This window comes from Phacochoerus africanus, chromosome 15, assembly GCF_016906955.1.
Source record: "Phacochoerus africanus isolate WHEZ1 chromosome 15, ROS_Pafr_v1, whole genome shotgun sequence".
Classification (NCBI taxonomy): domain Eukaryota; kingdom Metazoa; phylum Chordata; class Mammalia; order Artiodactyla; family Suidae; genus Phacochoerus; species Phacochoerus africanus.
In genome coordinates, this window is record NC_062558.1 from 30,769,907 (window position 1) to 30,824,612 (window position 54,706).

Consider the following 54,706-nt stretch of genomic DNA (forward strand, 5'->3'; position numbering starts at 1 on the left):
GGATTCGTTAACCACTGCGCCACGACGGAAACTCCAAAAACATACAGTTTTTTGAAAATTTGACTTATTTGCTAACATTTTAAAAATCATGACATTTTATATAAACATGAGAGTGTCAGGATTTTCTTGAACTATCAGAAAACACTGGGCTCATATTATTTCCACACACTAGAAACCAGAGCTAATGTACGACAATACCCTTTAGACACAGTATGTGCTCTCCAGTTTTCTAAAATCCCCACCACTCCCTATTGCCTTGATATGTTTTGTTTATTTATATTACCTGCCTGGTGCCTGTAGGCATTCGAGTTAGAGAGTTTTCCTAAACCTTATTACTAGCTGTGGGCCCCTCAGTGGAATAGGTTAGGTGGAAACTTTTCCTGCCGTGGCTGTGGGAGAAGACATCCATGGGAGATGAGCTTAAAGAAGGAAGAGGACACTAGGGATCAGACCAAAGGGGAAGGAAATTAAGAGTGTGAGAGAGCTCTGGGGACAAAACTTTCACAATTTGGAGATAATTAATACCTATCTCAGGAGTTTCCACTGTGGTGCAGTGGGTTAAGAATCCGACTGCAGCAACTTGGTTTGCTACAGAGGAAAGGGTTTAATCCCTGACTTGGCAGAGTGGATTTAAGGATCTGGCATTGTCTCTGCTGTGGCTGTGGTCACTAGTGTGGTACAGGTTTGATCCCTGACTTGGGAAATTTTCCTGTGCTACAGCCACAGCCGAAAAGAGAAAACAAAAACAAAAAAACCAAAGACCCACTTTCTTGTGTTGTGAGGACTGAGTGAATATATGTAAAGTGCTCCCAGAATGCCTGGCACATAGTAGGTGGTGCTATGTTGCCTATTACTATTTTCTTTGTTGGGGTCTAATTCATATAATGTTCTCTCTCTTTAGTGTCCAATTCCACGAATTTTGACCGACAGTCATGCAATCACCACCACAGTCTAGATGTGGACTAGTTCCAACACTCTCACACACAAATTTCTTCTCATCCCTTTGCAATCAACCCCTGTCTCCCGTCCAGCCCCTGGCAACCACTGGCCTGCTTCTTGACCCTCTTGTTTGGCCCTCTCCAGAATGTCATCTCAATGGAGTCACTGAGTAGGCAGCCTTGAGTCTGGCTTCTTTCCCTTAGCCTGAGTTGCTTCCCTATTCCCAAGGGTATCTGTAGTTCATCCCCCCTGATTGCTGAGCTCATTTTATGACTATTCTACAGTTTGTTCGAGTCACTCACCAGTGGAAGGCCATTCTAGGTGTTTCCAGTTTTGGGTGATGACGAACGCGGCCACTGTAAACATTCACTGCAAGCTAGGAGAGGGGTGGCCAAGTTGCCAGGTAAGTTTAGGCTTAACTTTGTAAGGATCTGCCAAACGATTTTCCAAATGGCTGTACCACTTTAGCTTCCCACCGGCAGTGGAGAGTTCTAGCTGCTCGGCACCTTCACCACCACCTGGGATTCTGGCCTTCTTAGCTCTTCTAGAGGGAGGCTAATGGTATCTTTTTGTGGTTTTAATTTGTGCTTCCTTAATAATTAATGATGTTCAGCATCTTTTATGTGCTCGTATGCCTTCCGTATATCTTCTTTGATGCGTTGTCTATGCAAATTTTTCGCTAGTTTTTTTTTTCCCCTGGGGTTGGCGGGGGTGGTTTGCTTTCTTATCGTTGAGTTTTGAGAATTCTTCACACAGTCTAAATACAAGTCTTTTATCTGGTCAGTGTTTTGCAAAGATTATCTGCCAGGCTATGGTTTATTCATTCTCTTAACTGTGTCTTTAGCAGAGCATTAAGTTTTAAATTTTGATGAAATCCAATTTATCAATTCTTTCTTTTGGAGTAGGTGCTTTGATGCCATGTCTAAAAAAGGTGTGCCTAATTGAAGGTCACAAAGATCTTCTTCTGTGTTTTCCTCTAGAGTTTTAATTTTTTTTTTATTTTTTCTTTTTTAGGGCCAAACCCTAAAAAGGGGTATATGGAGGTTCCCAGACTAGGGGTCAAATTGAAGCTGCAGCTGCCGGCCTACACCACAGCCACAGCCACAGCCACGCCAGAGCTGAGCCACATCTGCAACCTACACCACAGCTCACAGCAATGCCGGATCCTTAACCCACTGAGCAAGGCCAAGGATCGAAACTGGGTCTTCATGGATGCTAGTCAGATTCACTTGTGCTGAGCCGCGACAGGAACTCCTCCTCTAGAGTTTTTAGAGTGACATTTTGGTCTATGATCCATTTGGAGTGAATTTTGTGATAAGGGGTAAGGTATGGGCTGAGGTCCGTTCCTTTTGCATGTGGATGTCCAGCTATTCCAGTGTCCAGTGTCCGTGGTTGAATACTGGCATGATTATTAGCACTATCAGGATTCCCAGTGTTCTGGGGGTTGGGGGCAAGGGGACATCCTGGTCCCACACATCCCTCCAAACTAACAGCTGGGGCCTATTGCTGTTCCTTGCTGGCAGAATAACTGGTTTCAGGTCACCCTACCTCCTCTCTTTCTTCCTGAAGTCTCTTGCATAAAACAAACCATGAAAAGGGCAGGGGTGGCCTAGCGGTCTGGCAACGTCCCTTTGAAAATAAACAAGCACAGAAACTGAAAGGCAGCTGCCATCTCTGGGGACTACTCAGAGAAATAGTTTGGGGCCGGTGCATCCGATGCGCGTGGCTCTCTGGCCCCCCGCCGGGCAGCAGGTCAGATTAGGGCAAAGCCAGACAGGATCCTGATGGCTTCGGCTGTCACCTCTAGCCAGGGAGACCCCCAGGCCTTTGCAGGGAGTGCCTTGGCTGGTGGAGAGCCAGAATTGTTCCATGGCTGAACAACTCCAAACAGTCTGCACAGCCAGTCTCACACCTCTGAGAGTGATTCAGGTATAGGGTTGGGGGTGAAGCATAGATGCCCTGGGTTTGGGAATTTTTTAGGGGGGGGGCGCTTTTTAGGGCCCCACCTGCAGCATATGGAAGTTCCCAGGCTAGGGGTTGAATCGGAGCTGCAGCTGCCCATCTACACCACAGCCACAACAACGCAGGATCCAACTTCTTCTGCTACCTACATCACAGCTCATGGCAATGCCACACCCTTAACCCACTGGGTGAGGCCAAGGATCAAACCTGCGTCCTCATGGATACTAGCCAGGTTTGTAACCTACTGAGCTATAATGAGAACTCCTTTTTTGTCTGAGTTTTACTGAAGTGTAATTTACATCCCATAAAATTCACAAATTTTAAGTGTACCATTCAATAAGCTTTAATGAGCTCACACAACTGCATAATTATTTCCACAATCCAGTTGCCCCAAGTCATTCCCTCCAGCCTCTCTGAGGTCAATCCTTTCTCCCAGCCCCAGACAACCCAGCCTCTACTTCCCTGTCTTCATAGTTTTACTTTTTCTAGAAATTTCATATAAATAGGGTAATATAGTCTGTAGGCACAGCGGGAATTCAAGCCAGAATCTAAGGAGGGAGCCAGAGAGCCAGCAAGGACACCTGCGCCAAGGTCTTTTCCTACCTGCCGTGTCATCTCGAGGGCACAATGGTCTCTAAACTCAGTCTTCACATCTGTCCAATGAGACTAATTGGTCTCCCTCTAGGGGTTGAAGGCTGGGTGAAAAGAGGACCAGTATCTTGCATATTCACAATACTCCATGGAAACTGGAAACAGACCAAATGCCCAACAGTGGGAGAATGTTGTGTCTCCCCCAGCCCCCCCAAATATTCTCCAGCCATGAGAATGAGGGACTCCAATGACACACAACAATAGATGAATCTCACAAATATCACGTTGAGTGAAAGAAGCCAGGCACAAAAGAGCACATTCTGTGTAATTCTATGGGTATAAAATTCAGGAAACTTTAAGGTTTAGAAAGCATTAGCGCAGAGAGGTGTCAGGGGAGTGATTACCCGTGGAGGGGTAGTGACTGGAAGGGAGGAGGGGGACTTCAGGGGGTGGGTAGTAATATTCTGTTTCTTGATCCAGGTGCTGGTGTAGTCAATAAAAAATTCAGAAAAGTCTTGAAGTTCCCTGGTGGTTCAGTGGGTTAAGGATTTGATCCCTGGCCCAGGAACTTCCGCATGCTGTGGGTGTGGCCAAAAAAAAAGATTCAGAAAAGTCTTCCATGGTGCCTGGCATATAGTAGGTAATTATTATTATTATTCCCATCAATATCATTATTATCATATTCTTTCAACTACATGGTGTTTCAGCAAGAAATGTGGGCAAGTGCAAAGATTGGTGAACTTCTGTAAAGGGCCAGATGATAAATATTTTTGATTTTTCAAGCCCATCTCTGTAGCACCTACTCAATTCTGCTCTTGTATGGTGAAATCAGTCAGGGACAATGTGTCAGGGAATGAGCATGGCTGTGTGCCAATAAAACTTTATACACAAAAATAGCTGGCAGGCCAGAGCTGCTGAGCCCTGGTCCAGTGGAAGACAGGCTGGGTTCCAAAGCCTCCTTCACTGAGTCCCTGCAGGACCCTGTTCAGTCAGGTCCCTGGCCTCAGTTTTCCCATCTGTATAATGGGGAGGCTGATCCCTGCTCTAAACTACCATTCAGGGTGGCCAGGAGGTCAAATGAGCTCATAACTGAGAGAGTCCTAAGGGAGAACAGAGAGGGATCTAAGAGTCTCTTGAGACTCTTTGATGCAAAAGCAGATTACTTCTGCCCAAGAGAGAAAGCCCCTGACTCCGAGTCACCCATTGCATTCGTGGGCACCAGTATCCCAGGGGTATCCCAGAGGGAGACACGACCCATAGGCCTGGCACTGCATCCTGGCCCTTGCCTCCCAGAGGCCTTTCCCCCGAAAGTGGAGAGAGGACAATGGTGAATGAGAGACTGGAAAAATCAGTCCTCAGTGAGCTGTTCCTCTGAGACCCAGGCCCTGAAGCTCCCTGCATGGGCCTGTTTTAGAGCAGCCAGGCCCGTGGCACACGGGAATGTTGTCAAATCTCCAGCCCTGGGCTCAAGCCCTTCCCTCAGCCAGGAATGGGCACAACTCAGGCTAAGGATCACCTGGGGTGTGCTGTGTGGATAACTTCTATCAATCACGAGTTATGGGGGAAGAGGTGAGTGTTCAGAGAGCAAAGAGAAACTCCAAGGGCAAGGCCAAAGCGGCTGCGGGTGGGCAATTCTGCCTTTGCCAGGGCTTCATTTTCAAGCAGCTGGATTTCTAGAGTCTACATGTGCTTGAAGATAGCTACAATAGTACTATTAACAGCAGCTAACATTTATTGAGATTTACTATGTGCCAGGGCTTGTCGGGAGCACTTTACATGTATTCATTAATTTGCATGTATTAATCCTTACAACAATCTCAGTGGGCACTATTATTCTTTCCATTTTACAGATGCGGAACCGGGGCTCAGAGAGGTTAAGATACTTACCTGAGGTCACACAGCTCTGGAGTGCTGGAGCTCTGAAGATTATAGGAGAGGTTGCTTTCGAAGTCCAACATGGACGTTAGCCTCTGTCTATCTCCTTGTCCTCAGCTGTGAAACTTCCAATCCTTTCACATGGGAGCACTAAAAGGGAAAAATTTGGAGAGAGACATTCCCTCCAAAAGAATGATACCCATTTAGGAGTCAGAGCTACCATCTTGGCAACCATCCTTCCTTCTGGATTTATCCAGGAGATACTCTAAGCTCTTGGATGGAGGGATGGGGACTCAGAGGGGGAAAGACCCAGTGAAAACTGACCTAAACTATCATGGGCATTTATTGGCTCATGAACTGAAAAGTTCAGGAGGAGGGCTGGCCGGGCTGGTGAGGGCCAAGTGCTCAGATGCTGCTCTTGGGAAGCTCGCATACACCATCTTTCAACTCTCTTCTGCACTGGCTTCATTCTCAGGCAGGCTTTTCCCCACTTTGGAGGAAAGGTGGCCCCAGCAGCTCCACTGAACATGTCCAGCCAACTCCAGCAGAACCCTTTCCCAACAGTTCCCACAAAAATCCCAGGGCTGACTATCATTGGGCCACTTTGGACTTTGGGTCATGTGATCATCCCTTGAACCAACTGCTGTTGCCAGGGGGAAGGTCTGCATCACATGACCACCCACAGGACTGAGAGCGGGTAAGGAGGGCCCCATTGGAAGAAAAGGGGAATGCAGTTGGCAAAAGCAGCCAGCGTCTACAATGAGTCTCTAAAGGAAAATGTGCATTCTTCATTGGAGGGGGTAGGGAGGTACAGACTTGGCCTTTAGAGAGTACAATCCCTCCTTGGCCCAGCCATGGATTTACTTTCTTTTTTTCTTTTCAGGGCCGCACCTGTGGCATATGGAAGTTCCCAGGCTGAGGGTCGAATTTTAGCTGCAGCTGCAGGCCTACACCACAGACACAGCAATGTGAGACCTGAGCTGATCTGAGACCTACGCCATAGCTCATGGCAATGCCAGATCCTAATCTACTGAGCAAGGCCAGGGATCAAACCCACATCCCCATGGATACTAGTCAGGTTCTTAACCAGCTGAGCCACAACAGACCTCCCCAGCCATGGACTCATATGACACTGTCTTGGTCCAGACTTGGCCCTGGACCAGAGCTTTCTCTGCCTGCCTCCCTCCCAACCTGTCCCCACCCCACCTGGCTACAGTACTAGTTGCCTTCACATCACCTGGGGGCACAGAGGCTCTCTTGCCAACTCCTGGCCTCGTGATTGACCTAGTGTCCAGTTCCATAGTTGCCCAGCCCCCCACCTCCAGTCTGGCTTTTTCTAGTCCAGGCCATTCACTGGCAACACCACCCCCAGTCCAGCACAGCCCTGGCTCAGAAACCTCCAGCCACTCCTGAGGGTCTACAAGGAAGTCAGCTTCTTAGCCCCATGCCTGGACTTCCGCCACCATCCCAGGAGCCTCCCTGGCTTCTGCCATTAAAGTGTAGCTCTCCCCTAATTCCAAAGTGTGCTGGGCACCCCAGTGTGCCCGCTTATCTGCCTAGAGAGAAAGGGTCAAGTCTGCATCACTGCTGTCTAGGGCCCAGTACACAGATGGTGCTCAATGAATGCCTGTGGAGCCTAAATTTCCAGCTCTTGGGCAGGATTGCTCCTTGAAGGGAGATGAGAGGAAGTCAGACAGCTCCACAGACAGACAGGGAGCTGAAAGAGACGGAGTTCCAGGGAGCCCAGGAAAGAGTGAAAGTGTGCCCGCTAAGGCACTTTTTTATTGTTATGTAAACAAGGCCCCTATGATTTGTGTCTTGTCAAGCTGAACTTTCCATATCAGGACTTTATTTCGTTGAGCAACCAATCCCGGTAAAAACACTGGAACATGTTAAAAAGGAAAGGGAGGAGGGGAGGAGAGTCAGACAAAACAAAAAGGAGAGAACATTTGCCTCCAGGTTGGTCAACTCCAAGAGACTTGGCACAGGCCTTGCTAGAACAATCATCTCACCCCCACTGCCCTCCTTGGCGGCGGCTCACGCAGCGCCAGGTTTCATGGACAAGAGGAGGGAGAAACTGGACAGTGACACAAGAAAAACGTCCTGCTGGGGGAGGGAGTCCGAGCTGAGAGGATGAGAAGTGCCTGTGTTGCTGGGGGTGGGGTGGAGGGGCCCTGGGATGGTTCTGGCTCCAGCCTGACCACGAGTCACTAGCCCTCAAGTTAAGACAAGTCAAAATAAAGTTGCAAGTCACCTGTGAGCTAACCCTCAGGGTCCTGGCCACGGACCTCCCAAAGTAAGGGACATGGCAAACTGGTGTCCTGGGCCAGGACCCAGGCTGAGGGGCTGTGTGTGGCTATTATTTACCCTGGGGCTCTGACTGGTTACCGACTTGGGCAGGGGGCTGTCCATACAAGGTGGGATGACACCCATCCACAGCATCCAGCTGGTGCTTAATGATAGCAGCTATCATGACTGCGGGAGGCAAAAGTTCCTGAGAGCAGGTCCTGTACAAAGTCAGAGCAGCACAACCACGCAGCAGAGTCCAGAGCAGCCGGTGGGGGACCGTCTCAACATCCAGTGGATGTCACACTTGAGGCTAATACTACAAAACCACAGGGTGTTCACGATTTGAATTTTTTTTTTATTTTCTGAAATGGAACCATTGTACATTGTACAAACCATATCTACTGATGGAATAAATAAGTGAAAAATTATACTGCTGTACAACACACCAAAACAAAACAAAACAAAACCGAAAGGAGAAACAAAAATTAGGTAACGGTGAAAAAAGGTCTGAATACCTCTAACCAGGTCCTTGGCTGATAACGAACATTCCAAACCATGACTTCGTTTGCAATGGGAGGTCACCACCCTGTGAGGCAGTCTACTGCCTTCGGGTTATGGGTGTAAGTGCCAGCACTTTGTGGAATGTGTAGCTGCAGCGTCCCCAAGTTCAAGTTTGTCGGGGAATGAGTTTGCCCTGGGAGCCCTTTGGGCGGCGGGGCCCGGTGTCCGCAGAAGGCATTTGCTTAGGCTCCCCCGCCCCTGGCTCGGCTGCGGCTGAAAGGTCTTAGATTCTGCGGTGGAAGGAGGGCGAGGGGTGCAGGACGGGGTGGGAAGGAGGGGCTCCGAGGAGCGGGCCGCTTCGGGGAAGGAAGCACATCTGGATTTTTGCAGTCTCATCACCCCGCGTGGAAGGCCTTCCTGGCTGGCGGGGACCGGGTGCGGGGCCGCTGGCGCGCTGACTGACGAGGCCGTGGCGGAGGCGGGGGGCGATCAGTCCCCAACCCTGGCCCATTCCTACCTTCAGGCACTTCAGAGAAAAAACGAACGACAGATTCGGTGTCCTCTGCATTCGTTCTCAACCGCGTCGACTCCCCTTGGCGGCCCAGAGAGGACCCTGCGTTTCCGTGGATGCGCGTGTGTCTGTGCGCGCATGTGTGCGTGCGAGATTCACTGTCCTGGTTGTAACCTCTCATTTCCCAAAGAAAAGGGGAAATAAATATCCAAATTCATCTTTCATCCAAATGGAGTTTTGCTGCAAAGAAAAGAGTTAACTCTAAGTATGGGATCTGGAGGTAAACTGCCTTGAGATCCGCTGAGAGGTAATGCAGAACACAGTTCTCCACAGAACCGACTGCCTGAGGGGCAAAACTGCTAAGATTTTTTTTTTTTTTAAGACAGAAACCTTTCGGCATCGCTAACTTCAACATTAAGATTTTTCAAAGTTTGTGTGTGTTTTTCTTCCCTTATTTCAGGAGACATTTTTGCATGAGGTATTTGAGAATTCAGGAACATTTTTGATTCTTCTTGAAGTGCAGGAAATAGATTGGCTCCCTTCAAAAAATAAAAATAAAAATAAAAGAGCCTCACCCTCAGAAACTCTTAGAAAATGGAATCTGGCAGACACTTCCCATGGTGGTCAGGAGAGAGATCCACACGTGAAAGGTGATACCTGAATATGCACCAATTAGCCAAAAAAAAAAAAACCCCAAAACAAACGAACAGACAAACAAACAAAACGACCAACAAAACCCAGAACCCTCCCTCCACCCACCCCATACACCTCAAAGGGAGTTGGAACTCCAGTGCAGTAAAGAAAGCTCAGGAGGAGGGTTAAGGTCTGAGGAGTCCAGATAGGAATTAAGAGCAAACCAGGCCTCAGAACCAAAAAATTAGGCAGTTCGTCCAAGCCACGTCCATTTTAGTGAGAGGAAGCTGACTCCGGGGCGGGGGCAGGGGGACCTGATGGCCCCTTCCTGGAGGAGCGCAAAGCTCTCCAGTTCCTTGGTGCCTCGTTTCTGGCCTTCAAGGCCCCGTCACGGTGGGGGCTTTCAGCGCATCCCGGGAATGAGAAGTGATCCGTAAAGTCAGGAACGTTACGGAGAAGCCAGCAGGCTGGCTGACTGCAATCCTGCCTCCCCTGCGGGTGGGGCCGGGGTGGAGCTGGGGAGGCAGAGGGCAGCAGGTCACTGAGGATCTGAAATCCAAGCGACGTCCTATGAAAGTTCAGCACCAACTACTCCTGCCGTCAGCTCCCAGGCTCCTCCGCCCCTTTTATCGTCTTAAGGAGACAATCCTGCAGTCAGCAGCAGAAGCCATCCAGTCTTCGGAAGTGTGGGAGAAGGCGGTATGGTGGGGACAGGGGGGGAAGTGCCAGAACAATCAAAGGGCTCTGTGCCTCTGTCTGGGCTGTTGAGGGCTTGGAAACACCAGCCTCAGATGCTCTGAGGAAGCGCTTGGGCATAGTGCCCAGACATCGGAGACTCCTTGGACCCTGGAGACTGGTGTTGCCCCTACCTGGAGCTCGGGGCATGCCCCTTAGCCCCCTTGCACCTGGAAATCAGGTGGCAGGGGAGGTCCTGCTCTTCTGCGGCCTCAAGCTCTCCTTCTCCCTGCCTAGTCCGCTCCTGCTGAAGTCCTGGGGCAGGGAGGAGAGAGATGCAAGGACCAGGGCAATGGCCGCCTTCATGGAACCAAGAGGGCACTTTGCAAGGGGAGAAGCAAAACAACCAGGAGAACATGCCAGAGGTCACCTCAGGGGCACAAGGCACAAAAAAAGAAAGCGGAAGGAATCGGTTGAACAGTGAAAAGCCCCGATGAAAAAGCGAATTCCTGATCAGTACCACCCTCAAATAGCTTATATCGTTAAATAGAGAGGTGGGGGGAGGGGAGGACAATACAGCAGCAACGCAAATGTAATCTTGGCTTCAGAGACAGTGTGCAGACGCTCCTGAGCTGTCGACCCCGCCTTCCCCAGGACAGTCACTTCAAGATTCGAGTGTTTTGCTTCACAGCAGAGAGTTCTTTCAGTGTCTGAGAAGTTACGCTGTTCTTGGTTTTCTTGGATTTGCACTTGGTAAACTTGAAAAGTTAGTAGTTCCCTTCACACCCGACAGGGATCTGTTCGGGTGAGGTTGTTCGAGAATGAAGCCTGCTGATGCATCTCTCGTGAGATGTGGATCAGAGGACTGAATTCGGCTTCTACATCTCCTCGGAGTTTTGTTGCGAAGCGTCCAGTTTCATCTTTTTAGAGGGTGGCACTCCTTCCAAATCCTTAGGGGAAGAGGAAAAGAGAAACACAGACTGACGACCCAGGAAAGAGATTCAGGTCAGCCGGAAGGTGGCGGGTCAGCAAGGAAGGACCTCACAGCAGGCATCTGTGATTCTGACCCTGTGGCCCTCAGGTCGACTCAAAAAAGTTCATGGACCCATGGGGCGCCTCACACCCATGGGAGCTAGCTCGTTCTGTGTCCACCAAGCTCGTGTCACTCGGGCCCCACCTGTCCCTGCCACACTGGTTCCCTCAGGGTCTTCCCAGCCCCACCCCCTGCCCTCGCCCACCCACGATCAGTCTTGGAATCTCTCATTAACTATGAGGGTCACAGGCACACCTCCAGGTTTACCTCTCCAAGCTCCATGTTTGAAGGCTGGAGGCCAACCTGGTCAGGTTGACAACTGCTCATCTGGGGCCCAGCACAGTACCTGACCCTGGGGCAGACGTTCAACATGTTGTAGTAGGCACATAAGTATAGTTATTCTGAGGAAAGGGTCTGTAGTTGTCACCAAATTCCCAAAGAGTCCCATGACTCAAAAAAAAGGTTCAACACTCACTCATCCGCCTCCCTCTTGGCTTTTGCACTCCATCATCCCAGGAATCACCCACCTAACCCAGCACCCGAGCCCAGCTCCTGCCTTCACCCGGCCTAATCAGTGCTCCCAAGGCTGGTGATGGCACCACCATCTGCCTGGAATACAGCCTGACGGCTTCCTGGAGTCTCCCCTCCTCTCCGAGCTCCATGCTCAACATCATGGTAAGCTCCATCAGCTCCATCTCCAGGGACCTCGGCCCCCCAACCTCTCCCATCTGCCCGCCACCACGACGGCACCTGAGCCGCCAGTTCACGTCTGAATGAGTGGTGCCGCTCCACAGCTGCCCCCCCCCCCACATAGCCTTCAGCCTGGCTAGAGCAATCTTCTCAAAACAGAAGCACATGGGGAGTATAATGTGCCCCCCCTCCATGCCATCCCGCTGAGCTCAGAACAGAATCCCAGGTCCTCACCAGGCCGAGGAGGCCTCTCTCCCCTCTCCTCCTGCCATCTTCCTCCCTGTCCTCTGGCTCCCCTCTACCTAGAAAGCCCCAGCTTGCAGCCTCTCAAATTCCTGCTCTGACCCAGTTCTTCCCTGCCCACGCCACCTCCAGAGGGCGCTCCACTCCCGTTAGGCCTCTCTGCAATCATCCTACGAGGCTTGGATTCTGACTTCTGACTTCGTATCTGCCTCCCCGACTCCACCACGAGCCCCACCAAGGCGGGGAGGAGCTGTGTCTGCTGGCTCACCCTGGCTCCCTAGTACCTGGCTGCCTGCCCTGTACACAGTGGGTGCTCAATAAATAGAGACCCCCCCCCTCCCTGCCGGAAACGCCAAGAGCAGGTATGGCAGGGGGCAGACAGCTGCTTCTGTCTTCCCTCTGCTTTTTCCTTAAAAAGCCCAGTCCAAAAGCACAGGAAAAAGTAGGAGAGGAAGGTGGATCCTGTTCAGGTGCAGTGTCCTGAGTGAGGGAGGGAAGTGGTGGGAGAGGGTGAGAAAGCAGATGGGAACATTTTTAATTTTTTAGACAGGAATGGCTAAACTTCAATGCCAAGCTATCTGCTTTAATACAATGTACACTTCCTCTTGCTCACAAACCGATCAGCTCTGGAGACAAGTGGCGTCACTAAAGCATGCATGAAAATAGTAAAAGAGGCCTCACTTCAGGTCTGGGTCCCCAGAAATGGGAGTGGAGGTGGGAGGCACGTTAGAATGGAAGACCCCTGGACTTTGCCCAACGTCAAAGTTTCAAGCTGATCCTCCCTCCACTGAGTTTAAGGGGCCAGGACACCACAGTAACATCTGGATTTTTACCAACCCTACATGAGGCCTTGATTTGTGCTGTGTTTTTCTTTTTTACGTGTTTTTTGCTTTTTAGGGCTGCACCTGCGGCATATGGAGGTTCCCAGGCTAGGGGTTGAATTGGAGCTGTAGCTCCTGGCCTACACCACAGCCACAGCAACTTGGGATCCAAGCCATATCTGCAAGCTACATCTCACCTCATGGTAACGCCAGATCCTTAACCCACCGAGCAAGGCCAGGGATCAAACCTGCATCTTCATAGATGCTAGTCAGATTCATCAACCACTGAGCCACAATGGGAGCTCCCACTCTCATTTTTAGTTTAAAAAATTTTATTGTTACTAAAAAAAATTTTTAAGTATAGTTGATTTACAGTGTTGTGCCAATTTCTGCCGTTTAGCAGTGACCCAGTCATACATACATTCTTTTTCTTATACTATCTTTCAGCATGTTCTATCCCAAGAGATTGGATGTGGTTCCCTGTGTTGTACAGGACCTCACTGCTTATCCATTCTAAACGTAATACCTTGCATAAAAAAACTGCACACCAGGAGTTCCCATTGTGGCGCAGTGGACACGAATCTGACTAGTAACTATGAGGTTTCGCGTTCAATCCCTGACCTCGCTCAGTGGGTTAAGGATCGGGTGTGAGCTGTGGCGTAGGTCGCAGATGCGGCTCGGATCCTGCATTGCTGTGGCTGTGGTATAGGCCGGCAGCAACAGCTCCGATTAGACCCCTAGCCTGGGAACCTCCATATGCTGCGGGTGTGGCCCTAAAAAGCAAAACAACAAAAATAATAATAATAACAATAAAAAATTAAAGGTGCACACCAGACTGTTTTATCCATGACCCCAGATTTACTTAACCCTTCCCCTTCCCTCCCTTCCTTCCTTCTTTCTTTCTTTGGCCATGCCTGTGGCATGCAGAAGTTCCTGCGCATGGGAGCAAACCCACCCCACAGCAATGACAATGGCGAATCCTTAACCACTAGGCCACCAGGGGACTCCTATTTAACACTTTCCACCAACTCAGGTTGCTGATTTCCTACCACTGAAAACACATCTTTCGCCATGTCTCTGAGCTTCTGAAGGAGGACTTTCTGTAGGACAAGAAGGGGCAGCAGATCCAAGGGTCTAGAGATGTTAAAGTCTAAGAGGCACTCCCCCTTGGGGAAGGCCTGCTTGAAGCCTCCACAGAGTTTAGACCTAGCCTTTTCCTTTCTTTCTGCTGCTACTGGTTATCAGTTTCTCCCCAGGTATGAAAATACTCAGCCAAGTGAAGAGTGTTTTATGAGTTGATGTTTTGAAACCTCTCAGACCCCAGTCCTCTTAGACGAGCACAGGGGACACATGGCAAAAAATCACAGTGGAGGGAGTTCCTGTCATGGCTCAGTGGTTAACAAATCCGACTAGGAACCATGAGGTTGCGGGTTCGATCCCTGGCCTCGCTCAGTGGGTTAAGGATCTGGCGTTGCCATGAGGTGAGGTGTAGCTTGCAGATATGGCTTGGATCCCAAGTTGCTGTGGCTGTGGTGTAGGCCAGCAGCAACAGCTCCGATTAGACCCCTAGCCTGGGAACCTCCATATGCTGCTGGAGTGGCCCAAGAAAAGGCAAAAAGACCAAAAAAAAAAAAATCGCAGTGGAGGCTGAGGCAGCCCTGGGGGACCTCCATGACCAGCACTCTGTCAGGTATGTTACCCACACTTTCTCCTCTTGTGGGCACCCTGGTCCCAAGACAAGATCCGGGATCCCAATTTGGCAGTTGGAAATACTAAGGCTATTATATATGCCAAGGGAAGGATCTGGGATTTGAACTGAGGACATTCGCTCCTGGCCACCTGGCCACCTGCATCTGTACTGTCTGATTCAGACTAGATCCTCAAAATCAGTGATGACCCAGAAAGGGGTCCAAGTAGGGAGAGTGTGGTCAGTTGCAAAATTCCAAAGGATGGAGCATCCAGCATGCAGGATTCTGAAGACCCAGACTCCCAGCTCTCAGGGAAATTGACTTGGGGTCTCTGAGACCAGGCGATGCTTTTGTGTACCCGAATCAACAAACTGATGAAGCTGAGGCTGAGGCAGAGGACCCTGTCTTGTCCTTCCCCTGGCCCCAAGGACCAGCGCTGGAAACATAAGGATGATCACGAATCCTGCTCAACGAATACGGGGCAGGTCTGGTCATCCAAAGGAAAAACAAGAGAACAACAAAACACCTTTCACTGTACCCCCGACACCCCAACAGGCTCCTGGCAGATCTGGCTGCCCCTCTGAGACCTTGATCAAGGTACCTGAGAGATTGTGGATGTCTCTGCAGCCAGACCTGCATCTCCAGATGGCTGCCGTTCTACTTGCTCTGAACTGTTCATCGAGTTTTCCATCGAGGACTGTGAGTTCTGCTCGTCAGAAGCATCTGAGGGAAAAGCAAGATGACAGAAGCTGTTTTCAGACACGTGAGATGCGGAGCCAGATGGACCAATTACTAAAAATACCTGGAACTGGGTATTTGTGGGCTTTGTGACCAGGCAGACTGTCAGGACTGCGAGGAGCTAGGAGACTTGGGAAGCCTCTTGCTTATTTTCTAGGGATGTCATTTTAAGCAGCCAGGCCACATACTAGCCCTGGGCCTCCACCCCTTCTCCCAGCACACCTATTACCTGCCAAGTGCCCTGAGAGGCCATCTAAGGGATGCTAAGGGGCTCTGTGCTCCGTGCACCTGGCGCCCTCTGGTGGACACAGCACATTCCAACCATCATGGCTGCTGACTCCTCCCTCTTCCATTAGGGAACCTGCCTTCTCCAGCTGGGAAACCCATACAAGTAATTACCCCTTGATAAACATCTCTCTTAATAATATGGACAGTTTTCTTATTGTCATTGAAAGAAACAGAAAGTACAGAAAAAATGAAATCACCAACTACCTCACGCCACTCACAGCTACCACACTGCTAACATCTGAGAGCATTCAGTCCCACCCTTCCAGATGTTTTCTCCCCACATGCATCTAAGTTCTCCACTCTCCCCAAACAGGGATCCCATGGTATTTTGGAAGAACTTCTCCTGTCCTTAAAATGTCTGTAAATAAAGAGCTCAGAAGATGGCCACACAGCATTCTATCAGGTAAGCACTTATTTAATGAATCCTCTCTCGCCAGTTCGAGCTCTTTTTTTCTGCATCAGTTCCCCTGCTCCTCCCACCATGTACCTTTAGCAGAAGGAAGGTGCAGGCCTTAGCAAGCTGTAGGAGCTGTTGTACCTGAAGCTGATTTGGAGTGCAGAGCACACGGAGGGAGCAGCCACTTCCTGCCCAGGGCCCTGTTCTGCTTGTACTCGAGATACCAACAATATGTGTCACCCTGATTTTTAAAAAGCACACTAAAATACTCAAGAAGGCCTTACTTTCTGGGCTGAGGCAGAGGCGTCATCACGGGAGGGCGGGGGGGAATCCCAGGCTTCAGTTTTATTTTTATTTATTTACTTATTTTTGGCTTTTTAAGGTCACACCCAAGGCATATGGAAGTTCCCAGGCTAGGGGTCAAATCAGAGCTACAGCTGCCAGTCTACACCACAGCCACAGCAACACAGGATCTGAGCGGCATCTGCGACCTACACAACTCACGGCAACGCCAGATCCTTAAGCCACTGATCGAGGCCAGGGATTGAACCCACAACCTCATGGTTCTTACTCGGATTTGTTTCCACTGCACCACAACGGGAACTCCCAGGCTTCAGTTTTCAAGCGAGCAAGCAATATGGGGAAAAGGGGGCAGCACTCCAGGCTTGAGGCCAGCAGGGCACAGAGAGCTGGGGAGTGGGGCAGGAAGGAGCTGCAGCCCCCCTCCAAGCCCGACCCCTAAGTCCATCCATCCCAGGGTCCAGAGGAACTGCAGTTCACACATACTCTTACTCCCCCAAATCAACAGCCCTGATTGCTCAAGGACAGGGCCAGGTGACCCAACATCCCGCCAGGGTCTGAGCTGGGTTTTCCCGCTGCTGCCACCATGGGGCTGGGCTCTGCCTACAAGCTGGTGTCTGTGGGGGGACACAGGGTTTAGAGACAGACCTGGGCTCTAGGACCACCTCTGCCACTTATTCCTGTGGTCTCAGATCCCCCACCCTTTGTAAAGTCCAGGTTCACAATAACCACCCTGGTAGGTCACTGTGAGGATTAGCTGGAATAACAGAAGGACCCAGGCAGTACGAGGACCCTAGGTGGGAGTAAACAAGGGATTATCCAGGGCAGAGAACCCAACCGTTCCATAAGCCTGACACTTCTTTGATATTTTTAGTTTTGCCTTTAAAATCCATGTTAGCGGCAGATCCTCAAAAAGTTAAACACAGAATTCCCTTCAACCCAGCAATCCCACTTCTAGGGACAGACCCACAAGAACAAAAAACAGGTCCCCCAGCTGATACTTGAACACAAATGTCCCCAGCAGCACTGCTCACAATGGCTGAAAGATGGCAACAGCCCAGATGTCAAATAACAGATGGATGGCTACACAAAACGTGGTCCCTCCACACATGGAATATGACTCAACCGTAACAAGGAAAGAGGCACTATTACAGGCTACAGTGCGGGTGAACCTTGAACACAGGATGCTGAGTGAGAGAAGCCAGACAAAAAAGGCCACCTAGTGTATGACTCCAGCTATGTGAAATGTGCAAAAAGACAAAGCCATAGAGACAGAAGCACAGATTAGTGGTCCAGGGGCTGGGGGAATGGGGAGTGACAGCTAAAGGGTGTGGGGTTTCTTTTTAGGGTGATGAGAATGTTTGGGAACTAGACAGAGGTGATGGCTGTGCAACATTATGAATGTGCTAAATGCCACTGGGTTGTTCATTTTAAAATGGTTACTATTGAGGAGTTCCCATCGTGGCGCAGCGGAAACGAATCCAACTAGGAACCATGAGGTTGCAGGTTCGATCCCTGGCCTTGCTCAGTGGGTTATAGATCTGGCATTGCCGTGAGCCGTGGTATTTCCATGAGCTGTGTTGTACGATCGCAGACACAGCCCAGATCTGGTGTTGCTGTGGCTCTGGCGTAGGCTGGCAGCTATAGCTTCAATTAGATCCCTCGCCTGGGAACCTCCATATGTCACGGATGCAGCCCCAAAAAGACGAAAAAAGAAAAAAAAAGTCTCCATTTCAGGAGTTCCCATCGTGGCTCAGTGGTTAACGAATCTGACTAAGAACCCTGAGGTTGCAGGTTTGATCCCTGACCTTGCTCAGTGGGCTAAGGATGTGGCATTGCCACAAACTGTGGCGTAGGTCCCAGATGCAGCTCAGATCTGACATTGCCAAGGCTGTGGTGTAGGCCAGTGGCTGCAGCTCCCATTCAAACTCTAGCCTGGGAACTTCCATATGCTGCAGTTTCAGCCCCTTTTAAAAAAAAAAAAGGAAAGGAAAAATAGACTCTTAGGCTAATGTCAGACCTTTATGAGCTAAAAACTAACTAAATAAATAAATAAAATGGTTATTTCTGATGGAATGTTCAAGGCCTCGGCATGGCGGCCTGATTCTCTTAGCGCAACAGCACTGGAACTCACCCAGGGGAAATTATTTTCCTAGGGCCTAAATTTAGTCCAGGGAGTTTGGACATTATGTCATTCCCTGAACTCACTCAGCAGTAAACAAGTTCAGAGCAAGGTCACCAGCTGGTGACGAACCTGCCCTGTGCTGCATGTAGGCCGGGTGCCCACCTGGAAGGTGGGGGGTCTGCCTCTGCCCTTCCTGTGGGATGCTCCTGCCTGGGCAAGGCTGGGCAACTGTGCCAGCCCAGAGGCCTGGGGTAGCTGGAAGGGGACCGTGATGAGGGGCCCACCTTGGCCTGGGGTGAGTGGGGGGTTAGGTATCAAATGTGGCAAGTGAGGAAGCACTGACCCAAGGCGTCATTCCTGCAGCCCAGCTGAACTAACTGGCCTTTCAGAGAGAAGGAGCCTCAGACCTGGAACATGGCAGAAACGAGGCCGTGGCCAGAAACAAGGAGGCCAGGTAGAAGCCAGGACGTGGCCCTCACCTGGCCCCACATGGCCCTGCCCTTGACTCCCAGCCACCCCCCATGGAAGGGTGGAGAAGATGCCCCTCCCCCACCAGCCCTGCCAGCACCCCGCCCTTTCCTGCCCTGTCCTCTCCTGCAGTGTGACCTGACAACTTCTGTCTCATTTTATGAATGAAGAGGAAATAGGAAGGCGCTCAGGAGGTGACACTGCCGGACTGAGGCCATACAGCAGGCAAGGGTTAGCCCGGACGTGACCAGCTCATCCTGTGTCCCAGCCAGGTCCCAGCCCCCAGCTCCACTGCTTCCGCCCACAGAGCCACCTCACCAGGCTGGTCAGGGTTCTCGACAGGGAGAGGGGTGTGACTTTGTCCCCTGCTCTCCCAGAGGACATTTGGCCCCATCTGGAAACATTTCTTTTTTTAGAGTCTCAGGTGTGGCATATGGAGGTTCCCAGGCTAGGGCCACAGTCACAGCAGAGCCTGATCCCAGCAGCGTCTTAGACCTACACCACAGTTCCGGCCACAAGGCCCTGCTCTGGGGGAGGACACTGCAGGGCCTACAGCCACTCCAGACCCGCAGCCCCTGTCTCCGCAGCCCGCTTTCAGGGCCGTGTCCTGCAGACCCACTCTCACCAGAGCAAAGAGACACGTGTGTGGGACATCCTGTGGCACCATTTGTGTAGGAAAAAGAGCAACCTGAACAACCACCAACATGGGGACTATTTCAGTAAACCAGGGCACATTCATGTCACTGAATGATAAGCTGGTAAAGAAAATGAGACAGACCTGTATGTCCTAACATGGAACTATCTCCATGGTGACTGTTAAGTGAAACTGTTCTCAAAAGGGAGGTTATCATCTCATATAGATGCTTCTAGATACATCTGGAAGGCCACAAAACAGACTTCACAGTGGTCCTCCTCCGGGGGGGTGGGGGTGGGGGGAAACGACGCTGGAGAGCTGGGGGTGGGGCGCTTCAGTCCATACCCTAATTCATGATTGTTCCCCCACCCAGAGGTCCTCCTGGCACCTAGGGTACCTTCCCCTGCACATTCCCAGGCACTGTCCTGTGGTCCCTTCTGCCTGGGTTGCTTGGTCCCCTCCTACCTCTGCTCATCCTTTAAGCCCAAGTCAGATAGCACCTCCTCCAGGGAGTCTTCCAGGCTCCCTTCCCTTACCACATCTGACCATGAACTCAAAAGTCCCCTTAGATGCCAGGCAATGCCAGGCAAATGAGTCAAGTGGGCTGTTTGATTCAGACACAAATAACATTTGTAAAGAAAATCTAAAGCAATCTTTCACCTCTTCCTCAAAGAAATGGGCATTCCCCCAGCCCTCTCAGCCTTTTACTTTTCCCCTTAGTACAGAAAAAGGTTCAAGAAACATATTAACTTTCCTTTTGAATGTATAGTAAGAAAAACAAGAGTGATCATGGGGTAATACACGGCAAGTGCCTCTGGCCTCAGCGTCAGGGAGACAAGAGGGAGTGGTAGGGGGTGTGCTAACTGGTGAACCCAGGCCCTCTTGACCCTCCCTGGAGGGGTAGCCCTGTGTCTGCGCTAGCTGGTTGCTGCTCAGTGGAAATGCCGGTCCAGTATTGCCAGATCTTCCCATTTCTCAAGAGAAGCTAGAAATTGATCCTTTTTATTTTTAAGTGAAATTGCTCAATTTTTAAATTCTGGCATCAAGTTCCAATTAAAAATGAAAACACCATGGGGATCTGTGGTCACACCCGCACACCACATGCTAGATCTAGTCTGGCTGCGGCCTATCTGTAGACTCTAACTCTCAGCTTCAGTGCTTGTCCTGCCTGTGAGTTCTTAAGGGTCAGAACAGGACTCAGCTGTGACGGGGGCCTGGGACTGGCATGGAGCCCTGCGTGGGGCTGATACAGGTAACGTGGTGTGGAAGGGAGTGGAACGGGATGTGAACGGACTCTGCAACACGGGACGGCCTTCCTCCCCAAGAGATGCATGCCCCCACTAAGCACCAGGAAGCCTGGGCTCTGGGCCAGCGCCGACCTCACTGTAATGACCTCTCCCTGGACCCCCAACTCTGCACCGGGGTGTCTGCCCTGCCCCTCCACCTCTCTCTCCTCAGATGATGGGCACTATCATCACACTCATCACACACTCACCTCTCCCTCAATACACACTGTCACATGAGACAATCAGGAACTATCATTCATTTTCTTAGATGCAATAATGGTATTTGTGTTATGTAACAGAACATCCTTTCGTTTTTTTTGTCTTTTTAGGGCCATGTCCGTGGCATGTGGAGGCTCTCAGGCTAGGGGTCGAATCGGAGCTGCAGTTGCCAGCCTACACTACAGCCACAGCAATGCCAGATTCGAGCCACGTCTTTGATGTACACTGAAGCTCACGGCAACACTGGATCCTGAACCCACTGAGCAAGGCCAGGGATTGAACCTGCGTCCTCATGGATACCAGTTGGGTTCGTTACCACTGAGCCACAATAGGAACTCCTTTTTTTTTTTTTAATGGCTATACCCTGGAGTTCCCGTCATGGCACAGCGGAAACGAATCCAACTAGGAACTATGAGGTTTCGGGTTCAGTCCCTGGCCCCACTCAGTGGGTTAAGGATCTGGCATTGCCATGAGCTGTGGTGTAGGTCGCAGATGTGGCTCGGATCTGGCGTTGCTATGGCTGTGGTGTAGGCTGGCAGCTACAGCTCCGATTAGACCCCTAGCCTGGAGACCTCCATATGCTGAGGGTGCGGCCCTAAAAAGACAAAAAAAGACAAGAAAAAAAAAAAAAAGGCTGTACCCTCAGTATATAGAAGTTCCTGGGCCAGGAACTGAATCCAAGCTGCAGCTGTGACCTACACCACAGGTGCAGCAGTGTCAGATCCTTTAACCCACTGCACAGGGCCCAGGATCAAACCTGAGCCTCCAGAGCGACCTAGCTGCTGCAGTTGTATTCTCAATCCACTGTACCACAGTGAGAACTCCAGAGAATGTCCATATTTTTAAAAGAAGCATGTTGTTTACAGACAAAATGTCATAAAATCTACAACTCAATGTCAAAAGGCACCCCAAAAAATGTTTCTAGGCAAAGCAAAACAAAAAACAAAAAAACCCAAATAACTGCCCCAGCAAAAAATAAACCCCCCAAAACATTAAACATTAACAACTGAGGGATTTCCCATTATGGCACAATGGAAACAAATCCGACTAGTAACCATGACCAGGCAGGTACGATCTCTGGCCTCGGTCAGCAGATCAGGGATCCAGCATGCCGTGAGTTATGGTGTATGTCACAGACATGGCTCAGATTCAGTGTGGCAGCTGCAACTCCAATCCGACCTCTAGCCTGGGAACTTCCTTATGCCTCAGGTGTGGCCTTATAAAGCAAAACAAACAAACAAACAAACAAACAAAAACTGATGGTCCCACTGTGGTATAGTGGGTTAAGTATGCAGCATTGTCTCTTCAATGGCTCGGGTCCCTGTGGAGGCACAGGTTCAATTCCCAGCCCTGCATGGCTGTGGCATTGCCATGGCTGGCAGATGTCATGGCTGTGCCTTGGATTGGATCCCTGGCCTGGGAAATTCTGTATGACATGGGTGTGGCCAAAAAAAACAAGAAAAAAAATTGCCAAATTAGTATATATACAGGATAGTATTATACCATTCTTTCAATTTTTCTATATATTGAAATTTTTTTCATTTTTTTAAATTTTATTTTTATTTTTATTTTGCTTTTTAGGGCTGCACCCATAGCACATGGAGGTTCCCAGGCTAGGGGTCCAATTGGAGCTGTAGCTGCTGGCCTACGCCACAGCCATATAATGCCAGATCCCAGCCGCGTCTGTGACCTACACCCCAGCTCAGGGCAACGCAGATCGTTAACCCACTGAGTGAGGCCAGAGATTGAACCCGCAACCTCATGGTTCCTAGTTGGATTCGTTTCTGCTTCACCATGACAGGAACTCCTAAAATTCTATTTTATTTTTTTTTAAGTATTTTGGTCATACCCAGAGCATATGCAAATTCCCAGACCAGGGATCCAACCTATGCCAAAGCAGTGACCTGAGCCACTGCAGTTACAATGTTGACTCCTTAACCCACTTCACCACCAGGAAACTTCTGGAATCTGGGAGCGTCCACATGCCACTGGCACGCACCCCTACCCCCACAAAAAAAGAGAGCGAACACAGAACCCTGAAAATAAACAGGCCTACATATACATAGATACATGTACACAGACACATCCTCCATCATCAGACCACTTCCTGCCTCCTCTCCCACCTGGACACCTGCAGCAACCCCCTTACTGTCTCCCTGCCTCCACCTGACCTGCCACTGTCTGTTCTCAATCAGGGAAAGTGGTCCTTCAGATCACAGCCATCAAACTCCCAAAGGCTCCTGCCTCACTTAGCATAAAACCTGGGTCTGTGAGGTGGCCTGTGAGCCCCCACCTCAGGGCCCAGCCCACACTCTGGCCTTGTCTCACTTGTTTAGCCCCTCATACCCTCTTCTCCAGCCACACCAAACATGTTCCTGCCGCAGAGCCTTTGCACTGCCCAAAACACTCTCCTCCCAGGTGTCTACCTGGTTGGCTCCTGCACCTAATCTGAGCCTCATTTACTATAACGTCACCTTCTCAGTGAGGCCTTCCCTGACCAACCTATTTAAAATTGCAGCAAGTTCCCATCATGGCTCAGCAGTAACAAATCTAACTAGTTATCAGTGAGGATGCGGGTTTGATCCCCAGCCTCACTCAGTGTGTTAAGGATCTGATGTTGCCATGAGCTGTGGTATAGGCTGGCAGCTGCAGCTCCAATTCGACTCTTAGCCTGGGAACTTCCATACGCCACAGGTGTAGCCCTAAAAAGCAAAAAAAAGCCCAACCAACCAACCACCCCCCCACAATGCATCAAGACCCCCAACCCAATTTCCCTCTCTTACTTTATAATTCTCCAAAGCACTTATTTTCCAAATACTAGATTGTAAGTTTTTTTTAATTGCCCCTCAAGAATGACGAGCTCCAGGCCATTACCCTTCTTCTCCCATCACCTTCTGGGGGCTGGCACTTGACAGGGCCTCCTGGAAGACCCTTCCAACCACCTGGCTAGAAAGAGGCCCCTCTGAGCCTGACCCCCGAGGGCACATACCTTCGGCCCCAGGCAGCTCCTTCCCATCGGTCTGGGCCTCGTCCGCCTTGGCATCGGTGCCATCACCAGGCACGGCTGAGTTGGGCTCTGGGGCAGGGCTGGAGTTGCTGCTGTTCTCTTGTTTGATGGGGGAAGCATCTGCGATGGAGCTCTGGTTGCTGTTATCATCTGCATGGGGCGAAATGCCGCAGCTGCTGAGGAAAGGCGGGCAAGGGGCTCGGCTTCCTCCCTGCCCGCAGCCCACAGCATGCCCTCCCTGGACAGCAGACACCGCTTCCTCCCGGGACCTCCCCACACGCCCTGTGTGGCCAAAGCCCTGAGGGCTGGAGGCTCCAGGAAGAGAATCTAATATTGGAGGCAGACGCCCACAACCAGGGCACATTTAAAATCTTTGGGTGAGGAGACCAGACATCTTGTGGGTCAGGCTCTAAAGCCATGCAAAGGCCCAGGGGTGGTCCTGGAAAGCAGCATCACCAAAGTGTTTCATCAGATTTGGGCCAGCTCTGGACCAATTACACCAGGTACAAAAATCAAAGGGAGGGAGAGGACCGTGTTCAGGACAGGAAGTGGATATTCTACAAGACAGCTGGCCCAGGCTCTCCAAGTCAATGCCATTGAAAAAAAAATTTTTTAGGAGTTCCCTGATGGCCTAGAAGTTAAGGATCTGGCATTGTCACTGCTAGAGCTAGGGTCACCACTATGGTGCAGGTTTGATCACTGGCCCAGGAACTTCTGCATGCCATAGGCACAGACAAAAAAAAAAAAATTTTTTTTTTTTTTTGGTCTTTTGTCCTTTTAGGGCCATACCTGCAGCATATGGAGGATCCCAGGCTAGGGGCCTAATGAGAGCTGTTGCTGCCAGCCTACACCACAGCCACAGCAATGCCAGATCCGAGCCACGTCTGTGACCTACACCACAGTTCACGGCAACCCTGGATCCTTAACCCACTGAGTGAGGCCGGAGATCGAACCCACAACCTCATGGTTCCTAGCTGGATTCATTTCCACTGTACCACGATGGGAACTCCAAAAAAAATAATAATTAAATTAAAAAAAAAAAAAAAGAAGCGGAGTCCTGCTGTGGCTCAGTAGGTTAAGAACCTGACATAATGTCCATGAGAATGCAGGTTCGATCCCTGGTCTGGCTCAGTGGGTTAAGGATCCGGCATTGTTGAGGTGTAAGTTGCAGATGTGGCTTGGATCCAGTGTTGCTATGGCTGTGGTGTAGACCACAGCTGCAGCTCCAATTCGAACCCTGGCCTAGGAATTTCCATATGCTGCAGGTGCAGCCATTAAAAAAAGAAAAAGGAGAAGCAGAGATTACTGTCGTATTAGAGATTACGGAAATTCAAGAGACCTAATAACTAAACATGATGTGTGAAATTTATCTGGATCCTGTTTTGAATACATCAGCTCTGAGAGACATTTTGGGACAATTGGGGAATTTGAATACAGTCTGGAGTTTAAAAGTAAGGAATTAATTTGTCAGGAGTGATAATAGTACGGCGGGTAGATAGAAATGTCATTTATCAGTGACGCATGCTGAAGTGTTTAGGTACAGACTTAACTATCATGAAGCAGGGAAGTGTACGTCTTCTAGCACGGGTTGCATACAATTATCAGAATTCCCTGAATTTTATACTCAAGAGCTGTGCATCTTATTACTTGTAAATTGTATTTCAATTAAAACACCTAGTACATTAAAAAAAAAACAAACAAACAGAGGAGGTAAGTGTCACATCATGTTCTGAAAACCTAGGTGGGAAGTATATGGGGTTCATCATATCATTTGCTCTGCTGTTCTCGATTATGAAATCTTTCGTAATAAAAAGGAAAAAGGGAATAAAATTAATTGGGCAAGGGCATTGGGGACAGAGCTGGGGGCAAAGCTGGGGATCCTGCGGCATGTCCCCCTTTGCCCTGGACCCCCTTTCTCAGGCAAAAAGAGTCATTTTAAATTATAGATACCAACGTGGTTGATTTCAAAAATACTACTACTGTCTTGGAGTTTCCATTGTGGTGCAGCAAAATTGAATCCAACTAGTATCCATAAGGATGCAAGTTCGATCCCTGGCTTTGCTCAGTAGGTTAAGGATCCAGCGTTGCCATGAGCTGTGGTGTAGGTCACAGAGGTGGCTAGGATCCTTCTTTGCTGTGGCTGTGGCACAGTGTGGCAGCTGTAGCTCTGATTCGACCCCTCGCCTGGGAACTTCCATATACTGCAGGTTCGGCCCTAAAAAGGCAAAAAAAAACCCAAAAAACTACTACAGTCTTACCCTGCTTTTTTGGGCCATGCTGTGCACCTGGGACCAAGGCTGTTTTTGTAAAAATGAAAGAGAAAAGGGGAGACACATGGAAAGGCAAAAAAGGAGAGGCACGTATTCCATGACACGTCCAGGCAAGGGCGTCTACAATTACCTCATTTAATCCCAACAACCTCCAGGTAGGGAAACTGAGGCTCAGCAGCAGAGCCCCTGGGCTCAGGCTGGTCTACTCAAGCTCCAAACCCCGAACCTTTCCACTACTTCAAACTGGCGAGCAAGTATCAGGCAGCCCCACAGCCTCGACTGGGTAAATTGCATCTTATTTTAAGTGTACTCTGGGGCACTCATTACACAAAAGCATCCTCTTGTGAATTCTGGGACTTAAAAAAAGATATGTAAACTCTCCTGATTTACTGTTCGAGAAAATCTAAACTTCCTTCCTATGCCAAGATCCATGTGCGGGTGTCTGAGAGGCACAGAAGGCAGAGGATCAACCTGGGGGTGCCAGCATGGGGTCACGCTAATTAAGGACAATGAGCTAATGTTTAAGTCGGTTGCCCTGAGCCCAGCCTGGTGCCCCAGTAACAGCGTGACCCTGATGCTTGGGCTGATTCCCCAGGTGGATCCTGGAGACTAAAGCAGCTGGATGCAGACACCACGTCCCTTCATATCCTCCTGTGACCATCTTCTCACCTATAACCTCCCAGATACCTAAACCAGGCCCACAACTTTCCCTGTGCTTTCACGATTCCATGCCCTGCAGTGGGACTTGGTCTTTCTTGGTTACCTATATACTAAAATGGAAGATATGCACGGTTCCTGGGTCAGGGAGTGTTGTGCTGCAGCCTAAATTTTTCTGGAGTGTTACCTTTGGGCTAGAGGCCATGAACTTGAACTCTGCCTTCTCCAAAGGACCTCAGACGCCAGAACTGGTATTTATGAACATTCTAATTCTGGGCAAGTTACTTCACCTCGTGGAGCCTTAGTTTCCTCATCTGTACAAAGGGGCTTGTCACTGGGATTAAACGTGGGTAACACACGAGATGGGCTTGGCAAGGTGCTTGGCAACTGTGATGGTTTCTTAAATGTTAGCTACTGACACACTGAGGCCTTTAAGGGATCATCTTGTTTAATACTCATAATGACCTTACGAAAGAGTAGGCATCACCATCCCCATTCGACAGTAGAGACAGACAAAATTGAGGCCCCATATTACATGACTTGCCCCGGGTCACACTGTGTGCAGGAGGTCCTAGGAGAGTCAGGTTTGAATCCAGGTGAGATGTTGTCCTCTGCTCTAAAAGGTTCTCACCTCTAATTCTAAGAATTAACTGAAACAGAGCCAGGCCAGGGATCTCTTCCATCCCCAGAGAGTGGGGATGCTAACCTACTTCAGGGGGACAGGATCCATCCCAACTCAAATATCTATTTCTTTTTCTTTCTTTTTTATCTTTTAGGGCCACACCTGCAGAATATGGAAGTTCCCAGGCTAGGGGTCCAGTGGAAGCTACAGTTGCCAGCCTATACCACAGCTACAGCAATGTGGGATACGAGCCCCATCTGTGACCTACACCACAGCTCACAGTAATGCCAGATCTTCAACCCACTGAGCGAGGCCAGGGATCGAACCTGCGTCCTCATGGTTACTAGTCAGATACATTTCTGCTAAGCCACAACAGGAACTTCTTTTAAAAAAAAAAAAAAAAAAAACTTTTTTGTTTCTTTTTAAGGCTGAACCTGTGGCATATGGAAGTTCCCAGAGAACCTACTGGCCTACACCACAGCCACAGCAACGCCAGATCTGAGCCAAGTCTTCGACTTACACCACAGCTCATGGCAATGCCTTATCCTTAACCCACGGAGCAAGGCCAGGGATTGAACCCACATCCTCATAGACACGGATTCATTTCTGCTGAGCCACAATGGGAACCCACAAATACCTATCTGTAAATGAAATGCATCCCGACTGTGACTGTACAGCCAGTTGGGGGGGTGGGGGACACCTTCCTGACAGGTTAACCGTCAGCACCCCCCCCCACCCCCCATGCTTTTCTGAAGCCAGTTTGGCAACAAGCAAGGCTCCTTGCCCACACAGTCTGTGACTGTTTTCCGGACTAGTCAGTTTGAGCAAATGGGGATGTTTGCTGGCCTCCTTCTCCCCAGAATAAGACAGCCCTGGGCCTGGAGGGTTAGGATCTAGATTAAACCAAAATTCCCCCTTTTTTTCTTTTCTTTTTAGGCCCACACATGCAGCAGATGGAAGTTCCCGGGCTAGGGGTCAAATCGGAGCTGTAGCTGCCTGCCTACACCACAGCCACACCAGATCTGAGCCATATTTTCAACCTACACCACAGCTCAAGGCAATGCCGGATCCTTAACCCACTGAGCAAGGCCAGGGATTGATATTAGTCAGGTTCTCAACCTGCTAAGCCATGACACGAACATCCCAAAATTATTACTTGTTTCTTTATCTAACACCATTGGGTTGTGCAAAAAGGCTCGGGTAGTCAGAGGTACTAAGACTGTGAAATTGAGATCAGGATGGAGAAAGGCAAGGGATGAGGGTGTTATACGAGAGGGCCAGGCAGGGAACAACACAGAGAGGGTGAGCCTGGGGGGCCTGGAGAGGCCCTGGTCTCCCAGAAGGGACAGCTGTTCCTGCTCCAGCGGGCTGCAGCCGCAGGAAAGCACGAGCCCAAGGGCTGCCTGATCTGATTTCCCAAAGAATGGAAGAAATACAGATTTCCTGATTTATAAACATCAGAAACGCAATTTTTTGACCAATGCTTACAGAAATTCCCAGGCCAGGGATGAAACCAAAGCCATTGCAGCGACAACACTGGATCCTTAAAATCCAGGAACTCCAGGAACTCAATTTCTTAGAAACATCTCATTCGAATCTCTGAGGTTAGAAATCAGGTGGTGGTTTTCCTTGGAGGGGAGGGGATACCACAGAAATTGCCAGGAACACTCTGTCTTGATTTGGGCCAGTAACAAAGGTGTGTGCAGTTTGTGACCATTTCATGGAGCCACACACTTACAATTTGTGCCTTTCCTTTCAGATAAAAAGAAAAAGAAAAAAGGACAGAGTTCCCGTCGTGGCTCAGCGGTTAACGAACACAACTAGTATTCATGATAGCATGGGTTCAATCTCTGGCCTTGCTCAGTTGGTTAAGGATCCAGCGCTACCACGAGCTGTGGTGCAGGTCGCAGACGCAGCTTGGATCCCATGTTGATGAGGTTGTGGCGTAGGCTGGCAGCTACAGCTCCAATTCGGCTCCTAGCCCAGGAACCTCCATATGCGGCGGGTGCAGCCCTGGAGAGACAAAAAAGACAAAAAAAAAAAAAGGAAAGAACAGCGTCAGTGCCAAAACAACTGCAGACTGGCTGAAGCATGTCTCCAGCCTGGATATGATCAGTGGGACATTGGTACAAGTTCTGAAATAGCAAAGGAAGTTAGGCTGTTGACATAGAAGAGCAGGTCACAGGACCCCAGATGATTCACACAAAGTCAGAAATCCAGTTAAAGCTTCCCAGTAGCCAAAACAAAATAGGAAATGGGAAATAAAAGTCATGTATATGATAGGTCAGGCCCAGGAGGGAAAAAGGTAAATACCACCAAAAACTTCCCGGGCACACTGGATGAACAGAACATGTTCTGTGAGGTTAGTGACAGTGGGTGAGAAGGTCTTTTTTCACATCTCTGGCTCATTTTGATGCTTCTTTTTTTTTTTTGGCTTTTCAGGACCATACCTGTGGCACATAAAAGTTCCTGGGCTAGGGGTCAAACTGGAGCTACAGCTGCTGGCCCTATGCCACAGCCACAGCAATGTGGGATCTGAGCCACGTCTGCAACCTAAACCGCAGCTCATGGCAATGCCAGATCCTTAACCCACTGAGTGGGGCCAGGGGTCAAACCCACATCCTTGTGGACACTAGTTCGGTTCTTAACCTGCTGAGCCACGGGAACTCCTCGTTTTGATTTTTGTCTCCCTGCTCTGGGAAAAGCTTCCTCTTCTCCACTGAGCCTCCTCCTTGGCACGGAGGCCTCCTGGTCCTGCCCAGCCCTCTCACCCCTTGCCTGGAATGTGAACAAACCTGCCAGTAAAACAAAAACACAACTGAGCCCTCGGCCACAGCCCAGGGGCCTGGCAGGAGAGGTGGCGGCTGCCTGACCGCGGGGAGCTCACCGTGCATGTCCATCATTCCCGGGGAGGAGCTGTTCTCCGGGGTGGTCACCTCAGAGCCACACTTCTCATCTTTGCCCTTTTTCTTGTTCTTGTTTTTCTGGAGGAGAAAAAAGGCACAGAAACCGAGTCACTGAATTTGTGTGTTTGTGTGTGTGTGCGCGCGCAAGCTCACTCATGTGCGCACACCAGTCCCTGGGGAATGGAATAAATATTTTATTCCGCTGACTCATTTTGGAGCCCCCAAGTCTCTGGAGGGTTCTCCTTGGTCTGCATTTGAACACATCCCACGAGGGGCCTCACTTGCTTTGTTGTTGTTTTTCAGCTGTGCCCAAGGCATGTGGAAGTTCATGGGCCAGGGATCAAACCCAAACCACAGCAGCAACCCAAGCCACTGCAGTAGGACCACTGGATCCTTAACTCTGCACCACAAGAGAATACAGGACCTCACCTGCTTTGGAGTTAAAGAACCCTGTGGACGGGAGGCTGCCAGGGCTGGGCTGGGGATGAGGCTGCCTTGCCCGTGGGGCCGGCCCCTGCAGGCACACCAACATCCTAGCTGGTGGGCATTTCCTCTGGAGAAAAGGCCATGGTCACCCTGCCCAGAGGAGGCACAGGGGTGCTGGTGAGGGATGGAGAAAACAACTCACACATTTCCACTATCTTCGGGCCAGGGACCGCCTTCCTCAGAGACAGCTAACTTCCGGTGCAACACTGGGATGGGTGAGGAGGGAAACCCAGGGGGGAGCGGGGGTGAGGGGGATGCTTTTTATGTGCAGTTCCTTTGATTTGGTTTGGTTTTGGCCACCCCGCAGCACATTGAGTTCCCTGGGCCAGGGATCAGATCTGAGCTGCAACCGTGACCTATGCTGCAGCTGGAACTTATGCTGCGCCACAGTGGGAACTTCTGCAGTTTCATTTTTAACGGATGGAATAGAATTGTGTTAGAAACCACCTGTGTCTATGGTAAGAGCCTTGTTAAATAAATTACAGTCTGTTCATTCAAGGTAAGGGGAGGCAGCAATTACAGAGAACAAGGCAGCTCCTCCGGTCCTGAGGTGGAATGATCTGTAGAAAGACTTACATGTTAAAATATTTCATTATCTCTGAGCTAGATACGGAAGAAAGGTGCCAAACACGTGACTGGGATGCTGCCACTGCTGGTAGGAAAAACATAAATGAACGTGTGTCTGCCTGTTTGGGTGCACGCAGTCTCTGGAAGGATAAACAAACACTGGTTGTCTCCAAGGAAGAGCTGGGTGGGGTGGGAGGGGTGTTCAGGGACGGGAAGCAGATTTATAAAATGATAAGACCAATTTAAAAAATTAACATATGTGAAGATTATGCAAACCTATAGAAAAAGTAGGCATGTGGTTTCCAGGATCTTGAGAGGTATGAATTTTTGTTTTGGGGGCAGTGAAAACATTCTATAATCTCGGTGGTGACGGCTGTACAACTGTGAATATACCAACACTAGCTGGAACATTTTATTTTTTTTAATTTATTTTGGCCACACATGTGGCATGGGGACGTTCCAGGGCCAAGGATCAAACCCAAGCCACAGCAGTGACAACACTAGATATTTAACCCATTGAGCCACTAGGGAGCTCCTGCACCCTTTAAGAGTGAATTTTATGGGAGTTCCTATTGTAGTTCAGTGGGTTAACAACCCAGCTGGTATCCGTGAGGATGCAGATTTGATCCCTGGCCTTGCTCAGTGGGTTAAAGAAGCTGTAAGCTGCTGTGGCTGTGGCACAGGCCTGCAGCTGAAGCTCCAATGTAACCCCTAGCCTGGGGACTCCCATATACCGCAGTGCAGCCCTAAAAAGAGGGGGGAAAAAAAAAAGTGAATTTTATGGCATGTGAATTGTCTTCGTTTTATTTATTTATTTATTGTCTTTTGTCTTTTGAGGGCCACTCCACGGCATATGGAGGTTCCCAGGCTAGGGGTCTAATCAGAGCTACAGCTGCCGGCCTACGCCAGAGCCACAGCAACGCCATATTTGAGCAGCATCTGTGACCTACACCATAGCACATGGCAACGCCGGATCCTTAACCCACTGAATGAGGCCAGGAATCGAACCCGCAACCTCATGGTTCCTAGTGGGATTCATTTCTGCTGCGCCAAGACAGGAACTCCGAATTGTCTTTGTTTTAAAAAAAAAGGTCTTAAAGTAACATCTGAATTTTGTAACATGTTTTACCTATTTAAGTGAATTAAATTTTTAAGCCTTCCAAAAGAAAAAAAAAAGGTAAGGTATAACCATGTTGTTACTGTGTGTAAAAATATAAAAAGATCTCCCATCTCCATGCAGATTCCTGACCATAACCATCAGAGGTTAGAATTTAGCTATCCGGGCTGGTGCCCAGGAACCTGCATTGTGTCAGGACTCTCAGGGGATCAAATGAGCAGCCAGGCGTGGGACCTATTGCCCTCGAGGGAGAGAGGGAGGAGTATGTACATCTTGGCTCAGAGATGACAGCGAATTAGCATCTGAGCACCGCCTGCTTAGCTGCGCCTGGCTAAGTTCTTCCCATATGATATATTGCCTTTACTCTGCTGCAGAAACCCCAGGAGTTGGCTGTTACTGCTCCACTGCACAGAAGAGGACCCAGCAAGGTGGGGTCCCCTATCTGGCATCGCAGGCTAATGAGGAGTGGTCTGTCCAACTCCAAATCTAGAGGTCTTTGCCTGGCTCTGGGCTGCCCTGTCCTTCCCAACAGCCCATAGATTACATTTTCTCCTTGATCACAATCCATTTGGCACTTCCCTGATGTCTGTTTCATGCTATTCTATAATTATCTTCCCCCAACAAGATTATAAATTCCTTGAGAGCAGGGACCACATCTTCTCAAATGCAACCAGCATTTATACGACACCTAATGATGTGCAAGGCACAGACAAGAGCCAGGAGCTGCCTTCAAGGAGGCAAGAGCCAGGAGCTGCCTTCGAGGAGGCTGGCTGTACTCTGCTCTCCCTCCAGGATGGCTGGCACCAAAGGCCAGGACCCTCTGTGTCGCTGTCTCTGGTGAGAGCTTCCCTGGAGGCTCAATGAGCCAGCCCAAGCCAGGACCCAAGGGGACCCCAAGTGTCCACGTTCTCAGCCCAACCCAAACCACCCAGGGGCCGCATGTGATCAAAGGGTCAAGAAGGGAGCCTCAGCCCTGCCTGGAGACCTGAGACTCATGGGACATTGAAGATGGAGGAGGGATGCCTGCCTTATGGCCCCTAGAAACCAAGTGATCATGGCCACTGTCATGACTGCCCATGGCATGTGAGCCATCGTCCTGGGTGAGGAGACCGTTTGCAGGAATAGGGAAGACACCCCGGGCAAGAGGAACAGCCCATGCAAAGGCCTGGACATGGGCCTTTCTGGATTTTGACTGGAAGTAAGAGGAACCAACCAGAGGGTTAACTGGCTTGGGAGCCCTGAAGCTGAAAAACTCCCTGTGATATGGGGTGGATGCCTGTCATCAATCTCTCCCTAAGATCAAGCACAGCCACTGGAGCTCCCCCTAGTGGCCACAGGCACAACCCCTCCTGGAACCTGCCCCCATCAAGCTTCTCTGCACCAAACTCTCACTCTAGGGTCACCATGAGCAGCTGCTCCAACCACCAGAAGGCTCTCCAGTGGAGACAGTATGGGCTTTGGAGTCAGGCAGACCTGGCACTTGGGGTGTGACTCTGGGGAAATGGCTTCATCTCTCTGAACCTGTGTTCTCATTTGAAGAGGGTGAACAAAGAGCTCAATGCTACAAGGTAATGCCTGACAGATGGTCAGGTGCCAGGAATGGCGCTACAATGATGAGGAGAGTCTGCATGTCTGAGGGTACCACCACGCTCACCACAAAGCCACGGTGCCCAGGGCCTTAGGGAGGGGACACCTCTGCACTAAGATATGTCCCCACTGGCAAAATCAGCCCTGAAGAGATGACTCGCAGAGGACACCCCCCCACACACACACAGACACCTCTCTGAGGGCCAAACTGTGGCTGGACTGTGAGGGGAGGGACAGACACAGCTCCAGCAGCCTCTCCAGCCCCAAGCTGGGTCCTTTGCTTCCCAAGTGGCCTTGGCTCCAGGGTCCCCTCTCCCAGTGGTGGGAGGGAGCATGGATGGACAGCCCCACCCCGGAGGGACCAGCCCCACATACTCACATCGTCAACCTTTGGCTCCGTCACAGGGACCCACTTGTAGATTCTCAGGGATGTGTCACCCACCGTCACCCATTTCTTCTCCCTGCAGAGGATGAGGAAGAGCCCATTACCAGGGGCTTCTGGGGCAGGCCCCTGCTCACGTTTGTGGGGGGCACAGGCCACACTCCCATAGAGTAGCTGTGACACAGTAGCTGTTCAGGCAGGGGTAAGAGAATGTGCCCTGGATCACAGAGACGAGGGTTTGAATCCCAGCTCTACCTCTCACTGGCTAGGGGTCCCTGGGCAAGTCACGTCCCAACCCAGAGCCTCAGGTTCCTCATCTGTTAGACCCATGGGGTCATCAATCTCTCCAGGTTGCACTGAGGATTACAGGAGACCAAGCATGTTGACGGCTTCCTCGTGCCTGGAAGGAAGTGCTTGGTAAGACTGGGGGTTGGGCGGGGCTGCCACTGGGATGATAGCTCTGGAGGAAGGGAAGGGGGCCCCAGGTTCCTCCGGCCCAGCATTCACCTCACCGTGCATCGAACTGGGCCACCAGAGCCCCTCTAGGCAGCAGAGAGGGCTTCAGACCAAAAAGGCATTTTCCTCCCGTAGGGTGCGGGGGGAAGGGGCTTCATCCAGGGCACCCGGGGGCTCACCCTGCCCTCCTGGAGACGGCTCTGAGGTTGTGGGAAGAGAGGCAGGAACTGACAGCACAAGTAACCACCCCAGACTCTTCCACACAAACGCTAGTTAGATCAGGGAATGGAGGGGAGGGGAGAACCTGGATGCTCAGGGCGGTCCCCGGGGCACTGATACTAAGGGCTTCGAAAGGGCAGCACAGCCCCGACCGTGGGCAGCAGTTCACATTAGACCCTACACCTTGGTTCAGAGATGGGCTTGGGTTTCAGGGTCTCAGCTCCTAATATCTGTACGGCTGTCCTCTACCCAACCCTAGCCGCACCCTCAACTCTGGGGGTACAGTGCCCCCCAAGCTGCCAAAGTCAGGGTGATGGTGAGAAGCAAAGCACAAGCCATGAGAAGGAAGTGGGGGTGAGTGGTTTTCACTAAGGGTAATGATGGCAATTACCACCCTTTCCTCCCACACTGTGCGCAAAGCATCCTCCTCTCTAGAATCAGCACCCCAGCCTCCCAACTTTGGTCCTCAACCTCCCTTGGTCTACAAGTTAGGTCCTGTCACTTCCTGTCCCTTACACTGGGAGTGACAGCCAGAGGCCATGCAGCAGAGGACACTGAGGCTCAGGCAGAAGCCCCCACAAGGAAACCTGGGATATCAGGCAGCGGGGCCTCTGGAGTCCACGTTCCCAGCGCCAGGAGAAGCAGGAGGTCATCATAAGGAAATTAGCTGATTCAAGGGACGTGGGATGTGATGTCAGGGCCAGACCTGCTGCAGGTGGCAGAGTGGCCAAGGAGCCCTCAGCAACTTTAGGGACAAGGGTTCCACCAGGGCTGAGAACCATGTGTGGCTATGGGTACCCTGTCCAGCCTCCCTGCCCAGACCTTGGCTGTGGGATACTAGCTCTCAGGAGCTGGTGGAACCCGTTACCACCACCTGGCACCCCTTCACCACTAGGGTTCAGGGTGTCCAAGCACACTCACAACCAGCTAACCAAACCCACGGACATGTCCACTCCCCAAACTGTGCCTGCTTGGGTCCCAAAGTCCCTCTGCTGGGGGAAGCTCGGGCCTGGCTTTTCTTTATTCTACTATGACCATTTCTAGAGCCTTCTGTGTGCTCAGTACTGTACACACTTGCTCTAATCTTCCCATAACTTCTCACAGCAGTAACTGTCATCTTTCCCATTTGACAGATAAAGAAACTGAGGCAAAGGGAGGTGAGGTCATTCTCCCCAGAGCCAGTGTTTAAACCCTCCATGCTACACTGCTTTTTGGAGCAGCCTCCCCTGGCCCCATCCCTGCCCCTTTTAGCCCTGAAAGAATTAAATAAAGGCAGGTCCTTAAGTCACCACCCACCTGTCCCCTACCTCCTGGAGGCAGGATGGACCATCCACAATTCCAATCTTTCCCCACCTCCATTTGAATAATCAGAAGGTGCCTGGAAGGGACAGGGACATTCCAAGAAACAATCTCGGTGACAAAGCAACCATCATAATAGCCATTGTGTGCTGAGGGCTTACTTCATGCCAAGTGCTTTATTTATAAGCCTTCTCTCCCGAGAACTGCCAACAGGCCTATTGTCACCCCACTTTACAGATGGGGAAACAAGAGGCCCAGAGAAGTTACACCAAAAGTTCATGGTCACACAGTTAGTCAATAGCAGAACCATAATTACACACAGGCTCTGACCCCTGCTATTCTATCTTTGGTGAAAAACTAAGAAATGACTCCACAGAGGACATGGGTGACAGAAGCTGGACAAAGGGCCGAAGGTACTCACTCTTCACAAGCCCTCAACTGGCTTCTTCACCCAGGCCCCAGCAGCTCAGCAAATCCAAGGTTTGATTGTGTTAAAAAAAAAAAAAAGAAGTAACTGAGTGGCAGTACACAAGTGTGCCAGACCTGGACTTCCCAGTGCACCCACATGAGCCAGGATGAACGCGGGAAGATGAAGGTGCTTCCTGGAGAGGTTCCAGGCCCCACTGGGCTCTGGCTGGACACAGCCAGGATCTGGTGTGTCCCCTGGCCTGAGTTTCCCAACTCACCCCAGGGATGAGAAACGTTCTTCAGTCGTATTTCTAAGCATGGACATTGAGAGGCTATGGGACAGAAGGAAGCATGTTGAGAACCCAATCTCAAACCTGCCATCTGTCCAGCTGCCACCCAGAGAGAAACAGGCCCCCCTGGGCTCAAGGCAAGACACCAAGTGAGTGCCAAGGACTTCATAGACATGTCCAGTGAGCGCCGGGTGTGTCAACAAGCCAGCGGCTTGGCAGCACCTTGGGAAATGACGCACAACCACGAGGGAGGAGCTGATTTTTCCCGATGCTGCCCCAAACCCATCACCCTAGAACGTAGAGCCTCCCAGCCCTAAAGGAGGGTATTAAGCTGTACTTATTACATGGCACATGGGGTGACAAATAAGTGGCCAAGAGATGTGTGTTGTCTGGCCCCATGGTACTCTTAGAAATTTGAATGAGTTCCCTCTGTAGTGCAATGGGATCGGCTGTAACTCTACAGCACCAGGATGCAGGTTCAATTCCCAGCAGGGCACAGTGGATTAAAGGATCCTCCGCTGTGGTGTAGGCTGCAACTGTGGCTCAGATCTGATCCCTGGCCCTAGAACTCCATATGCCATGGAGCACCCAAGTATGAAAAAAAAAAAATCTAAAAAAATAAAAATTTGAATCAATTGCCAGGCTTAAAAAAAAAAAGTCAGACCTCCACGTAAAAATCCAGATTCCTGGCTACCTTCAAAAACACGATCTGGCCACAAGGGGCCCATGTTGCCCGAGGAGCAGTGGCTCTCTCCAGATGCGACCCTGTGGCTTCCTCAGATCTCCCAAGTCTCACCACAAGCACCAGGGAAGCCCAACCTCCGCCCCCCCACCCCAACATACCCTGTACTCTCCTGCCTTCTGGCCCCTGATAACCCACCTGGCTAAATGCCCCTCTCTTCCCTACCAGGCTTGAGCTCCTGGACAAAGGGAGTAAATGAGGCCCAAATGCTCCTTCCCAGCACAGGCTCCTGCACCAAACACAGGCATCGCCCTCCCCAGATCGATAGGCTGAAGCCAATTTCTTTTTTCTTTTCTTCTTTTTTTTTTTTGTATTTTTGCCTTTTCTAGGGCTGCTCCCATGGCATATGGAGGTTCCCAGGCTAGGGGTTGAATCGGAGCTGTAGCCGCCAGCCTACACCAGAGCCATAGCAACGCGGGATCCAAGCCACATCTGCAACCTACACCACAGCTCACGGCAACGCCAGATCCTTAACCCACTGAGAAAGGCCAGGGATCAAACCCGCAACCTCATGGTTCCTAGTCGGATTCGTTAACCACTGAGCCACGACGGGAACTCCTGAAGCCAATTTCTTACATTCCCCCACGGGCCAGGCAGCCAGGGAGACCATCTTGCGGTCGCCTGCCTCCCTCAAAGAGGGCTCTGAATGCCTCATTTCATCTCCACTTCCCAGAGCTAGTCCTCGATGCCACAGGAGGTTTGGCAATGGCTGGTCTCATCCTAACTAGACCCAGGCCCACTGGACTTGCCCTATGCCTGGCTGGGGTGGGAGGGTGGGTGTCCCTGGAGGTGATGAGGGAAGGGTCTAGGCACAAAACCACCTCCTTCCCCAGGGACGGGTGGGGAGTCTTGGGGAACAGGCCTCTCTCTGACCCCACAAGTCACTGGGGGACCCTCCGCCCAATGACCGCCCCTCTCGCCTGCTCTTCTCCACTTACACCGGGCCTCCTAACCCTGACCCAGTTTCCCCACAAAGAGCCCACCATTTTGGTCTTCCTTCAGCCATGTTCTGGCTGCCTCAGACTCCACCAGTGCGCCCTGCTGGGATACCTACCAGACAGAAAGCAGCAGAGCAATGGCAGGTAGCTATGCACGTGGCCACGGCTGGCTGCTGGCTTTTTCCAGGGCGGGGGAAGGTAGGGTTGGCAGAAGGGGGCAAATTTTAGGGGTCATTGGGGCTGAGGAGAAATACCACCCCAGGCTCACAGACAGAGTGGTATGCTAGGCACTCTGTTCTGAATTTAAAAACAAAACAGAATGCAGAGTTAAATTTGAATTTCAGATAAATGACTTTTTTTTTTTTAAGTGTAAGTATGTCCCAAACTGTACATGGGGACATACTTACACTAAAAAAAGTATATAAAAATATTATTTCCTTGTTTATCTAAAATTCAAATTTAACTGGAGGGGGGGTGTCCTGTAATTTTATTCGCTAAATCTGGCAACCCAATGTCCCAGCCAGTGGTGAAATGCACGGTTGGTGGCCACACAGTTAATAAACAACTGAAAACCACAAGGGCTGACTGGAAGATGCATTCTAAAGGCATAGTGAGGGTGAGATTTGGCTTCTCAGGGCTGGGGAAACCCAGGAAATAAGGTAAAGTGTTTTTGGTTTTTTTTGCTTAGAATGGGCGGGAGTTGGGGGGGAGAAGAAAAATCAGCACAATGTAAGTTTCTTCCTTAGGACAGCATTTAATGACTGCTCCTGTGTGCAGGTTAAGTGCTTTTGGAGACATGGTACTATTCCAGGAGGGGAGAAGACAGCACAGAAACCCCTTGCTACCACCGTTAGAGAAGTCAAATGGTTAGTAATCCAAGGTCACAGCAAGGAAGTGAACTGCAAGCCTAGCCATGAGATTCCAAAGCCTGGGGTCTTCAGAGGACTTGACACATAATTTCCCAAAACACACAAAGGGAAGGAGACTGGTTCTCCTCCCCTCCCCCCAAACACAGGCCTGCCCCCAGCTGCTCAGCAGTACTGAGGGCCACCAGGCCGGCTGCTATGGAGCCCACAGGGTGGAAAACCCCACAGCTCCATCTGCCCCACCCCTGCTGAGCAGCTGCCAGGGTGCTGGAGCCTCTGCCAGGCTGGGAACCTGGAGCAGAAGGCCCCACCATGCCTCCCCAAGCACAGAAAGGCTGCTTGCCCCCACCCCTTTCTCACCTCCAGGTTGGTGACAGAAGGACCCAGACAACAGTTCTTTCTTTGCAGAGATCTAAGGCAGGGGACAACTCCGGGATTCCCAGAGAGGGGGTTGTGGGCTTGTTTTCCTGTGTGTGTCTTGGCCTGCAGCTGTTTCTGCCATTTTTAAATGGCTCTAGTCCGGGCACTGGGCGCCCTGCACACCAGGGGAGCTCCCACAGCGGGGAAGACTTGGATCTCAACTTTGGAAGGCCTCTCCTTCTCACGGTTCTGAAAATTCTTTGTCCCACTGGAGCCAAACCCAGCCCTCGGCCGGGCATCCGGCCATCTGCAGACAGCCCTTTCCATAGGAGGCCCAGGAGCACGTGGACTTTATTGATTTTCCTCTTGCCTTTTTTGTTGGGTTTGACTCAGAAAGGACAGCTAACTTGTGACACGGCTAGACTGGAGGCTCGTCCCCAGTGGTTTTGAGAAACCAAGGCGTTACTCGAGAAATGACACCCCTCAACATAAACATAGCCTGCCATGGGGCCTGCCGGGTTTTCAGGCTTTAAATAAGGGGTCAGGACAGGCCCGCGGGCGCTGACACTCGAACGTCGCGGCGGCTCCTTTCCCTCCCTGACCCGGGTGAGGCCGTGGGAAAAAAATAATAAAGTTGAATTCCGGGAGCCGGGAGTTTTCAACAAGTCTGCCCCAACCTAGCGATCGGCTGGCGCCTGGGGCCTGGCCCTTGGGCCGATTCCGAGAGAGACCCGGACGAGGCCGGGGAAACGTGCAGTCGTATTAATTACAACAAGGCCACGCCGAACGGAATCTAATGTGAGCTGGAGAACCCGCACCGCCAACACCGAATCCCCCGTGCCCCCCGCGCGGAGAACAAAAACGACGGCTCTCTCCGCAAAACAAACACGAGCTGCCCGTATTGGACAGGCAGACGCTGCCCAGGACCCGGGTCTGGCCCCGAACATTCTCTCGCCCGAGCCCCCGAGCCCGGGTCCGGGCAGAGCGGGACGGGAGGGGGGCGCCGGAGCACCGGGGCCCGCGGCCGCCGCCGGCGTTTCCTCCTCGCGCTCGCCCCCATCTTTCCTCCTCGCCCAGAGCCTTCGCTCCAGGCAGCCCAAAGCGCTAAATTTAAACGGCTCGCGCTCTGCAAACTCCGCAGACTCGAGGGCGCCGGGCCTGGGAGGCGGGGAGCGAGCGAGCCAGCCAGCCAGCCAGGGAGGGAGGGAGGGAGAGAGGGAGGCCCGGCGCGGGCAAGGGCGCGGGGGCCGGCGCTGCGACGCCCGGGGCGCGCGGGGAGGAGACGGAGACGGCGGCGGCCCGCTCGGTGCCTGCACAATGGAGCTCGCGCTCTCCCCTCCGCCGCCGGCATCGCGGCCCCGGCGCGCGGGAAGCCGCTTTCATGTGACTTGCACAAAACGAAATGGCTTCTGGGGCCGGCCCTGAGCCCCCCTCCCGGGAGCTGAGCGCCGCGGCGGGGACTGCCCGCCGCCCCACCGCCCGGTCCCGGGCGCCCGCCGCCTCCAGGATGCCGCCGCCGCCGCGCCAGGTGGGCGACAGGCGCGAGCGCACCTGGGCTGCGGCCGCGGCCCCCGCCGCGCGCAGGTGACCCGGCTCGCGCGCCGCCCGCCCTCTTCAACTCCCGGGCCCGCGGGCGGCCCGGGGCGCTGCGCCCCGCTGGCTTTTTGTATCTGGTCTCGGGGTTTGGGGCGGCCGCAGCGCCGAGCCGGCGAGCGAACGAGCGAGCGAACGAGCAGGCGCCTCCGCTTACCATTTGCGCACTTTCTCGATAGCCGCCATGACCCTCTTGATATCATCTTTGGCCCGGCTCCTGGTCTCGGCTCGAACCGACCTGCCCGACATGGTTCTGGCGGGGAGAGAGAGGCTGGGGGAGCGCGCCCGCCGGGTCCTGCTCGCGCTCCGCGGCGGCCACACTCGCGCCCGCCCGCCCGCTCACTCACTCACACACACAGACACTCACACACACACTCGCACACATACACACACACACACACAAAGCCTGGTGCCGCCGCGCGCCCAGGGCCCAGTGCGCAAGCGCCGGGCGGCAGCTGCACGGAGCAGGGGGAGCAGCGCCGCCGCGGCAGCCGGCAGTGCGGCCTCCGGGAGCTGCTGCCGCGGGGCAGCGCTACGAGCCTTTCCGCCCACCCGGGGGAGGCGCCCGCGACCCCCTGCTCCCGGGGGAGGCGGCGAAGGGCACATGGCGACCCCCGGCTCCGGGCACGCTGGGGGAGTGGGACGAACGTGCGCGCGGACACTTACTCGGAGGCCGCAGGTGCCGGGGGTCCCCCGGGAGAGCGGCCGTGGAGGGGGCGCATTCCTGGGGAGCCAGCGCGGCGGCGTGTCCGCTGCCCCGGTTGTGTGGCAGTGGCTGCAATAATGCAAGTTTCCTATGGGGCTCCCGACTTCTCAGAGTTGAAGGCGCCGATTCGGGAAGTGAGGTGCTCTTGGAAAGAGTTGAGAGATGCGGACCTCTGCCCAGTAGAGATGCTCAAGCTAGGACTTCGCGTCTCTTTTCCTCGTCCTTTTGGAAAACTAGAATGGGAGGAAAGGTGCCTGGAGTGACCACGAGAGGCATTCGACCTTGCTTATTAAATAGCTTTCGGCACAGGAAAAGCTTGATGATATTTATCAGCATATTCACAGGGGCTCTTAGACCTTTTCCCCCAGTGATAAGCTGCCCTCACTATAAGTGAGGTTTCTGTCTGAGCCCCAGGCTCTGCCCAGGTGCTACTACCGCACGAATGACCCTGGTAGGTAAAATGGACTGACCAGCGACAAGGAGGACTTATGGGGTGGTTTCGTCCCCATGGTGCCTCCGGAGAGCTCTGCAGGAATCTACAATTACCAGGAGAAGCCAGATGCCCCATCCTTGTGTTCAGCTGCAGCTAAGCTTCTTGACCAGAGCTAATTCAGGCCCAGATGGCTGCTGGGGAAAGTGAGAGTGACCTATTAGCAAGCCCGTTTCCTCAGAGATCAACTGGCTTAATATCAGTCATTTTACTTGGAGGGAAACTGTGTCTGGGAAGTTGAAGCTCACAGCTAGATGTCTGACTCCCACTCATTCTAAAACCCAGCAGTTTCCTCTGAGATTTTGGTTTGGGGAAGGAAAGCTTCTGGAGATTGGAGTGGAAGGCTGCACTGCAGGCCTTTCCTGAGGCCTGTCCTTTTTACCATCCTAAACCCCAAGTTCTTAATGTGAGGATTGTGTGGGAAAACTTGTCACATCAGGTCATAAAACAGAAGGCTCATACCATTAGCCCTCAGAATTACCTGGTCAGTAGATAGGTACTTTTAAAAACATGCGTTTGAATTAAAATGGGAAGATAATGTTATTTTTATTTATTTATTGCTTTTTAGGGACCCACCCGCATCATATGGAAGTTCCCAGGCTAGGGTTCCAATCTGTGGCCAGCCTGTGCCACAGCCACAGCAACGCAGGGTCCTTAACCCACTGATTGAGGCCAGGGATGGAACCCACATGGATACTAGTCAGGTTCATTACTACTGAGCCACAATGGGAACTCCCTAGGAAGACATATTTTAAAATCCAAATCTTGACTGAATGGACAAAAGTGCGTATCTACACAATGCAATTATTCAGCTGTTAAAAAGGAATGAAGGAGTTCCTGCCATGGCACAGTGAGTTAAGAATCTGCAGTGGCTTAGGTCACTGAGGAGGCACAGGTTTGATCTCTGGCCTGGCACAGCAGGTTAAAGTAGCCAGAGTTGCCACTAGTGTGGCATAGGTGACAGCTGAAGCTGGGATTCATTCATTGGCCTGAGAACTTCCATATGCCCTGGGTGTGGCCATTAAAAAAAAAAAAAGGCATGAAGTACTGATACATGCCACAACATAGATGAACTTTGAAAACATCCTGAGCGAAAGAAGCCAGTCCCAAAAGGACAAATAGTGTATGATTCCACTTACATGAGTTATCTAGACTACGCAAATCCATAGAGACAGAAACCAGATTGGTGGTTGCCAGGGACTGCAGGGGGAGAGGGGGATGGGGAGTGACTTCAAATTGGTATGGGGTTTCCTTTCAAGGTGATTAAAAAAAAGTTCTAGAAATAGCAACAACAACAACAACAAAAGACAAAAGACAAAAAAAAAGTTCTGAAAGTAGATGATAATGATGGTTGCATAACACTGTGAATGTGCCTTATGTCATCATTGAATAGTACACTTTAAAATGGTTACAATGGTCAATTCTATGTTATGTGTATTTTACCACAATAGAAAGAAATCCAGATAACCATCTTCTCTAGAAATAGGAGAACTGCCAACTGGGCGCCTAGTGCTATGAGGCAACAATCAGCTGGAGCTGAGGTGCCCTATCCCCCTCAGAGAAAGCTTTCTAGGTCACCAGTGTGTCACCCAATCACTTTACTCATTTGTGTTACCACATGGCTGTGTTCTTTTTTTTTTTTTTTTTTGCTTTTTAGGGTTGCACCATGGCCTATGGAGATTCCCAGGCTAGAGGTCAAATCAGAGCTACAGCTACCAGCCTATATCACAGCCACAGCGATGCAGGATCCAAGCCATATCTTCAACCTACACCGCAACTCAAGGCAACACCAGATCCCTGACCCCCTGAATGAAGCCAGGGATCGAACCCACATCCTCATGGATACTGGTCTGATTCGTTTCTGCTACGCCACAATAGGAACTCCAAGGTATTTGTGTTCTTGATCTCTGATTAAAGTGTCTGGAGTTCCTGTCGTGGTGCAGTGGAAACGAATCCAACTAGTATCCATGAGGATGCTGGTTTGATCCCTAGCCTCGCTCAGTGGGTGGGGGATCTGGCATTGCCGTGAGCTGTGATTTAGGTTACAGTCATGGCTAGGATCCCAAGTTGCTGTGGCTGTGGGATAGGCCCGCAGCTGTAGTTCTGATTCAACCCCTAGCCTGGGAACTTCCATGTGCTGTGGGTATGACCCTATAAAGACAAAAACAAAACTATAAAGTTTCCTACAGATGTTCTTAAATGTTCTAAAAATTTATTTATTTAAAAATTTTTTTTTGCTTCACTCATGGCATGCGGAAGTTCTCAGGCTAGGGCTTGAACCCACACCACAGCAGTGACAATACTGGACCCTTAACCCACTAGACCATCAGGAACTTCTACAAATGTTCTTTATAAACTTAGTATGACCCTTTTTATAGATTCCTGTCCCCTGCAGATCTGTTTACACTTTGTTCCTTCAACAAAGCACAACTGTTTTATGGTCTCTGATCATTCTAATATTTGAAATCTCTGAGTGTTTTTGCTAGTTCTTCCTCATGGTGTCCTACTTCCTTGTGATTTGCCTAGTTCTCTTTGACTTTGGGGGACACTGTATTTTTTATTTTATTTATAAGGATAATTTAAGGCCTGGAATGAAGTTATCTTCCTCTCAAGATGCTTTACATTTTGCTTCTGCCAGGCTCCTGAGGGCACTGCTAGCATAGGATGACCAACATCCAAGTTCAGGTCTTGTTGGTCTCTGGAGCCCCAGGTGATGCCAACATAGGTTGCCCAAGTGAGCAAGACTGAGTTGCTATTTGTACCCAGGGAAGGGTCAGTGATGGGCTACAACTGGCTGACAGGACTGTACATGCCAACTCTGTGTTCAGTGATCTCCTGTCAATAGTTTTGAAATTAACCATGGTGGAGCATTTACACCATGGAAATTGGCAAATACTATACATCAGGACACTTCCCCAAGCCCACAGAAAGCTGGTTGGTAAACGTTTACTAGCACACCACTGGTGAAGCCCAGTGGTGTCCAATCATGGGCAAAGTCTCGTTTCCCACCTGGTATGGACCCTGGACTTTGATTTTTGGCCTGTTGCCTCAAAAAAAAACCAAAAAAAACCCCCAAAAAACAAAACTCACACTCGGGAGTTCCCATTGTGGCTCAGTGGGTTAAGAACCTGACTAGTACCCACGAGGATGCAGGTTCAATCCCTGGCCAGTGGGTTAAGGATCCAGTGTTTCCAGGCTGCAATGTAGGTTGCAGATGTGGCTGTGATCCCGTGTTGCTGTGGCTGTCGCATTGGCTAGCAGCTGCAGCTCTGATTCAACCCCTAGCCTGGGAACTCCATATGCCTTGAGTTCAGACCTAAAAAGCAAAAAATAAAAAATAAGAAATAATTCACACTGAAGTTTAAATATGCTTGGCTTGGCAAATGTCTACAGGGATCCAGTGGCTTCCTTGCTGGATTATCTTTCAGGGTTCTCCTTCTCCTTCAGTTTCACCTTTTCCTTACTATCTTGTCAGTGGGTAGCAGCTTTAGGATGTTTTGTTTTCTGCTGTACCCTTGGTATGTGGAAGTTTCCGAGCCCAAGGTTGAACCGTGCTGAAGTTGCAACCTGCACCACAGTTCAACAATGCCAGATCCTTAACCCATTGTGTCACAAGGGAACTTCCTAGGGTCTTTAAAAATACATTTTCTAGCATTTTTTAATTGATTTCAGCTTGACTGTATCTGAATAACTAGTTACCAGAGACTGGAAGTCAAGCTCTCTCTGAATGTTTGTGATTATTTTAGACACGTTAGAAGAGTGATCCTGGGGTTGCAGAAATGAGTTATTAGTTGTTTAGCACAGTTTCCTCCGTGGCGTGGTGGTTAATGAACCTGACTAGGACTCAGATTAGATCCCTGGCCTTGCTCAGTGGGTTAAGGATCTGGTGTTGCCGTGAGCTGTGGTGTAAGTTGAAGATGTGGCTCAGATCCTCTGTTGCCGTGGTGGGAGTGGAGGTGAAGGCGAAGGTACCTCCTAAACAGAGATGGCAATGCTTGCTTGTGAGGAAAACGAGGACCCAGGCCAGACCCTTCCGGGCAGCCTTGGTCCTCACCTAGCAACTTGCAGCCGAGTGCCGTTTATATAAACAGAGGTATAAACAGGTCATTAGCAAGGCCCAGCCAAGGGGGGAAATCTTTGAAGGGAACACCCCAGCCACAGAACAGAATACAGTCCCTTCCTTGAAGACACAGACAGAGAAGATGTGCTGCAGAATCTGAAGCCCCCCTCCTTTCATGGAAAAGGACCCTGCCATCCAGCAGTCGCACAGCCAGTTAGTGGAGCTCTGCCCAGAGCCCCAATCCCCCCACTGCGTCTTGGGACCGTGCTCTCCAATCCACAGTCAGCAGCACGTTGACCACTGTGAATCAGCCACATGGGAGGACTGACACCTCAGGACCTTCCTTCCCCCCACAACCCGGATAATGTTGGTCGCATTTACAGGGCCGGAAGGGTCCTGAATGATTGTCCTGAAGGCCCCTCCTCAGTGTGGGCCTGATGATGAATTTCACAGAGACTGGGGAGCCCTTGAATAAAGTTTTTTTCTGGAATTCCCGATGTGGCTCAGCAGTAACAAACCTGACTAGTGTCCATGAGGATGTGGGTTCAATCCCTGGCCTTTCTCAGTGTGTTAAGGATCTGGCGTTGCCATGAGCTGTGGTGTAGGTCGAAGATGCTACTCAGATCCCAAGTAGCCATGGCTGTTGTGTACGCTGGTGGCTGCAGCTCTGATTCGACCCCTAGCCTGAGAACTTCCATAGGCCGCGGGTGTGGCCCTAAAAAGCAAAAAAAAAAAAAAAAAAATTCTGATAAACCAAACACTCCAATAATTGCTTCTCTGCCTACTTTTTCTTACCTATAATTACAACTATATAAAATGGTCACCAGGAGAGTGCTCATCGTTGCTCAGTGGAAATGAATCTAACTAGTATTCATGAGGATGTAGGTTCGATACCTAGCTTTGCTCAGTGAGTTAAGGATCTGGCATTGTCGGGAGCTGTGGTGTAGGTCGCAGATGCAGCCCAGATCTGGCATTGCTGTGCCTGTGGCATGGGCTGGTGGCTACAGCTCCGATTAGACCCCTAGCCTGGGAACCTCCATGTGCCTTGGGTACGGCCCTAAAAAGACAAAAAGAGGAGTTCCCGTCGTGGCGTGGTAGTTAACGAATCCAACTAGGAACCATGAGGTTGTGGGTTTGGTCCCTGGCCTTGCTCAGTGGGTTAACGATCCGGCGTTGCCGTGAGCTGTGGTGTAGGTTGCAGACTCGGTCGGATCCTGCATTGCTGTGGCTCTGGCGTAGGCCAGTGGCTACAGCTCCGATTTGACCCCTAGCCTGGGAACCTCCATATGCCGAGGGAGCGGCTCAAGAAATAGCAAAAAGACAAAAAAAAAAAAAAAAAAAAAAGACAAAAAGAAAAGAGGTCACCAGATCAAACACTAATAGATTGGCAAGTTGCATTCCCATCTGTGTGGCCATTGGCTTGACTAAAAGTTGGGCCACTTGAGCCCACAGAAAAACAAAGACACAGCCGATGTAAAGTGCTTCAAAAGACAGATGTGGTCAAAGGTGAGACGGTATAAGGCAGACGTTCTTCTACCAATGAATGATTAAACACACACTGTCCAGTGATGACCCAGTGACCTGGAGCAGAATTGGAATCCATCTACCAATGGGCTTGGTGAGCTCTTAGATTAGGAATCCAAAGGGTTGCTCAAATGTCCTCTCTCACTCTTTTTTTTTTGTCTTTTGTCTTTTTTGTTGTTGTTGTTGTTGTTGTTGTTGTTGTTGCTATTTCTTGGGCCCCTCCCGCGGCATATGGAGGTTCCCAGGCTAGGGGTTGAATCGGAGCTGTAGCCACCGATTCAACCAGAGCCACAGCAACGTGGGATCCGAGCCGCGTCTGCAACCTACACCACAGCTCACAGCAACGCCGGATCGTTAACCCACTGAGCAAGGGCAGGGACCGAACCTGCAACCTCATGGTTCCTAGTCGGATTTGTTAAACACTGTGCCACGATGGGAACTCCCTCTCTCACTCTTAACATGTGCAGTCACTTTGGCTGCCCAGCGTCTGACCACTCTTTCCGATTCTGGGTGAGCTTTTGCGAGTGCAGGCTGCCCCCCAACTACAGAAGCTAGAGGGGGCCTGTCTTACTTTTCTCCCAGGGAGTTAGGTTTGGGCATGGGTCCCAACCTTAGCCAGTTGATGGATGGTCTGATTGATTTTCTTTTTTACTGAGGTAGAGTTGATTTATAATATTCTCTAAGTTTCAGTGTACGACCTAGTGATTCAAAATTTTTATAGATTATATGCCATTTATAGTTATTTATAGTTATGCCATAAGATATTGGCTATATTCTCTGGGCTGTACAATATATTCTTGCAGCTTATTTATTTTATACATAGTAGTTTGTACCTCTTAATACCCTATCCCTATGTTTCCCCTCTTTCCTGCCCTCTCCCCACTGGTGACCACAAGTTTGTTCACTGTATCTGTGAGTCTGTTTCTGTTTTGTTGTATTCATTTGTTTATTTTTTAGATTCCACATTTAAATGGTGACATACAATATTTGTCTTTCTCAACTGTTTTCACTAAGCATACTACCCTCCAGGTCCATTCATGTTACTGCAAATGGCAAAATTTCATTCTTTTTTATGGCTTAGTAGTATTCCATTGTACACATGTGTATCACATCTTCTTTTTCCATTCATCTGCTAATGGACACTTAGGTTGTTTTCAAATCTTGGTTATTGTAAATAATATTGCTGTGGATATTGGCATACAATATATCTTTTGGAATTAATGTTTTAATTTTCTGCAAGTATATATCCAGGAGTGGAACTGCTGTGTACAAGGGTTCCCTTTTCTCCACATCCTCACCATTTGTCATTTGTGGTTTTTTTGATGATAGCCATTCTGAGAGGTGTGAAGTGATATCTTACTGTGGTTTTGAATTACATTTCCCTGATGATTAGTGATGTTCAGTATCTTTTGATGTACCTGTTGGCTGTCATATGTCTTCTTTGGAAAAATGTCTATTCAGGTCTTCTGCCCATTTCACTCAGGTAGCTAGTTGATTTTTTTAAATAATAGCTTTATTAAGGTATAATTAATATACCATAAAATCCACCTTTTTAAGATTTTTTTTCAGTATATTCAGAGTTGTGAAACCATCACCACAATCAATTTTAAAACATTTTTGTCATCTGATAAAATAAAACCCTCTATCTATTTGCTGTCATTTTTTTTTCTTTCCCCTTCCCACCAGCACCAGGTAACAAAGAATCTATTTCCTGTTTCTAAAGATTTGCCTATTCTGGACATTTCACATAAAAGGAATCATACAATATGTGTCCTTTTGTGTCTGGCTTCTTTTACTTAGCTTTTTTTTTTTTTTTTTTTTTGTCTTTTTAGGGCTACGCTCACGGCATATGGAAGTTCCCAGGCTAGAGGTCAAATCAGAGCTGAAGCTGTCAGTCTACACCACAGCCACAGCAATGCAGGATCAGAGCTGCATCTGTGATCCACACTACAACTTACGGCATTTCCAGATCCTTAACCCACTGAGCAAGGCCAGGGATCAATCTTTCATCCTCATGGATACTAGCCGGGTTCATTACCACTGAGCCATGATGGGAACTCCCTTTTAAGCATATTTTAAAGGTTCATCCATGTTATAGCATATATTAATATTTCACTCTTCTTATGGCTGAATAATATTCCACTACATGGATTTACCACGTTTGTCCATCCGGTCATTGATGGGCATTGGGTTGTTTCCGTTTTGTGGCTGGCATGAATAATGCTGCTAGGATTATTAGTATACAGGTTTTTGTGCAGATGCATATTTTCATTTCTCTTGGCTATGCACCTAGGAGAGGAATTTTGGGGTCATATAGTAACTCTATGTTTAACATTTTGAGGAACTGCCGAACTGTTTTCTAAAATAGCTGCACCATTTTACATTCCCACTAGCAGTGTATGAGGGTTCCAATTTCTCCACATCTTCACCAACACTTGTTTTGCCTGGCTTTTTCATTTTAATCTTGTGGAGGTGAAGGGGTATCTCATTGTTGTTTGATTTTGATATTTTTTCTTTACAGCCACACCAGCGGAATATGGAAATTCCCAGGCAAGGGGTCTAATCAGAGCTGCAGCTGCCAGCCTATACCACAACCACAGCCACACCAGATCCGAGCTGCATCAGCAACCTCCATCACAGCTTGTGGCAACACTGGATCTTTAACCCACTGAGCAAGGCCAGGGATCAAACCAGAATCCTAACGGACACTGTGTTGGGTCCTTAACCCACTGAGCCACAGCAGGAACTCCCTCAGTCAATACTGAGCAGCTGCCTGCAGTGGAAGCTCTACTGGCCAAATCCCTCAAGAACATGGTCAGGCTGAGAACCCCAGTCTCCAGGGAAGCCATGGCTGAAGGATACAACTTTTTCTTTGTGGTTTTTTTTTTAAACTGAAGTAGAGTTGATTTACAATATTGTGTTGACTTCTGCTGTACAGAAAAGTGCTTCAGATATACATACATATATATACATTCTTTTTCATATTCTTTGCTATTATGGTTTATCACAGGATACTGAATATAGTTCCCTGTGCTATCCAATAGGACCTTGTTGTTTATTCATTCTCTATATAATAACTTATCTCTGTTAACCCCACACTCCCAGTCCATAACCTTTCCTCTCCCCTCCCCCTTGGCAACCACGACTCTGGTCTCTGTGCCTATGAGTCTGTTTCTGTTTTGTAGATAGGTTCATTTGTGCCACATTTTAGATTCCACATATAAGTGACAATCATATTGTATTTTTCTTTCTCTTTGACTTACTTCAATTAGTGTGAGAATCTCTAGTTGCATCCATGTTGCTGCAAATGGGAGTATTTCATTCTTTTTTTGTGGCTGAGTAGTATTCCATTGTGTATATATACTTCATCTTCCTTATCAATTCCTCTGTTGATGGACATTTCAGTTGTTTCCCTGTCTTGACTGCTGTAAATAATGCTGCTATGAACATAAGAGTGCATGTGTCTTTTTGAATCATTGTTTAAAGACCCATTTTGCCTGAATTGATGAGAAGCACAGCAGAGTGTCAGGCTCACAGAGGATGAATGGCATGTAGAGTAACCCAAGGGCAGAGGCCCTGACTGGCTTCAGGAGCATTTGCCGGAGAGCAGAGCAGCGGAGGCAGATCACGGAAATAATTCAGGGGTGACTGAGTCAGAAAGGTGGTACAGGTTTCATTTTTAAATATAGTTTTGATCTTGAAATAGTTTAGATTTGCAGGAGGACTGCAAAGGTAGCACAGAGAGTCCCACAGACCCTTTGCCCAACTTCCCTTGTGTGCACATTTATGCGACCAAGATACAGTGATCGAAACTAAGAAATTAAGTTTGGTGCAACGATATCAACTAAACCACAGACTTCCTCTGGGTTTCACTGGTTCTTCCAAGTGTCTTTCTTCTGTGCCAGAAACCCAGGATTCAGTATGCATTTAGTCATTGTGTCCTCTTAGTCTCCTCCAACCTGTGACAGGTTCTCAGCCTTTTTTTTTTTTTTTTGGACAAAATTTAACATCAATTTATGACAAAAATTCTCAACAAAGTACACCTAAAGCTAACATAACATTGTAAATTCACTATACTTCAATTTTTTCAGTCTTTTCTTCTTTGTCATGAATTTGGCCTTTTTTTTTTTGGGATTTTTAAGGCCACACTCGTGGCATATGGAGGTTCCCAGGCTAGGGGTCTAATTGGAGCTACAGCTGCTGGCCTATGCCACAGCCACAGCAACTCAAGATCTGAGCCATGTCTGCGACCTACATCATAGCTCTCGGAAACGCCAGATCCTTAACCCACTGATCGAGGCCAGGGATCGAACCCACGACCTCACAGTTCCTAGTCAGATTCGTTTCCGCTGTGCCATGAGAGGAACTCCTTTTTTTTTTTTTTTTTTTTGGCCCTGCTCGCAGCATGTGGAAGTTCCAGGGCCGGGAATCAAACCTCAACCACAGCAATGACAATGCCAGATCCTTAACCTGCTGAGCTACTAGGGAACTCCTGGGATGTAGGCATTTTTGAGGAGTCCTAGTCAGGTGTTTTGTACAGTCACTGTATTTGTAAAAATCCATTGGAAAGAGTCACCCCAGCCTATGAGGTGGAGCAAACTCCAGCCTGTGGGATGGATCCAGGCTGCCATTTTTGTGTGGTCTGCAAGCTAAGAATGGTTTTTCATATTTTTATTTATTTATTTTTAGGGCCATAAACACAGCATATGGAAGTTCCCAGGCTAGGGGTCAAATTGGAGCTGTACCTGCCAGCCTATACTACAGCCACAGCAACATGGGACATGAGCCGCATCTGTGACCTACAACTACAGCTCACAGCAATGCTGTAACCTTAACCCAGTGAGCGAGGCCAGGGATTGAACTCACATCCTCATGGATACTAATTGGGTTCATTACTGCTGAGCCACCACAGGAACTCCGTTTTTAATATTTTTAAATGGTTGGGGAAAAAAGTGAAAGGAGATTTCATGACAGGTGGAAATTATCATGAACTCCAAATTAATTTCAGCATCAATAAGTATAGTTCGACTGGAATGGTGCCATCTTTATTCTTTTCTGGAGCAGAGTCTGAGGCCATGTTCATGCTCTGGCAGCCAAGCTGAGGTGTCGTGACAGCCCACTCTGCCCACAGAGCCCAGTGTTTACCCTCTGGCCCTTTCCAGAGCGTCTGCTGACCCTGTTGTAGATGGTCTGCGAGGCCTGGATTCATTTCGATTCAAAAGCTAAGTCAGCTATTAAAAGAGCACTGAAGCTTCCCATTCACTCATTCAATCAATTCCACAAATACGTATCGAGGGCCCTTTGTCCAATCTAGCAGAGGCCCCTGTTTGAGCAAGTGTTAACTGATGCTCACACCCTGGAGCTGGGAGAGACTCATTCTCATCAGACGTCTTCCCGACTCTTAGGCACAGTTCCTGCCTGCAGTAATAATAGCTGCTGTCCTATTTTGAGCACTACCTTATGCCAGGAACGCTTTATTTGCCGTATCTCTTTTAATCCTCACTACCACCCAGGAGTTGTTCCAGAAGGAAACTGAGGTTTAAGAGATTAGACACACCCAAGAGCACAGAGGCTACTAAATAGCAGGGGCAGGACTCGAGCCCAGCCCTGCCCGCAGCCTTCCAGAGCCGGCACTGTGCCAACAAGACGACTGCCTGCACGGGAGGGCCCATTCTGGAGGAGGCTCTGGGTGGTTCCTGGATGACCGCTGCTATTCCAGGTGGTCCTGAACTCTGGAAACAGGCCAGGATGTACAGGTTGGCAGCCAGAGGCCCCCTGCAATAGCATTCTTCTTTCAAAAGACCACCACATGGTGCTTTTTGGTGTTTAGCAGTGGGTCCCTATGTTTTGTCTAAGCCCAGAGATCTGTCTTTGGTCTCTTCTTCCTCAATTTCTGGTATCGCCGCTACGCCACCCACACTGTTGGGAGAGCCTGAGTTCCCCACTCACTTGGCAGGAAGGCCACCCTCTGCCTCCTCCACTGGACTGGCTGGTGCCCAGCCTCTCCCACCTGTGTGGCAACTAAGCAGGCCCGCCCAGGACAGAAGTGAAGACACCCTCCTGGGGCTGGAAGGCACCCACAAGCAGCTCTTTGGGTCAGACAAGCTGAGATACCCCTCCAACAAAAGCAGCTGCAGAAAAGGTGAGAAGGAGGCCCCCTGGCCAGGCTGGGCTGAGGGCAGGGTGGGAATGCTGTGGACACGGATCCTGCTGTCCCTTGCTGTCTGGGCCTTCCTGGATGAAACTCC

The 54,706-nt window shown here is 50.1% G+C and overlaps 1 protein-coding gene and 1 long non-coding RNA gene across 2 annotated transcripts; both read right to left on the minus strand.

Annotated features, from left to right (window-relative positions):
- Positions 1–7,990: 7,990 nt before the first annotated feature.
- Positions 7,991–9,350, minus strand: LOC125116062 (uncharacterized). Its single transcript, XR_007132244.1, has 2 exons — positions 9,244–9,350; positions 7,991–8,908 (listed from the first exon to the last, which is right to left on the minus strand). It is a non-coding gene; the product is annotated as an uncharacterized LOC125116062 (long non-coding RNA).
- A 1,146-nt stretch (positions 9,351–10,496) lies between these two features.
- BCL7A (BAF chromatin remodeling complex subunit BCL7A) lies at positions 10,497–42,108 on the minus strand. Its single transcript, XM_047760972.1, has 6 exons — positions 41,836–42,108; positions 34,505–34,586; positions 30,350–30,446; positions 23,896–24,063; positions 15,053–15,174; positions 10,497–10,926 (listed from the first exon to the last, which is right to left on the minus strand). The coding sequence occupies exons 1-6, from the start codon at positions 41,925–41,927 to the stop codon at positions 10,855–10,857; spliced, it is 633 nt and encodes a 210-aa protein (XP_047616928.1). The 5' UTR covers positions 41,928–42,108; the 3' UTR covers positions 10,497–10,854.
- Positions 42,109–54,706: the final 12,598 nt, after the last annotated feature.

Coding starts and splice junctions, on each gene's coding strand:
- BCL7A (XM_047760972.1), bottom strand. CDS start 41,927: ATGTCGGGCAGGTCGGTTCGAGCCGAGACCAGGAGCCGGGCCAAAGAT. Junction 24,064..30,349: donor GGGAATGATGGACATGCACG/GTGAGCTCCCCG, acceptor CGCCCCATGCAG/ATGATAACAGCAACCAGAGC. Junction 10,927..15,052: donor AGACATCCACAATCTCTCAG/GTACCTTGATCA, acceptor TCTTCCCCTAAG/GATTTGGAAGGAGTGCCACC.